Raw genomic sequence first — 69,891 nt, 5'->3', positions numbered from 1 at the left:
ATCTCTTCTTAAGAAAAAGAAAAATGGCTCTCTCTCCCAACTCCAAGCGTGGGACAATGACCTCCTCCGATGGTCCTTCGGAAAGGGCACAGTTAGCCCCGGGCGTCTGTCTGGTCTGCCCGTGGGGAAGCCACTCCCTCCTCTGAGTGCCCAAAACATTTATCACCCCTAAGATCCACCGGCAATTAATCACAAGCCGCCTGGAATATCTCCTCTATTGTTGTATTGAACAGCTGCTTAACGCTTATCAGCGGGGAGCGGTTCGTATCTTGTCTTTTAACTGGAAGTGAGCTTCCAGAGGGCTGGGCGAATGTCCACCCAGCTCTGCCTCCCATGCCTAGCGCCTGAATGGGCCTGGTCTGGTCATCCCGGTAGTTGTTGTAGCTTCCCTGCAAGTAAAATGTTTGCAGCGGGGAGCCGAGCACAGAGACCAGGGCCTCAGAGATGCTTGGGGCGCCACAGGAGCGGGCACCACCGTCATTCTGCTGTTTGTTGGTTTATCAAAGAGCGAGGCGCATCTTTGGTGTGCCAGGCATTATGGAGGTGTTTCAGCCACACCCTGCGGGGGTAACTGTGCCCCCCTCCCCTGCATTCTGGAATCCGCTGAAAGGTCTAGGCTCCATTTCCCATTGGGAGATGCATTCTCTCCCTTGGCCAGGAGTTTTTGTTCCTCAAAGGTCCTCGGTGGGGGTTCAAGATCCTCCAAGTCTGGATGAGGGTGCTTTTTTTTTTTTTTTTTTTTTTTAATCTCAAGAGCAGTGTGTCTTTCAAAGATTAGAAGGTTTGTGGGCAGAAATCCCTATCACTCCTCTCCGGAGAGGGAGGGGGCTAGAGGGAGGAGACCTGGGCAGCTCAGAGAGGCCGCTGCCCACTGCGGCAGGAGGAGCCCTTTGTGGACCAGCCTCTCCCTAGCCAATGTCTGGGCTAAAGACGCCCAGAGGGTCAGGGTCAGGAACCCAGCTGGGTTCCAGGGGACTTTCATATCAGCCAGTTATCACTGGGCCATCAGCTATCACTTGAGGGGTGCCTTAGCTTTAGAAGCCCCTTCAGGTCCCCGTGGAGAATGCCTGGAGTGCAGGGGACGCCCGCTGGGAACATGCAGCTATCTTCCAGATGGCAGTGGCCTGGTCAGGGAGGCGGTGGGGACGCTGCACCTGGGCTTCCCATCAGCGTGTGAAGCTGCCCCTTCTCAGGGGTACAGCCCGGCTTATCTGTCTCTTCACCAAACACCAGGAGCAGAAAAGGGGTCACCGGATTCTCCCAGGTCCAGGTTTTCCCACCCGTGGCCAGACCCTGGAATTGGAGCAGAAGGCTGATCTCCGAGACTGCGTGTTAGTCGATTCAAATCTGACCACTTTGAACCATGCCTCCTTCCTGCCTGGATTTATGACTCTCATGGGCTTGGTTCTGTGGCCTGCTTCCCAGCAAGAGCCCGATTCAGGGGCCGCAGGGAGCAGCCCCTGGCTCCAGAAGGAAGGAGACCTATACCTCCTCCAAGACCATTGCCTGGCTAGGGACAATGGGGCCTCTGTCAGTCTGTAGCAAACATTACAAGGACCTAGAGACACTTTCCTGGCCCTGGAAAACAAAACAAATCTTAAAAACACACAGACACAACTAAAACACAGTCGATGCAGGTGAGAAAGCTCCGGAGGAAAACAGTGATCCTGGCCTCGCTGAAGCCACTGGGGATGGATCGCAGGCCAGGCAGAGCCCACAAGAGCGGCTCTGCACCAGCCATAGGACTTCGCAGCCAGCGGGACATCACCACGCCACCCTCTTTGGAAATAGGCTCTTTGTAGATGCAATTCATTAAGAATCTTCAGATCAACCTGGATTTAGGGTGGTCTACGTCCCAGAACGGGAGTCCTGAGAAGGGAGCCATGTGAGACGCAGAGCAAGAGCCTCGGGTAACACTGGAACAGGCCCTGGAGTGATGGGGCCGCAAGCCAAGGACACTGGGAGCTGCTGGTGTTGGAAGAGGCCGGAAGGGTCCTTCCCTTGGGTCTGTGGAGGCAGCGTGGCCACACCTGGACCTCAGGCCTCCAGTTTCCAGATTGAGGGAGTACCTGTGCTTTTATATCCTTCCAGGTCAAGGGTGTGGATTTCTCCATCACTTTCCACCAGTTGATGGAGCGGTCACACCAGCACTCGTTTCCAAGACTCACCCGAGAAGGTGGAGGCCCCAGCAGTGCCGGTGGGGAAGGCAGAAGCCCAGCTCAGTGCGATCACAGAGCTCTTGCCAGGACACAGCTCATCACGTGGTTTCCCATGGGGGAAGAGTTAAAGGCAACCCAGAGTCACGAGCAGGAGTTCTTGAAACACCCCGTGCGGTCTACAGAGAGGCTGTGCGGAGCCCTCTTGGTCAACAGGGCCAACAGCACCTTCCATGAACCCACCGGAGCCTCATTCCTCTTCAGTTTTGGACAGATGTTTATCAAGTACCTTCCTGGCCCGAGGCGTTGGGACCACTGCGGTGAGCAGGCCAGACCAGCTCACCCACTAGCAGAAGACACAAACATCAAGGAAACAGACAATGGCTCTTGGTATCACGAGGGGTGGTGTCTCCCACAGCTCTCTAATCCCTAAAAGAGTCTCAGCATAGGGTGATATGTGAGTGATCGGCCCGTACTATCTGTTGTGCCACTGGCCAACAGGACCAACGCAACGCCTCTGGATGGGTAAGCGGGTGACCCTTGATCTCCCAGAAACACGCACTGAAAGACCTTCTCAGGGAGGAGCAGCCGGAGCTCTGTGTCCATCAGAATTCTGAAGCTCCGTGCACGCACGCGGTGATTGATTAGCGATGTCTGCCAGGAGCGTGGGCAGGGTGCGTGGGGTCAGTAGCCTCTGTATTTTCCTTCCTTTACAACGGAGCAGCTCATTCCCTCTCAGAGCCTCATTCGCTTTTCTAGGTCTTAACCCAGTGGCATGCACATGATGAATGTTTAAAGATATTTGTTATTTGATCGATATAGTTTATTCCACAGTTATTTTATAGCCTGGCGACCGCAAGCTAGATGGGCCAAGAGGGGATAAGTGAGCCGGGCGGGTGGTAGAAGAATCGGCTGCCAGGTGGAAGGAAGGAGAGGCTAAGTCAGACAAAGGTTGACCGTCCTCCCAACCTGAACACAAGCAATGCCTCGGGTCCAGGCCCTGCCAGTGCTCACCTGCACCTGGCATTGTCCCCGAAGCTGGGTGCCATGGCCCCTGCCCAGGAAGATACCTTTGCTGTCTCTGACTCCTGAACTTTATTCAAGAAACTGCACACCGCTGGGCAGAGCAGGAAAAGGGACTCGGGTTCTGTTTGACAAACACTCTTAGGAAAGCCGCCCTCCGCAGGCCCTATTTAATGGGTCCTTGTCCAAGCAGCTGGAGCTGAAATTCCCTTCTTTAAGAAAGGAAAAATACTGTATAGACCCACGCCCGCAAACGCACACATGTGGTGTGATTTATTAGCCCGCGTGTCGGCCGGTGTTTTCCCCGTTTCCCAGAAGTCTTTCTCCTCCCTGACCAAGACATAACGGTACGGTCACTGTATATGTTTTTCCACTTTTCCCAGAGCCAAGAACCAAGGGAGAAAATGGAAAATAAAAGCATAAGGAAAGTAAAGGTCAGGCCAGACCCAGCACTGTGTGGGTGGCCTCCAAAGAGCATTTTTCTTAAGGCCGTCAAGACCTCAGGCTCCCCTGATGGGACCTGATATGCCAGAAATGTTCAGACTCCTGTCTTCCCCAGAGCTCTGATCCCCTCCCCCCAAAAATTGCCTTCTGACCACAGGGACACAGCGCAGTGGCCCCAGGCTCTTCCAGAAGCTTCTCTGCCTCGCTGTTACCTTTCCAAGGGACAGTTTCCTGTGCCTCGTGGTGATCCTGAGCCCGGACCCAGATGGAGAACTGCCTCCAGCCCTCTGCTCTGTGACAAAGCCTGTCCTGGGTCAGTCGGCCAGCCCCATACCTGGCTCTCAGTAGTAATTGCTCTGCCAGCATCTCAGGGCTGGCATAGAGTGCCTATTCCTGGGGGCTCTGATCTATGATCATCTAAGATGCCCCGTAGTCCCCCCCACCCTGCACAATTGAGAAATCAGGAGGTGGGGCCCTAGAGCCAGCCAAGCCTGAGTTCCATCCTGACGCTGCCTCTCCGGGACCTCAGGTCAACACTGCCCTGAGATGCTTCTGCAATTTGCAGAATTCGAAGACAGAACAGAGTCCTACAAGGTGAGCACAGGAGGAATGATACACCTCTTCTCCATACGAAGAAGCATGGCTGGGCAGTTTCCTGGAGATGGGGTAGGTTTTCATGATCCAGTGGCCTGGAGTGTTTCCTTCCCAGCAGGTCCTCTGGGGGTTCCAGGTTGTTCCACCAGCCCCGTGCCTCTTCTCCTCTGACGCCACAGAACTAAGACAAAGCTGCTCTTGCGGGTGGGATTCGCACCCAAAGTTTCCCAAGCAGCTCTACTTGGCCTTCACCACGGCAGGGCTCCTGTGGGGTCTTCTGCCTGAAGAGTTGGTTCCATGGCTGCTAACATATGCCCTGCACTACTGGCTGGGACCCAAAGTGCCCAACTAAGGCCAAGCTGGGGACACAGGCCAGGCTGGCCTCCAGGGAAGGGTCTCCTGTGGTCACGCTAGCTTTCAGAGCCCACCCCTGCCTCAGCCGTGCCCAGAGCCATCTGTCGCCTTGAGCGCTTCCCCAGCACCCGGGCCATTGGCCAAGGCCGACACGTTTGAGGAGAGCGGCCCCTCATTTCACACCCTGCTGCACCGAGAGCCCCCGGCCCCACCCTGGGCATGCCTGCTCACGCAGCCAGGCCCCTCAACTTCAAACCCACATGCCGGTGGCTGGGGCTCCGTGCCTGCTGCAGCCCCACACTGTCCAAATAGCCCCGGGCATGGGAGACTGGGCAGGCCGGTCGCTGCCCCACGAGGAGGCCCACCCCAGCTCCCAAGAGGATCATTCGTTCATTTACTATTCATTTATTCTTCCATTCACTCAACAAATGTTGACAAAGCCCTCGCTCTGGGCGAGGAGCACACAGAAACGAATTAAGAACACACGGGCCCGTGGCTCCCCATGGCTCCGAGAGGGAGATAAGAACAGCGCGTGTGCGGTGCCAGTTCTTTTCACAGCCGGGTGCTTTGGTGGCTCTGGCCCGGCTTCCAGCGAAAGCCCCCACCCCAACGTGCCTGGGGCCCGGCTTAGCCACAGCTCTCAGGAGCCGGGCGGAAACCCCCTTCCCTGCTGGCGCCTGTTGACCAGTTGGGGGTACAGGCAGGCGACCCGGTGGGGCCATTTAGACTCGGTTTCTGAGGCCTTGGCTGGGGTGGCCGATGTGCCCAGAAATGTGCAAGCCTTGGCGAAAGCAACTTGTGAAAGGATCCATTTGTTCTTCCGTCAGCCCAAGAACGCTTTGTGAAGGTGGTGCTTCAGGGATGAGGGAGAAAAGCCAGCAAAAGGGGGCACTTGGGGTGTGTAAGTGTGTGTGTGTGTGTGTGTGTGTGTGTGTGTGTATGTGTGTGTGTGTGTGAGAGAGAGAGAGAGAGAGAGAGAGAGAGAGAGAGAGACAGAGAGACAGAGACAGAGACAGAGAGAGTGGAGTCTTGCCCACCTACCCAGGGACCCTTACTTCTTCTTCTTTTTTTTTTTTTTTTTTGGTGGTACTGGGGTTCCTGGAAGCCCTTCTACCTCCGGGCTACACTCCCAGACCTATTTTATATTTTTGAAACAGGGTCTCTTACGCCAGCGTGGCTGGCTTCGAACCTGCGCGATCCTCCTGTCTCCGCCTCCCAAGCGCGGGGATGACAAGCGTGCGCCACCACGCCCGGCCCAGACCCTTACTTCTTAAAACTCACGCTTCCTACACCACCTCCTTTTGGCATAGAGAGGGAGAGGGCATACACAATACCATGATTTATCCCAACTTTCCAAAGGAAAAAGAAAACTGTGGGCTTTCAATCAACCAACATTGAAAGCTAACTTGCCTACAGGATGCTCTTAGAACAAACTCCAGACTCCCTCCTTAGGCTTTCAAGCCCAACACCCGGAGGCTGATGCCTCGGAGCTGCATGCATAGCCCTTCCTGGGAGCACAGCAAGGGTTACAAGCACGATGCTTCGCACTGGTGAGGCCAGCCAGCCCATCAGCAGGGACACGGACCAGCTATGGAGACTGGCCGCCATCTTTCGCGAGTCTCCCCGGTGGCCCCTGAGCTGTCAACACCCAAGAGAGAGGATACCAGGACATGCAGTTGGGCTGGCCAAGAAAACACAATCCCCGGCCATCACCTCAGATCCCAGCAGCCCTGGTAGACAGAGCAAGGGCTGGCTCCCGCTCCAGCATGACCTCCTGAGCCTGGCACGTCCGTCTGTGCAGTCCTGCCTTGGCTGCATCTGAACACTGCAGGCTCACTGAAGTCCAGAACCCGGAGCCTCGCCTGCCCTCCCGAGTCGCCCTGAGCATCCTTAAGACCCACGCGGCAAAGCCGCAGGCCACATGTCCTCCCGGAGTCACTCCACATCCAGGCTGAGCCATGGGCTTTTTGCCTCTTGATTCTCTTCACTGGGAACAACTATTATCTCAGGTTTCTTGCCTCTTTCCAGAGACAGTCTAGTCGTTCCCCAGCAAAATATGGTTTTTTGTTTTTTGTTTTTGCTTTTGTGGTACTGGGGATGGAACCCAGGGGCATTCTACATCTGAGCTACAACCCCCAGCCCTATTTTTTTTTTATTCTTTATTTTGAAACAGGGTCTCACTGAGTTGCAAAGGGCTTCACTAAGTAGCTGAGGCTGTCCTCGAACTGCAATCCTCCTGACTCAGCCTCCCAAATGCTGGGATTACAATCGTGCGCCACCACCCATTTTTTTTTGTGTGTGTGTGTGGGTCTGGGGATGGAACCCAGGGGCATTTGACCTCAGAGCTACAGCCCTTGCCCTATTTTTTATTCTTTTTTTTTTTTTTAATTTTGAAACCAGGTCTCACTGAGTTGCAGAGGGCCTCACTAAGTAGCTGAGGCTGCCCGTGAACCACATTCCTCTGGGTCTCAGCCTCCCAAATGCTGGGATTACAAGCGTGCACCACCACGCCCGGGAACCCAATACATTTTGAAATATGTATTTTTAACTTTCTCATGTGAAAACCTAGATCTTGAGTTTTATTTTATTTTTTTATTGTAGGCTGTATCTCGGAGCACTTTCCAAATCAGAAAGTATGGGATTGCTTTATACTTTCCAAGGACCTCATGGAATTCCACCTGGATGGACCAGAATTGTTTGGATTGGTTGCTTTTCTGTTGGCCAACAGAATATTTTTGCATTTTCAAAAATACATGTCAAGCCGGACATGGTGGCGCACACTTGTAATCCCAGCATTCTGAAGGCTGAGATAGGAGGATCATGATTCAAGGACAGCCTCAGCTACTTAGTGAGGCCCTTTGCAACTCAGTGAGACCCTGTTTCAAAATGAAGAATAAAAAATCGGGCTGGGAGTGTAGCTCGGAGGTAGAATGCCCCTGGGTTCCCTCCCCAGTACCACACACACAAAAAGATAAACAGCGCTGCAGTGAACAATCCCTTATGTGTAAGCTCATGCCCCTTTTATGCCATATTGGCTTCTAGTGCTCTACAGGGTTCAGTAGAAACATGTCCTCCCCTTTAAAAGTTAAGGCTGGGCATGGTGTTGCACGCTTGCAATCCCTGTACTTGGGAGGCTGAGACAGGTGGATTGCAGGTTTGCAGCCAGCCTCAGCTACTTAGTGAGGCTCTCCTCAAATTAGTGAGACCCTGTTTCAAAATAAAGAATAAAAAATAAATAGGGCTGGGGGTACAACTGGCAGGTAGAATGCCCTTGGGTTCAATCCCTAGTACTGTGTAAAAAAAAAAAAGTTAAGAAGCCCACCTAAAGTCTTTAAAAGTTAGACTGTGTTATGGTTTGGATCATACATGTCCCCCAAAGGCCCATGTGTTGAGGCTTGAGCTCTAGCTTGTGGCACTACTTGGAGATGGTGCAGCCTTCAGGAGGTGGGGCCTAATGGAAGGAAGTGAGGTCAAGGGGTGGGACTTAAAGGAAGGAAGTGAGGTCATGGATGGGCAGGGCCTTGGTGGGGATATCCGGGGTCCTGGCTCCTCCTCTTCCCCTCTCATTGCTTTCCAGCAACACATTTGCTTGCGGGTGTACTCGCATCAGGATGCTCTGTCTCAACACAGGCCCAAAAGTAACAGAGCCAACCCATGATGGACTGGAACCTCTGAAACTGGGAGCCAAAGTAAATTTCCTCCCAGTGAGTTGATCATCTCTAGTCTCTCGTCACAGTGACAGGAAGCTGACCCCACAGGCTGGTTACCCCTCTTCAGCTTCTAAGGCACACGCTGTCTGCTTCCATTCTAAGACTTGGTGAGAGATGTTGATACGTCTGCCTTCCCAGCATCCTGTTCATATCTGAGACTCCGGGGTAATTCGCAGTACCCGACACACAGTAGGGACTCAACAGATGTGTTTAGGCCCCTGAAAATCAAGGGCCCCGAGTTTGCTCTGTGTAGCCATCCATTCTAAGCTCCTCGTTATCACTGCTTGTGCACCGTTCCGAGTCCGGCTTCTCCAGCTTTGCTCCCACTCTCCCAACCTGGGATGCCCTCCCCTTCCTGAAGCCACTTCCTGGCCTTCGGGATCCTGCCCTTCCCCACCTGCTCTGTGGAGGACGCTTCCTCTGAAACGCCACCTCTCCCTTTGCTGAACCGCTGCACACTATTTCTTCAAGCTTCAGTGCTCACTAATTGTTTCCCGTTTGTTGGTTTTGTGTGCCCAATGAGACTACGAATTCTTTGAGAGCGAAGCATCTTACATAACACCAGCACGCCAGGGTCTCCCACCCTGTGGGGCCTTGTCGGTAGCTGTTCGATCCTGCTGTATGGATAGATCAATTGGTCCCTTCATTGACTGAGTGCATCTGATTGTTGGAGGTTGTCCCCAGGGGCACCCAGGAAGAACTGAAAATCATAGTCTACTACAGGAGACACATCCCATATAGAGAACTCACAGAGCCCTCTCTTCTCCTCTGCTTCACCCAACTTAGACTGGGACTTCTCTGCAAAAGTGACTCCCCGTGACACCATGTTCTCTCAAGTCCTAGATCAAAGACCATGGGGTGGGGAGACCCAGCATATGTGTCTTAGATCCCAGCACCTAGAACTGCTGAGAGGGTGGAATAGACTTCACCAGACTTCATGTCCAGCCATGTTTCCACACGTAACTGAGCAAAGTCCAGCTCAATTGGCTCTCATTTCCATCAAAAAAGCTTGAGATGGGTTGTTGGTCCCATCAGGCTAGCCTGGTCCAGTCACATCTGATCCCAAACAAAAGAAACATTTAATCGGGGTCAGAACTGAACTTCAGAAGCAAAAGTGAGAAGAGGGAACCAGAGACATGTGTTTATCACAAACAACCCAACCTCGAGGCACGAATTGATTTAGACTGCCAGCTAAGGATGAGTCGGCCTTTCTTTGGAAAGGAAGGGGGATGTTGCTGGTTGGAGACACAAAATCACAGCCTTCTCATTAACCCAACTCCCCGAGAGGCATCTGAACTTAGAGACGGCTCCACATTACAGGCGGCAGGTCCTAAAGACACCCCTCCCCACTCCCACAAACGTCCACCCTCCTAGAGACCCCTACCTCGTGGAGGAAACAGCTGTGAAGACAGATTGATGTAGCACAGGGTGACGTTGACTGGCAAGAGACACATAGGACCTTGTGTTCCAAGAGGCCAAAATGAGAGAGGTCATAGGTGGGGCTGGGGCACTGGACCACGGCTGTCAGTGGAGCATCTCCAGGAGAAGCAGGGGCATGTAGGAGCTGTATCTGTGTGTCTGGAGAGGACGGCAGATGTAAAAAGGGACAGACCTGGCAAGCGTGGAGTGAGGAGAGAGGTGCCACAGGGTGGAGGGCTCAGGTGGGTGCAGCGGGGAAGCCGGGATACCTCCAGCTTGGAGAGGCAGACAGGGTCAATGTCTTCTAGTGGGCCGTAGGAAGATGCCGCAGACATCCCACAGGCAGAGATACATGAAGAGAGTGGTCTGTTTAGAAATGGGATGGTTCAGAAAGTATCCTGTACTGGGGGTTGCTTCAGAGCTGTGGGGTAGACCAGGTAGACCAGCTATTGTTTTAATTTTTTTTTTCAGGCCAAAGAGATGATAGAACAGGGTAGGGGCGAAAGGGAAAGACAAGGGCGGAGTGTGGACAATCAGAACTTGGGATCTCTGGTTCTCCAGAGAGGAGCAGGGACAGTGGATGACAACTGAGGCCCCATTGAGGCAACAGACGAGGAGGCCCACACAGGATGGGAAGCCAGGGGTTCATGTTGGATAGCTGGGTAACCAGGTAGCTGTGCCCCACTGAAAGCTGGAATCATGGAGTGCCGGAGGTACGTGAGGGTAGAATTTGGGGAGAAAGTCCAGAGGCAAGTGGTCCCTAAGACCAGGAGAGGAGGCAGGTGACAGAAGAGCTAGGAGACACCTCTGTGGGATGTCAGCACCGTGGGGCTGAGTCACAAGGAGATTCGGAAGAAGAGAACCAGCCATGACCAAAGCTCCAGAAGACAGATTGGGCAGTGAATTTTGTCTGTTTGTTTTGTGGTGCTGAGGATCGAACCCAGGGGCATTCTTCCTCTGAAGTATACCCCCAGCCCTATTTTTATTTATTTTAAATTTGGAAACAGGGTCTCACCAAGTTGCCAAGAGCCTCACTAAGCTGCCGAGGCTGTCCTCGAACCTGCCATCTTCCTCTCTCAGCTTCCCAAGTCTTGGGATCTTTATAGGCAGGCACACCCAGTCAGGGGGATCCTCAGGTAGAAATCGGTCGCATTTGAATTAGCCACATCCCTTTTTTCCTTTTTTTCTCTTTTGGTTCCATCTCAGATTTTAGAACAGGCAAGACCACGGTCCATTTTATGTGAGTGGTTCTGAGATCGGAGCAACCCATCTGGCGGTAGCTAATTTCTGGTCACCATGGAGGGATGAGGGGTAAGGATATGACCCAAGACCAGCTAAGGAGGGTCAATTCTAGGATTTTTGGTTGAAACCATTGGGAGAGAAAAGTGCTTCTGCCATTTGGAGTGGCTTCCCTGGGGAAACACCAGCATGAAGCTTCCAGAACTCAACACAGGAGAGCCGGCCTGAGACTGAAACCAGCAAAGAGGAAGGAAGAGCTGAGACAGATACTGTTTACCCTCGGGATCCAGCTACACTGAGATTTCTTTATTTACTTGTGCCAACGCGTTGGCTTTTAGACTTAAGCCAATTTGCTCTGAGTTCTGTCAGTTGTGACCAAAGGAGTCCTGACCCACGAGTGGCCACGTGGTTCACCAGCATCAGCTGGTGACAGAGTCGCGTCTGCAGAAGGCTGGAGCCCAGCCCTGTACTTGCAGATCACAGAAATTACCACGAGCAGGTCAGCGCTTATGTCCATGGGAAGAAGGAAAAAAAAAAAAAAAACTTGAAATTGAGGAGCTGGCTTCCTGTCAATACCTGCTGGCATGAAAACACAACGATTTCCTTTATATTTCAAGGCTTGAGTCACACTGTCAGCCCTGTCTTGGCACAGCAACTCCGTGTGCCTGCCAAGGGAGATGGTTAAGATGGGAGGCTGATTTATTTGAGTACAGATGTGTCAACATCATCCTGGAATAAAGAAAAAAAGAAAGAGAATACAGATATGCGTTGCTGCCATGTGCTGCGACCAAAGAGGCCTCTTTCTTGGCCTCGGAGCCCAAAAGCCAGGATGTTAGATATTGTTTGAGTCTCAAGGTTGACCAAGCACAGCCCCTGAGAGAATCTTCTCTGTGCATCGTAGACAAGGAAGGGCATTGCTTTATCTCTTATGGATTCGGGTTCTGAGAAGGAGCCAGTTGAAAGAAGACCCCAGGAAGGAGGGGTTGCGGGAGGCAAAGTGGACAGCGGGAGGCCCGTGTGGCAGGAAAGCCACATGAAATGGGGATAGAGGACTGCTACGCTCTCCGTCCAAGCCACCCATTTTGAGTCTGGTCTGGTGTTTTCTGGAGATATATTTATACCTATAGATATAGATATAGATCTATCTATCTATCTATATCTCCAGAAAATATATCATATATATGCGTGTCTATATATACATAGATATAATATACACATATAGATGTAATGTGTGTGTGGTACTTGGGATGGAGCCCAGGAGCCTTCTACCTCCAGGGTATACCCCCAGACCTATTTTATTTTTTATTTGGAGACAGGATCTCACTAAATTATTGAGAGCCTCACTAAGTTGCTGAGGCTGTTTCCAACCTGCAGTCCTCCTGTCTCAGCCTCCCGAGTACTGGGGTACTGGGATTACAAGCATGTAATCACCACCATGCCCGGCTGGCTTTAATATAATTTGTTTTCACCTTTTCATGGGTGAAGCTACCCATTCCTCCATTCTGGGAACATTTATTATAGCCGACAGCGCGGGGGTGGGGAGGGGTGTGCTAAGTCTGGAGGGGAGGGTTTCCCCAGTGGAAGGGGAAGGGGAAGGGCCCACCCTCACACAGGAAAAAAAAAAAAAAAGCCTACTAGGCAGATCCTGTAGAGGAAGCCAGATCTTGTGGGAAGAGGGCTTTGGATACCAAGTCTTCATCCCAGGACGGCTCTGCTGTGGAAGAAAAGAGAAAAGCTGCCCACAGGGCCCCAGGAAGGATGGCTACCAGAAGAAAACAGTGTGGAAATTCGTGCCTCGGGGTGAAATCAGATTTAGCCCTATACTTCATTCTAATATACCCACGCAGTAGCAGGGACTGATGGTCTAAGAGAAAGTGAGGGGAGACACACGGCCGAGACTATTCCATCAATTAGCTTAACGTGGTCTGCCAACCAAGAGAAGACTGTCATTAGTTAACATTAGCGACGGCCCAATGCGGCGCAGCAGAGAGAGAGGACCTGCTTTGTACTGAGCATCGAGCGAGCGTCCTTTGAGACCCGCTGCTGTGGCCAGAGGGAGCTGCTTTCAGGGCCTCGATCACGCAGTGACATGATCAGATTTGTGCTTTGGAAAGATCACCGCGGCTGCTGGGTAGAGGGAGGGTGGAGGGAAAGAGACAGGTGGTCGTTCGGGAGAAGGGGGGCGGTTGGAAAAGCGCTGTCACCGAGAAGCAGAATTTGGGCAGAGGTCGGGGAGATGGGACCCCCTTGGGAGCGAGAGTTTGGGTCTGTTTCTGAGCAAGAGCAAGGTGCAGACCCTGGTAGGCTTTTGGAAGTGCTTACACAATTGAATTGTCTGGGATAAAAGGCTAATGGGGTCTGGGCGCTACACAAGGGATGGCTCTTTCCAGTCTGCCGGGAAGAGGGCTCCAAGCTGAAGACGGAGCTGGGGCGTTTCTGGGGGGCTGGAAACCCTCAAGGTTTCGAGGTACGATTTGGGTAGACAGAAGGCAAAGCTCCCGTTTCCTGAATCTGCCGTTATGTAAGAACCGTGCCAGCAAAACACTTCTGAGGCTTGGGGGCTTTTGCTGCTTGTTTTGATAAAAGAGTGACCCTGTCTTTGTATAAGCACTAGGAGGGCCAGAGTTAAAAGATGCCCACTTGGGGCTGTCTGGGTCCTTCTTCCACGAGTACACTGCGGATACAGCTGGGTTTCCAGGCCCCTGAACAGGACTCTCGAAACGTGCTTGTGTATTGTTCTGTCTCCACAACTAGCCCTCCTCTTTGGAGTTTGTTACGCTTTCCGGAGAGAGTAGAGCCCGTGTGAGCTTTCTGACACTGAGACTACTGTGGAATGGATCACTTTACCCATTTGTGGACCCTGTATTGTGCACTGAGCCTAGATAACGGCTCGCGTAAACCCCTTCACCAGATACTAGGTGTCTCACACTGCAGATCCATTCTGTCCAACCATTAGCCTGTTAGCACTTGAAAACATTTTCCCTGCCCGAGTCATCTAATTTCTTCAAGGAAAGTCCATGTTTATCGTTCTATTCTGCAGATAATGAAAACACTTGTCCCCCAAAATGTGACTTCGTGGATGCACTGGCAAAATGTTAGAAAGTGGGTTCCAAACCCAAGAAATAGGATACCGATGCTCTGTAGGCTTGGGGAGTATTACGGAATCCTAGTCCAGGCCAGGAATGAGTCACCATGAAAGCTTTTAAAATATAAAACCATCAACCTAGATTTCAATTCCAAGGAAATACTTGGCCATGAGGGAATGCTTTATTAAAAAAAAAAAATCAAGCTTAAGCCACTTGACAGGAAAATAAAACAGCCAAAGAACATTCAGATGTAATGGCTGAGCTCCATTCTCAGGTGGGTCAGGGCGTACCCGGGCATGCCTGCAGTGGGTAAGCCCCTCTAGGGAACCCCCTCATCACTTCACTTCTTTTTTCCCATCCAGAACTCCCCATCTGGATGTGGCCAGAGCCCAGCTGCAGTCCTGCCTTGGGGTTGCTCGGCCTAGCTCCTGGATTGCTCACCTCCCTGTAATCTTGGCTCTTGGTTTGCTTGGGGTGGGTGTTTGGAAAACACAAGGATTTTTCTTCCATTACTTATGTGTGCAAACACTGTTCATTTCCCTGGAAGAAACGGAAGCGTGATTGATTTCCTCCGTGTAAGAAGGAGACTATCCCACGATAAATATTTAAGACTAACCAGGAAGGGTGACCATCGTACGCTGAAACAGGCAGCAGGAATTACTCGGTCAAGCTTCCTGAGTGGAGGGAATGAACGAATGGCCATCCTGTGTAATCTCTGCTCAGCCCCTTACCCTTCACACAGCGCTTCCACTTACCTTATTTGATCTTCACAGTAACCCCAGAGAGGCGAACTGGGCAGGGACTGAAGGGATTTGGAAACGCTACATCTGTGGGTTCTGCCCCCACCCCCTTTCTTCTTTCTTTCTAATAGAAAAGGTCTATAAAGGCTTAGAGTCACTGGAGGAAGGTCAGAGAGTTGGGGGACAACACGCCCGCCTCTCATCCATTCATGCACATATTTAAAAGACATTTATCTGGGAGTCTGTTGCAAACCAGAGGCGATGGCTTTGGGTACAAAGACAACTAAAACACACCTGCGTAGGAGGCAGACCTCGTTCCAGCCTGAAGTAAACAAGCCCCTTCTTTGAAAGGAGAGCTGGAGAAAATGAGACAGAATGAGGACCACGACGCTAATCTGATGTTCCCAAAAGAAGGCCAGCTCAGTTGTTAACTACAAACGCCATCCCCGGGAGCAGGGAGGAGGGGGCTTGGCCACGTGACTAGGGTCAGCTCTTGCTGGGGGGGGGGATCAGAACACAACTCTCCCTCCTTGGGCAAATATTTCCCGGGGTGCCCAGAGCGCCCAGGGGTCCCCCCAGCGCCCCACGCTTGCTGTCTACCAAGTCCGAGCCTGGCGAGCGCCGGTTTCAGGGTTTCTGTGCGGGGTCCCTGCTCGCCGGTGCCCTCGACGCTTTTTTTTTTTTTTCCTCGTCGTTTGCTTTCTTGTCGTGTCTTTGTCACGTTAATTTTGAGCACTACCGCGAACACACGCAGCGTCCCGCCCTTGGGGAAGAGCCCCCCGGCCCTGCACCTCGGCGTGGCCGGCAGGCACCTGTGCTGGGGAGAGCCCCCACCGAGCCGAGCGTCCGACCCCCATCGCAGCCCCTGCCCCACCGCCCCGCTGGGCCCGGCTCGAGCTCGGGGACGACCCCCGAGGGCCCTACGGGGGGGCCCGGGCTCGATCGGAGGAGTTCGGTTTAAATTTGGGGTGGGGGTGTCCAAGTTTCCAGGGAACTTTCCCACTTGACATGCACAACCCTGTAGTGCCCCCTACAGAACGCGCGGCCGGGAGGGTGGGCGCCCCCACGACCCCCGACTGGCAGCCGGGGAGGCTGGAGCCAGCGCTCGCTCCTTTTTTTTTTTTTCTCCCTATTTTTTTTTCCTCCTGGTTGTTTTTCTGATACATTTTTCTTTTTTTTTTTTTTTTTTTTTCAGAGTTAAAAAAAAAAAAGCCAGCAGAGGAGCTCGGCCGCCTGCAGTGGAGCGTGCTCGGCCTGCAGAGGCACTGTCTCCCGCGTCTGCTCCCGCCCCCGCTCGGCGCTGGCGGGCTCTGCTGGGCGCCCAGCTTTGCCCACCGCAGACTTCCACTCTAATGCGCCATCGAGGCCCCTGGAAGCCTTCTGCAGCTTAGGGGCCACACTAGGAAAGCTCAGGCGGCCCAGCCCGCGGCCCCCAGGCCCCGGGCCCGGCTTCACGGAGGGAATCGGGGCGCCCCAGCCGCACCCCCCGGAGTGGGCGGAGCGCTCCCGCACCCGGGCCAGAGGGCAGGAGGGCAGGAGCTCCCGCGCCCGGAACGTTGCAGCGAGCCTACTGAGCGTCGCAGGGGGGCACTCGCGAGGGACGGACAGGAAGAGGGCCAGGGGGGACGCCAGAACCCAGGACCACAGCACGGAAACGGCTCGGGGCTGGGCTGCCATCAGATCCGGGCATGGAGGGAGCCGGAGAAGAGGCGTGAAAAGGCCGGGGAGGCAGGCCCTGCTGACCTCCAGGAGGCCGCAGCCTGCTGGCAGTGAAGGACCGGGCCACTCAGGAAAGTTAGGGGTCAGGAGGTCGGCCCGAGCGAGTGCCAGCTCAGAGTGGACTGAGGGAGGGAGCTGCAGGCGCACTGTAGTCGAGGGCCCGCCTGGCTCCCCAGCTCCAGCAGGCAGCCGTGGGGGAGGGGAGGAGTGCCTCTGAGCCGGCTGCTGGGCACAGCCCTGCTGCTCCACGTTTCCCAAGTTAGGGGTAGTGGCCAAAGACCTTTGGGGTCTCAGGAGCTGAGAGGGTAGGGGGCTTCAGGCCCTCCCACTGCCCCGCCGGATTGGCGAGTTAGACGCTTGGAGATCCAAAGTTGGATTGGGGAGGGGTCTCTGGGAAGTTGGCTCACTAGGCAAGGATTGGGGGGATTCACGTGCTTAGAGATCGAGGCCAGGCCTTGGGTAGGGGGAGTCAGACAATTGGAAAGCCTAGGTGGTTATTTGGGGAGGGGTCTTTGCGCTTTGGCGGAGCGCAAAGCTGCGCCTGTTTGGCTTGAGGCCTGGGCCTTGTCAAGAGAGCCTTCTGTGCAAGGGTGGGCCAGTTAGGCCAGACCAAGACAAAGTGAATAAATCAGGACTATAAGGGGGCGGGGGGCCCCTGAGAGGGGGGTCACAAAGGGTGAGACATGGCCACCCGGCGTTTAACCGACGCTTTCTTGTTGTTGCGGAATAATTCCATCCAAAACCGGCAGCTGTTAGCCGAACAAGTGAGTAGTCACAGCACCTCCAGCCCTCTGCATTCACGTAGCATTGCTGCGGTGAGTCTCCTGGCGGCCTCTCCGACACACGCCCGTGTGCACTGCGGCTCTGCCTGTCTGTCTGTCTCTGTCTGTCTCTCTGTTTAAAAAAAAAGAAAAGAAAAAGAAAAAGAAAAAAAAGAAAGATGAGAATAATAAGGCTAAGAGGAATCCGGAAGTGCAGTGTGTCTTGGCCAGGGTCAAGGGGCACCTCTAACCCTGGCTGAGAAAACAGTCTTAGGCCCCTGTCCACCTCTCTGGCCCTCACTTTCGAAGCTCTCCCAGGCCTCCCCCGCCCGCCCCGCCTCCGTCACTGCACGACTGGCAGCTTCCTATTTACATATTTTTTTACACCAGGATTTGGAAGTGAGGGGCCTTTCTGAAGCCTTCTTTTTGTTTTGTTTTGTTTTTAAGCTCCCCCCTCCCCAATAGCGGGCCTCACGTTGGCCCTAGTGAGTGGGTGGCTGGATCACAGACCCGAATCCTTGCAAGTGAACACTCCCTCCCCCAAGAGGAAGGACTTGTGCTGGTGTGTGTGGGTTTCCCACCTCCTTTCTTTTAATGGCCTCGAAGCCCTCTCCCTCTGTGTGGCCGAGTTCCCTATGAATAATTGCTGGGCTGTTTTTCCTGGGGGCCCTTGTTTGTGAGGCCATGAGGTGCTAGGCTCTTCGTTTTCCATTTCCCAGACAGGAAATTAAGTTTTCCCCTCCATTCAAACTTAAAAAAAAAACATGATGTGCATGTGAAAATTAACCCCCCAAAATAGCACATTTTTTTTCCCTGTTATTGACCAGAACCTTCACTTAGCCTCGCGGTGGAGCCTGTTTTCTTCTTCTTTTTTCTTTTTTTTTTTAAAGCAAGGTTCTAGAAAGATTACTGTTTGGGATTTGGTTTTGATGGGGGTTAACCTTTCCCTTTCTGAGCCTCCGTTTACTGATCTTTTAAATGAGGGGACAAGTGTAAATGGCCCAAACAAGAACATTGATGATTAGCTCTGTAATATCATTAATTGAAAACATGAAGTTACGAAGCTAGTTATAGTGGGGGCCACCTGCCGTAGACAAGATAGGTTTGAATGGAAGGAACATTGGAGCCCGAGGGGATAGTTATCCCAAGACCTGATTCTTGGGGATTATGCTGGAAATAAGCAGTTTTTGAAATCTCACACTTTATTTTTTCCACCTCTTAAGGACTGTATTACCTTTTATTTTTTTATCACTTATAGAAATGCTAAATAAGAAATTATGTCCAATGTTGTTATCAATATGTCTACTAAGACAATTTTTCCTTTTAGTAAAGAAAATACCTTTGGCCATATTACTTACAGAAAAACAATTTTAAGCCGTGTGAGCACTTTCAGGAATAAAAGGATGTAAATTCCGGTCAAAAATCTGAGAAAGCAAGGACGGAGTGTGTTTGCAATTCTATTTATATGACAATTTGAATGCTTTTCACATTTATAAATGGAAAAAAATGGTATTATACAGAAATAAGTGTACCGATGTCAGCATGGAAGCGGGCTAATTCTAGCGCTAATTTTGAAAAGAATGTTCTGAAGTAAGCCAAGCAATGGAGAGGGGAGACAGAATGAATAAAATTCCTCCATGGATCTTTAGTTATGTTAAGTGAGTAGAATTCTCTTTGTAAATCCTGGATTTTATGCTGCCTCGGAGGGAAAAGAAACGGAACTGAAACCCGTGCGCTTAGTGCTTCAAGGGTCTCAGTTTTAGTTGATTGAAATACATTTTGTTTGTTTTTAAATTTTTAATCGTATAAAGTTCAACACACCCTGAACCTCTGAGTAACATGAGAATTTTTCCCTTTTTTTTAACCATTAATTCAGACAGTTTAAAAACGTGGTGTCTGAGATGGGCAGCTTTTAAAAAAGTGCATCCCTGGGTTAAATCACTTTTTAAAATAATTTTCTTAGTTACACAATTAAAGAAATATATACAAGCTAAGTAAAATAATTAAAAGTGGGCAACTAAAGTGTACAGCTTGGAAAAACAGTTATGTCAGGAAATCTACTGATATTAGCTGATTTAGACAGTTTCTTAAAAGTAGATTTCTAAATCCAACTAAAAACACATGTTTTATTTCAGAACATTAAAAATATTTTTATGTCATACCACTGAAAATATTGCATCCTTATATTAGTGACATAATTTAAAACCTTTCTCTTCCTGAGAAGCAGTCAGATCATTTCAAATATCCGTGTAGTCAATTCAGACTATCTAAAAGGTGTTGCAATCTAACAAAAATATTTTGTCTGAGTTACAATTTAAAAACAAAATATACATTTATAGATTTTAATTGTGTGCATTAGAAACACGTGGCATGTCATAAATTTCTCAAGTATTTCGGAGTGAAGTGTTTATCTTCAGATAGGTGGTTTCACAGAAATCACTTTGCACACACAGAAAATCAAATATGATAAGATGCTAACATAAGTAAAGATTACAATTTTTAAACTTTTCTGAAATTTAAAAACATGAATTATAGGTATTTTGGGGAAAAAGACATACCTACCACGGTTTTTAAAAACTGAAGAAAGGTGGTTTCACAGAAATCATTTTTGCATACACAGAAAATCAAATATGATAAGATGTTAACATAAGTGAATATTATAATTTTTAAACTTTTCTGGAATTTAGAAACATGAATTATAAGTATTTTGGGGGAAAAGACATACCTACTACAATTTTTAAAAACTGAATTTAGTAGCTCATATACTATTTCCCTTTGCATATCTAGCTCAAATTTTTTAAAAGCTTATTTTTGACTTGTAAATTTTAAAGCCATTTAGCAAATCAAAAACTATATTTGCAGATTGGAATGCGGACTAAGTATTGAGTGATAATAAATTAATAGTTAAGCTAATTATAGTTAATTAAACATGTTAATTTTATTAGAGATGCCTACTGAAATGTTTAGTAGTGAAATGTCAAGACGGCTTTAACTTATTTTAAGTACTTAATGCCCCTCAAAAGCAAAGTAAGCAAATAAGACAAAATGTTACTAAAATTTTAAGTTTAGTGATGAGTATGTAAAAGGACATTTTACCATTTTTGCATACTTTTTTGTATGTTTGAAAATTTTTAAATAAAAAATTGAAAGATGTATATTTGTCATAGTAAAGAAAAACAATTAAAAGGAGTCAGTTTATAAATATATTTGTCTAAACTTAGGTAATTAAAAAGGAAGTTAACTAAACCCTAGAGTTGACTTAATTTTAAAAATCCTAATGGGACATTTTAAATTTCTGATTAGCAGAAAAGCCATAGAAGTTGACTTTGGTGTATTTGTTATTTAATACACAATTAAAAATAAGTTATCAAACGTAGTTGATTTTTAAATAAATGTAATCCTGAATTTTTACATCTCTATTTGAGGAAAAAGCTGCAGAAATTGATTGCAACCCGACATGTAGATGTATCTCACACCTCAAAACAAAGCACACCTAAAGCTTTATCATTCAAAAAAATTTATACCCACATTTCTTGAATTTTAATTTGAAGAAAAAAACCAGAAGCTCTTTGGTGGTGGTTATTGTGGGTCCACACACAGGCATGAAGGCTTATAGCAGTGTCTAGGCAATTGTGTCACAAATAAGCAGGAGTTTAAGGAGAGTAAGCAGCTACAAAACAAACAAACAAACAAACAAACAAACAGCCCCAAGGACCAGAAGGGACCGAGAGTCCACGGGCCTGGCCTCCCTGCCCGTGAAAAGCCCCCAGGCTCGGCTTGCGGCTAAGAAATCCCAGCAGCTTGGGGCCACATATTTTCCTACTAAAACGTCTTTTTCTGTATTGATTCCAATTATGTCCATGTCCTGTGGTCCCAGTTCTGTCCTCTAGGGTCTGCAACACCGGAAGCCTCCTCCCGCTGCTGCATGGCGACCCTGAAGCCTCCTGGTCCCAGGAGTGTTTTCCTGGGCTCAGAAGTCCCGGCTCAGGCGTACGGCTCAGTCTCTCTCCTATGGCTGATGCCTACATTTTTATATCCTTTTTAAAATTTAACACCCAGAACTGAACAAAATCCTACTTATGTGTGTTTTTTGTTGTGTTAATATTAGTAAAAATTAATCATCAGAACCAGACTGGGATTTGATTTTAGGCTCCCAGAAAAACACACTTGTTGGCAATTACATGTACTTGATTTGGGCATCAGTTCTGGGTACCCGAGCACCTTTTCCCTCAGCAGCAAGAATTAAAGGAAAGAGTGTTAGACTGTTAAGGCTGGGAGTTTAGGGTGAATCCCACTCCTTTGCAACTTAATCTTTTAGGACACCTTTTATCTCATTTATAAATTGAGAAGTTGAGTTAGGTGATTTTGTGGCCCCATGTATTCAACAATGTTTTTTCAAATTTTAACACCTGACCAAAGCACACAGTCTTAGCTTTACTTTGAAAGGGGGAAATCTGTAGTCAGCAGCCTTGTGGCTGTCAGCTTAAGGCTACTGACAGAGTCCTTAAAAGTAGCCCATCCTGGGCAAAAGTGACTTGATGGAGTGCTGGCCAAGGACAAGTTGTAAGGCAGCCTCCCATTCACGCTGTTACAGGCAGTTTGGCTTCAGGAAGCTGAAATAGATTTATGAGTTAAATAATCATTAAAAAAGTGTAAAGTCTTGAATGAATGAATGAAAAGTGGAAGGTGAGTTGCTGTTCTGATCTGATGAGATACTGTATGGATTTGTGTTGTCTTTGATCTCCTGGAATGAATCTAATACTGGGGCTGGAGCTACTTTGCTAGCGTTTACTGCCTAATCTATACTCTGCCTTGAAATAATGCATAATCTATAAATGGAAGCTAGAGTTAATTGGTCTTAGATTAGTTTGAAACTAGCACATTATTTTTAATAAAATGTGTGCTTAGAAAAAAAAAGAAAAATTAAGGATTAACGATGGTTATGAGCGATGAGGTCCTTACTCATTCTTGACTACAGTATTAGCTAGGTTTACTGAGTGCCTCCTCTGTGCCTGGCACTGAGCTGAGCCCTTTCCACGGGTCACCTCGAGCCATCCTCACAGTGCCGATCAAGTAGGTGTTCATGGTCCGGTTAAGGAGACTGAGGTGTGGCGGAGAGGGGAACTGGCCGTGTCCCCGCCATCCACGCGGGAGCCTGGTGTCCTCCTGGCCGGCTGTGTTGCTGGCCCTTTGCTAGAACTTGGGCTGCAGATCCTGGGAAATGGGAGGGTTTATTGTTTAAATACAGTTTTGTTTTTTTTCTTGCAGTAGCCCAGCATCTCTCTTTGCTTTGTTTTTACAGCCTTCCATACTCAAGTTTAACTTGCACCTTGAAGGTTCTAGCTTTTGGTCCAGGCTGGGTCTCTTGGAAAAAGCATTTCTCGTTTAGAATCCAAGCATGAAATCATTGGATGTTTCTCTTTAGATCTATTTGCTTTTCTGCTTTTAAAGATTCCATTTGCGCTGTGAGGCTTACTTGAGAATAAGGGTACTTTGTTGGATAAAAGTGAAGCAAACTTTTATTTTGGCAGGAAGGGAAATAAAGTAAATATCACTATAGCATAGACCTGTATTTCCAAGTCATTTTGCTCGACTTTTCCAGACTTCCTGAGTCAACACAGATGGGTTTCCACTTGTTTTTTCAGTTTTATGTAGAAAGTTCTTTGACTATAAAGTCCACATGCTACTTGGAGTTTTCAATATTTGCTTGATTGCGCGCCATTGGCAGGGCAAAAACTTAGGTTTGGACACTCTAAAGATTTTAGAAGGTGGTGATGTCCAGTGGTGTGCGCTCGTCCGGCTGTGTCTTGGTCTGTCCTGATGGTAACTCTAAATGTTTTAATTCACATCCTGACTAAATTTTTTGGTAATTTTGTGTCAAGGGGCGTTTTGAAAGCCTTCTGTTTGTTAGTAGCAAAATGGGGGGGGGGGTCATTGAAAAAATGGCTTCTGAATTTAATTTCTGATGCGGTGTGGTAGCTGCCTATCACAATAATTCCCTGGATTGTTAATACAATTAGGCCGGAGGGTGGGGTGGGAAGAGGCCTGGACATCTGGGGTGTCCACATCCTCTCCACCAAGCTCTGTGGCTTCAGGCAATACATTGATACATTTTGAGGATTCATTTTCTTATTTGTAGGAAAAGAGTTGTTTCTGGCCCTAGCATCTCCTGGTTCCAGTGTCACCTCTTATCATGTAGTAATTGCAGAAAGCACAAGATGAGGGTTTATGTGCTGGCTTAATAATGCAGCAGCACAGACTCAGGCCTGCAGAGATTTTGACAGCTGTGCACTGATACTTTGTTCAAAGATTAGATGCCAAAGAGCCACTGTGGAGTGGGAAGGGGCTCGAGGGGCCACAGCTGGGCTTAGGGCTTTGGCTTGCATTGATTTTACTGGTAAAAGATGCTGGTGCTCTCTGGCTGGGCATGTTAAGCTTTTTAAAAAGACCAGCATTTCCCCTTTTTAAGGTAAAAGGTAATGAGACAAGATTCCCTGAACAGCGCCTGTTCCGAGCTGTCTTCTGGGGCCGCGGTGGAGGCCGCGTGGGTCTCACACACGGAGCGGCAGGGGAACCTGCCAGCTCTCCACAGTCATCTCAGGGAAGTTTTACAAGGAGGCATGGGATTAGGTTTTATTGCTATCGTTGCGTAATGGTGTTTTGGCCCTGACAGACCAACTTTATTTGCACTATTAATTTTTAAATAAGAAAGTTAGGCTTTTTATTTTCTAAATTCACTGCTACACACACACACACACACACACACACACACACACACACACCACAGTTGATTATTGAAATTCACCACTAATTATTTCTATGATCAATACAGTTTTAAAAAAAAGAGAGACCAGGTTATTTAGATTATCTGTCATTAGTAACTGTCTGCTCAGAAGATAGAGTTCCGTGTTGGTCTAGAAAGGAATCTTTGGTTTTAAATGGAAGCTTGCCTCTGGTGCCGTTTCTTCTCCCCTCCCCTTTACAGCTGTCTTGCTTACCTTCGGTTTTGTCCTGTTCGCTTGCTCTTATAAATAATTGTGTGCTTTCTAGGTTAATAACAATACAGGCCAAGCAAATGTTAAGAGTTTTTCCTTTTATTTTTCCACCTGTGTCTCTCCGGGAAAGAACGGTTTCTCCGCTCTATTAGCACGGATAAAGCCACGTCCCTGGGATGTAATTTGTAGAGCCCTTACATGTATGGTCACTGGATATTATTTGAATGCAGCTGTAGACAATTTTGTAGGTTGTTCATTTTTAATTTTGTTGCATTTTCAGGGCTGATTTGCATGTTAACATGAATTTATTTAACACAATAACAGTACATCTTAGTGTGTTCTTATTTTATCTTCCTAAGGAAATTTATAATGTGGTATTGTATGTGATATTTGATGTTTATAAAGCAGATTAACCAGTATATTTTGGTGAAGCCAAAGCAAGTGTGTTTTATGTTTCCAATGTGTTTTAATTTTTACAGCCATTGATTTCTTATGTCCTATCACATTATCAAAATAACAACCACAGTAAATAAAAATAAAGACATGTTTGCATGGCTTCCCTTAAGAAGGGAGGACCAGAGGGGACATGTTTTGATGCCTTAGCTAGTGGGTCTTGTTTTCAGTCAACTTAGAGCTGCCTGAAGCCTGTCTCCTCACCTGACGGTTCCTTGTCTGTCTGTCTCATGCCTCCCTTCCTGCTCCCCCACGGGACCCACCTGATGCCACCGCACGCCCGCAGGAGCTGGACGAGGTACCGTTCCTCCATATTTCTCTATGCTACGTCATTTTAGCCCATAAAATGCCTTTGGCCAGACATAAAATGCTAACCAAGCTTATACATCTTCTAGCATTGTCTTAATTACTTTCTGATGTATTTAACAATTTACTATCTGGTGCTTGTGTGTATATTTTCATGCCTCCTGCTCTCCGAGACTGACGGAGAGCGTGGCATGGTGGGAGAGTGAAGACGGGCTGCCAGGGGCTCTGGGGCTCTTGCGCCCGGGCAGGGCGAGGGCCACGCCACACGGGCGTCGCGCTAATCACTGCAGCGGCCGCTCTGGCCTCTTCCTAGCAGCATGTGTTTGGCCTTTTCGTTACCTGTTAGCATCACGCCCGCCCGGGAGGTGGACTAACACACGTTCATATCACCTCATTTTACAGCTCTTCTAGAGGGTTGGGCACAAATGAGATTCAGCTGCATTGTTCACCCCCGTCTTTGTGGCCTGGCTCGGCAGTGGAGGGGGACAGCACTTCTCTGGGGCGACTTCAGTGAGTGAGTGAGCAGAGAGGTTTAGCTTATTAGCTTGTGCAGGAAGGTGGTGACAGGATCACCACCTTCCAAACTCGTGGGGTTCTAACTAGTAGATTAAGGTCTACCTATAAATTTGTAAAACGTTCACTAGTTGATAATATCAACAGGCCGCGCACAACTCAAATACTCTTCCCTGGAAGCCATTCCGTAAGTGGTGCGGCCCCTCTAACCTGTCCTCGAGGCCTGTGGGATGTGCTCCCAGACAGGTGGCTGGCAGGAGGAAGCCCGACGTAAGGCGCTGTGGGCGCTGTGATTCCCCTGCACCCATTTTTGTTGTTGTTGTTGTTGTTGTATTTTTAACAAAATAACTTGCGTAGATGCTTTTGTGTGCTTAAAAGAATCCTGAGCTGCTGCCCAGGAGCGACCACACTGACCGCCTTCCCAGGAGGCCCCGGGTAGAGGACACCCCTGTCCTCATAGGCCCACGCTCAGGGCAGACGATTCCTGAACCGTGTACGGGCATCATGTCTGTACTAGAAACAGCATTAAAGCTGCCTCGTAGCTGAAAGCTCGCTCACAGGTGGGGAGCTCCCCGCCAGCACCCAGCCTGGGCCCTGGAAGGGTGAGGGCCCTGTGGAGAGAAGGGCTTCTGGGGATGCAGTGGGCGTGGGTGAATTTGCCAGCAGAACTTGGGCAGTGTTAACACATAAAGGGCTATTTTAAAACAAATGATCCTATATCTTACTGAGCAGTTTGCAGGTTTAGAACTTGGGTCCCCAGAAGCCAGTGTGTTATGAAGGAAAGAGCAGGCTAGAAAGACGCCTTTGCGCCGACTCCTATTGCCGGCCCCCTTGACCTTTCCCACGGCCTCTTCCTCTGTAGGCAGCGGGTCCCGGAGCCCGCCGTGTCCGGGACTCAGCGCCGGCACTTGGCTGTTCTCACGCCGCGCCTCTGCGTGTATGTGTGAAGGGCTTTGCTCTGACCAAAGGCCCTGGCAGAGGAGCCACGTGCTGCGCCAGGCTCGGGGTCCTCGGGAAGGTGCCCTGAGACTTGGTTCCAAGGGCATCTTCTGGGAGCAGCGATGGTCCCATCACCTGGCTCTCACTCACTCCAGGGCTCTCCTACAGGCTGCCCCCTCACGCCCTCCCCACAAGCTCCCCGAGGACACCACGGCCTTAGAAGGCCATTGCCCCTCCATCGTGTCCAGGGAAGTGCTGGCCCTCTCCTTTGTCTTCTGTCCCATCTAGTTTCCCACTATGGCAAGTAATCTCCCAAATCGTTGGTTTTAACTTCAAAATGGGAAGTAATTTAGAAAGTCACAAGCTCTGGGTGTTGGCTTTGGGGCAGGGATGCAGCTCCGGTCCAGGCACCTCGAGGCACCCTGCTGGCCTTCTCGTCTCCCCACCTTTTCTAGGGGTGTACATGTACGTTGAGAAGTCAATCAGTTGGTGGAACAACAATGTTAATATCAAGGTGGTGCAATTCTCAAATTCTTATTCTCTTTTTTTGTAGTTTGAAAAGTATTTTGTCATTCCATAGAAACCGCAAGCATTATTTTTAAATTAATGCAGGTTTTTGTGGTTTTGTTTTTTTTTGGTGGTACTGGGGTTCCTGGAAGCCCTTCTACCTCCGGGCCACACTCCCAGACCTATTTTATATTTTTTGAAACAGGATCTCAAACCAGCACGGCTGGCTACGAACCTGCGCAATCCTCCTGTCTCCGCCTCCCAAGCGCAGGGATTACAAGTGTGCGCCACCACGCCCGGCTAAATTAATGCAGGTTTTAAAAAGTGTGGTGACATCCCGATTCTCTGTGCCCGAGACGCCTGAGACCCAGTGACGCGCGCCTCCCCTGCACCCAGGCAGGCCCACTCGGACGGCAGGGGCCCCAGGTGTCAGCGTGGTCCTCGCCCGGGTGCGGGTTCAGCTGGGTGTCGCTGTTAGGAGGAGGAGGCCTGTCGGGCTTCGCCAGTCCCACAGCAGCGAGTCAGCTTGGGCCCAGGCAGGATCCGCGTGGGCGAGGCGCCACGCTTGGAGCCGTTGTTTTACAAGAGAGGCTGCGTGTGCTTCTTCCCGCAGTCGGGAATCTGCCCGTACCGCCTGGTGCTCTTAAAGGGACAAATGTTTCCATCTGGAATGGGCCGAGGGCAAAGCTGGCTTTAGCGAGACTAGCGGAAAGCCGCTGTAGTGTGGTGCTCTGAGCCCTTGCTGGCATCTCTGCGCTTCTCTGGGTTGGTAGTGCACCCCGTGGCAGGATCGCTCTTTTTTTTTTTTTTTGGTGGTACTGGGGATTGAACCCAGAGCCTCAAGCGTGATAGCAAACTACCACTGAGCTCTGTCCTCCGCCCTTTTAAGTTTGGGAGAGGTTCTCGCTGAGTTACGCAGGCCGGCCTCCTGCCTCAGCCTCTGGGGTCACTGAGGTGAGAGGTGTGTGCCGCTGTGCCCCGCTGTGAGTAGAGTTTCTGTAGCATTCCTCTTGTTTAAAAAGATGGAAAGATTCTCTACTTCAGAATGCAAGTTTATTTAAGAAAAGCTTTACTAGCCTATGGCATATGTTGAGAAGGAGGACCATGTTGGTGTTGAGCAAGGAAAAACAGACGAGGAACCTGGTGGCTCTCGAGGTCTTTGTGGGATAGGGTGGCACCTTGAGCATCATCCACGTGCTGACATCTCACTGCACCAGAGCGTGTGGGGTTTTGTTGTTGTTGTATGTGCGGGTCTGGGTGGAACCCAGAGGTATTCGACCTCTGAGCTACGCCCCCTGCCCTATTTTTTATTCTTTAATTTGAAACAGGGTCTCACTAAGTTGTGAAGGGCCTCACTAAGTAGCTGAGGCTGTCCACGAACTACGGTGCTCCGGTCTCAGCCTCCCGAATGCTGGGATTACAAACGTGCGCCACCACGCCTGGCTAAGAGAGCAGGTTTTTAAGTGGGAAGTGAGGTTTGAGGAGTTGAAAGAATGATCGTTTTACTCTGAAAATGTATTATGTTCAAATTTGTTCCCATTTCAAGTAGTGGGCATTTATGTTCAGTTGTTTCAAAACACACCGTCTTTAGGAGTGCCGCCCTTCCATGTGGACACTGGCGGGAGGAGGCAGGGCAGCGCTCTGGCAGAGACGCCCTCGTGAAGGGGGCGGCTGGTGCCGTTTCCAGTTGCCCTCCCAAGGGATCAGCTGTTCTCTCCCCTTGGCACACTCCCGAGGTGTGTGGGGCTGCTTTGCGCCCTTCCTGGAGGGCCCGCCTCTGCCACGGGCTTCCTTAGGACCCTCACGGAGCGCCTGCCCGTCCTGCGGCTTCCATCTCATTCGGGGCCTCTCTTGAATAAAGAAAGCACTGCTTGGAGGCGTTGCGCCACGGCAGCGGGTGGCTAGTCACCGTGCTGGTGACTTCAGCTACAGGGACCTCTGCGTTATCTGCCTTTAGTTCAGTGTGTGCTTGTAAGCAGGGGAAACACTGCGGCTTGTTTTCTTCATGAGCTTAGAAACAAAGCCACTGTAAAACAGATTGCCATTACTCTGCAGAACTGCGGAGGGGCCTGTGGGTTCAAGAGTAAGGACTGGAGTTGTAGGCCTCATCAGAGGCACCTTAGCCGCCCCAGGTCCCATGGCATGAACAGCTGCAGCCACACGTCCCTCAGTGGCCCCGAGCTGGGAGGGCGGCCTTGGCGGGGGAGCAGTGAGCAGCCCAGCCCTGGGTCCAGGCCGCCCTGGGCCTGCTCCACAGGCGGCCACACAGGTGCTCTTCCTGCTGCCTCTCTCTGGGCCCGCCCCGTAGTCCCCTAGGCTGGGAGGGAACGCGTTAAAGGACTGGGTCGTTCTCTTGTTGCAGTCTGACGGCTTGTCCTGATTCATTTTCTTAGCGAGTTGTCATTATATTTCATGGGCCTCCCGGAGTGATTGGCAGCCTGTAGGTGGAAGGGGCTCCTGGAGTCAGCTGACCCCACTTTTAATCTGTCACACACTAGCTTGGTGGCCTTGGGCAAGCCACTTTTCTGAGTTTCAATTTCCGTATTTATAGATTGGAATAATAGTTCCTAGCTTGCCTAGATTTTGTGAGGATTAAAATCATAAAAAAAGTAAAATCCCTATTAGTGAACTCTTAAAAACAAACCCAAGGGGGTGGTGGAGAATCACTGCTTCGGGGCCTCTGTGCACACGGTGGGCACACGGCGCAGGTTTGGAGGACGCGCCATTTGTTTAAGAATGAAAGTGCCTCTGGACCTGTAGCGCAGGCTGTCAAATGGTGGGCTTAATCAGAGCCGCCAGGCGCTGGGGACAGTGCGGGTCTGATCCCTTAACGTGTGGTCTTTGCAGATGTGCCCACGGGGCCCTGGGCCGTGAGGGCGAGGGGGACGAGACGAGTGTGCTCTAGGAGTCGCGCCATGAACTCCCCAGGCTGTAGGACTCAGACGGGAAGAGCTCGTCTAGTCTAGGTGTTTCCTTACATGGTGTTTCCCCCTTGGCCTGTGGGTTTTTAGGTTTCATTGAGTTTCTTTGTTGTGAGGTAGGCAAATAAGGATTTGCCAAGTGAATGAAAAAATAAACAGCTAATTGCAGGGAAGGGAGAAGAAAATACAAACTCCTCATCCAGTTCTACAGTGTGACTTAGTTAATTTACTAAATATCGTCTATAGAGAACTTGTAAAGATTTTTCCATTGTTTTTTGATCATCGTTGTGGCATTTAAAAATTCTGAGATCGAGCCGAGCGTGGTGTTGTACACTTGTAATCCCAGCACTCGGGAGGCTGAGATGGGAGGATTGTGGTTCACCGCCAGCCTCAGCTACTCAGTGCGGCCCTCGCAACTTAATGAGAGCCTGTTTCAAAATAAAGAATAAAAATAGGGCTGAGGGTGTGGCTCAGAGGTAGAATGCCCCTGGGTTCCATCCCTAGTACCATAAATAAATAAGTAAATAAAAATAAAACTTCTGAGATCTAGAGGCAACCTTAAATGTCTTTCAACTCATTCTATGCCTTCAGGTAAAAAAACAGTTTAGAACCACGCAAACCCGTGACCTCCCGCCTAACACACAGAACCACGCAAACCCGTGACCTCCCGCCTAACACACAGAACCACACGAGCCTGTGACCTCCCGCCTAACACACAGAACCACGCAAACCCGTGACCTCCCGCCTAACACACAGAACCACGCAAACCCATGACCTCCCGCCTAACACACAGAACCACACGAGCCCGTGACCTCCGCCTAAGCTCACCAAGGCAGTGGGTCTTATAAAGACAAAAACTGTCGCTATCATTTCCAAAGAGGGGGCATGTTGCCAGTAAGCCTCTAACTGAGAAAAGAACCGGGCTGGTGTGCAGGAGCGCACACCACGGGCGGCCGCACTCCGGCCCAGGTGGCGGCCCTCACGTCCCGACCGTGGGGATGGCCTGACTAACTGAATCTGCTCTCCTTCCAAGAGAAGCTATGGGAGTGGATGGAGACCTTGCCATAGTAAATGTTTATATTAATCCCATTTGCGGCCTAGCGTTCCTTTCTACTTGTGTCTGATCACACTAATTGCTGAGGTTTGTGCGTTCTGTCATAGTTCCGGTACCTTAGGGCTTTCTTCTAAGGATCTTTTGTTGACTTTTTCATTACATGTCTATAGCCAGATCAAGTCAAATTCATGCTCACACGTATATCCAAGGAAATGAAGAACTGCTGCATGAAGAGATAGGAAAGTAATTCCACGTCCTCGCGGTGTGGAGCAAGCTCACGCCGCGGCAGCGCAGGCGCGGCCTCCCGCGGCCCTCGTCTTGCAGGAGCAGCAGCACTTAAGAGGGAGTGTGCCCTTGCCCGAAGCGAACAGAAACCGCCGTTAACATGCGCCTCTTTCCCTGCAGCTCGCTGATGACCGCATGGCCCTGGTGTCGGGCATTAGCCTCGACCCAGAGGCAGCGATCAGCGTGACAAAGCGGTCACCTCCGAAGTGGGTGGACGGAGTGGACGAAGTAAGTGAGCGGCGCTTTCGCGGTGTTTTGCTTGTTAAGGAACAAGGATAACGTGTCACGGGGCTGCGGCATGCACGGTTCCGACCACGCTTGAGGGGATATCCTCAGAGACGGTTTGTTAGACTTTGGGCTTCCTCGTTTACACATCCCAAGAAAAAGTTGTGTACATGTGAATGGTTTTGGCTTCAGTTTTGATGTTAGTGGTCACGGCCTAAATAATAGAAAATAGTTTGGGAAGCCGTTGAGCAAGGGTGAGCGTGCGTTCATGTCGTAGTCCAATGGTGACTTCACGTAGAAGTGTGCCAGTGAGCCGGCAGGTCCCCGGAGTAGCCAAGCGCAGCCGAGCGCTGGGTGGACAGGCACCTGCCGGGCGTCAGGGGGCTCTCTGGACTCTGTTTAGATACAGTACGACGTTGGCCGCATCAAGCAGAAGATGAGAGAGCTGGCCAGCCTTCACGACAAGCACTTGAACAGACCCACGCTGGATGACAGCAGAGAGGAGGAGCACGCCATCGAGCTGGCCACCCAGGAGGTCACACAGGTAGGCGCGCAGCCGGCGGCCTCTCCTCCCTTCTCCTCCCAGAGGGCACACCTCTGCTGGTGGTAGGCACTGCTGTGAACTAGCTAAATAAAATGAAATTCAGAGTAGGACTGAGCTCAATCATTATATTTTAAATTGTACAGCTTCTAGTATATACTACGTGCTTAAAATTTTAGGCTAAAGCACAGTTCTTATCATGGAAAGGAAACAGTATCGCCCAATGTTTTTCTTGTAGAGTGTTCAGTCTGACCAGCCTTTAAGCGATGGCTGGTGTGTGCACGGCGCTTGCCCCGTCCCCTGTTCGAGTGTCCGGCGCTCGGCAGGGAGGCCTGGTCCTCTGAGGCTTGCTCCCGCACCCTCGTCTGCACAGTGGGGAGAGCAGCGGTGCCGCCCCTGTGCCGGGAGGGAGCGCGAGGGCAAGGCCGAGCGGCTGACGCACATCTCTCAGCTCTTCCACAGGTGCCAGCGGGCGGTGCAGGCGCTGCCCAGCCGGGCCCGCCGGGCCTGCACGGAGCAGGAGGAGCGGCTGCTGCGCAATGTGGTGGCCGCCCTGGCCCAGGCCCTACAGGAGCTGTCCACCAGCTTCCGGCACGCACAGTCAGGCTACCTCAAACGTGAGTGCTGCGCGCCCCGGGGACCTGGAGTAGGGAGACAACTGCATTTTGTTTTCTTTGCTTTTTCGTGACTCTTTTCCATTGAGTTCTGTACCTTTCGCTGTTAGCTTTGCAGCACAGGCACACGTTTTATAACAAAAAGAGGCCCCTGCCCATGAGCAGCGGGCGAGGTGGGGTGAAGGCCCAGCTCCGGTTCCGATGGGGGCTTGGGGCAGGGCCCCGGAACCGGCTTCTTCTGAGCAGATGGGTAAGCGGTGGTTCCGTGTCAGCCCGAAGACTTCGGGAACTCACCCGACACACCTGAGAGCTTGTTGCTTTCCAGGTGTTGGGGTTGGGGGACCTGCTCATAAGTAGGTAGAAAAGAGTGATCATCACATAAAACCACACATTTGCAAACTGCTCGAGCGTCCGAGAGAGCCTGAGAAGCCTTCCTGTGGGGGGTTTTAAGTACGAAAGCCTGCACCCCAGTGGGCTCAGGGTGCCCTCTCTTTCCAAACACTTCAGAGCTACATCCTCATTCAATTTCCCTTGTGAACAGGGTTTGGTTTTTTTGTTGTTGTTGTTTTTTTACATTGCAATAAAGGCCCCACATACTTTAAAAAAAAAAAGAACTATTTTCTCTCCCTCTGACAGATGACATGTTTGTATTTTAATTGTATTATTTCTGAAATTTGATTAGGGCCATTTGGAATTCTTACTAGAAATGCTCGTAGAGAAATTATCGATCCTTTTGTTAATGTTTCATAACAGCAGTTAGAGTAGGTATTTCACCTACACATTCTCAGGTGGGGTGTCATTCTTGCCTTGCGCCGTGACTTGTGCACATTTGGCGTGGCTTTGTCCTGAGCAGCCCAGCGCTTGCATACTATTGCATGTTGTAATGCCCCCCTTCCTGGCCCACTGAGGTGGGCTTCTTTAAAGCTGCTAAGAGAATGTCCACTTTGTTGAGTTTTACGCTAGATTTTCCCTTTTTAATGGTGGAACAGTAACCAGAATGGTTTACGTATTCGAGTTAAGTGGATTCCTATCTATGATAGGCATGAAGAATCGAGAGGAAAGATCCCAGCATTTTTTTGATACATCAGTACCACTAATGGATGATGGAGACGATAATACTCTGTACGACCGGGTACGTGAAGGGGTCGTAAAGCGGCTGTACGTTTGCGCTCCGTCGGGCTTCCTCCTGCTCTAGACCTCCGGCTGCCGTGGAGTGGAGTGGAGCGGCGCGGCGCTGTGGACTCCCATGTCCGCTGGCTAGTCTGAGCAGGCAGAGGACAGCACAGCTGTACTGTTGTTCCTTTCCAAAGGCCGCAGGGAGACTCATCATCTGCTTTCCAGAGCTTTCGGAAAAACTGTGGACCCTGCTTTCTGGGAAGAACCCGAGAAGCATGGCCCCTGAGCCTCTACATGGCTGCGGCTGCCTCTCTGCACCCTGCTGGGGCCGCGCTGCCACCAGTCTGCTGCTTTGGGGAGTTTGACTCTTTCCTGTTAGGGAAAAATAAGTGCTCACTGTTACCTGCTTTGCGGAAGTATTTTCAGAGTTCCTTCTCTGTTTAGACTGTATCTGAACTGGTCTGCCACACTTCCCTAACGGGGAAACCCCACGCTGTTTTGCTAGGGCTTCACTGATGACCAGCTGGTGCTGGTGGAACAGAATACGCTGATGGTGGAGGAGAGGGAGCGAGAGCTCCGCCAGATCGTGCAGTCCATCTCTGACCTGAACGAGATCTTCAGGGACTTGGGTGCCATGATCGTAGAACAGGTACGCGGCTGTCTGTGGCTTCCTGCTGTGGTCTGAGCTCCTCTTCACAGTCCTTTGTGTGTGTGTATGTCCACAGATATATCCATAGGATGTGTTGATTTACCAAAGATATGCATAGGCCTCTGTCAGTCCCTGTAAAATATTAATAAGCCCCTTTTCAAGCAAAAGGAAATGAGTTGAAGTTGTCATACTCCTTGCCCTGCCCAGGGCACTTGTGAGGTCCACTTACTGCGGAGGCCTACTTGATTCTGACCAAACCCAGCGCTGGTTCTGGCAATAGATAAGGAGGTTTCCTTTATAATTTTGGCAGGTTATTGTGTAATGGTAACTGGAACCACCAGCTTTCAGGTAGAATTAAATTGTTGCTTAAGTTAAAATCTGATGGGGCATTTTATTATCTTGCCAGCAGGGTTGGGTCCTGATGCCCTGACACAGTGCAGGATGGAGCGTCAGGCTGCGTGATCCGGCTGTTGTCATTGCCCTGCGCTCCCTGACCGGCACGTTCCCATAAGAGCCCCGTCCTGCGCGCAGCCTGCCCCCTCCTATAGGACCAAGAGGTTGAGCCATTTAGAAACCCTCCCGGCGGCCGGGTCGTTAATTTCAGGTGGCGGGTCAGGGCTCTGCTCTGACCCCGGGGAGCCGAGTCCGCGTTGGGAGACAAGACAGTCGGCGCGAAGGCCTAACGTGACCGGGCCGAGCTTGGCCGGTGTGTCTGCCCGCTCACACCCAAGCACGTCCACAGCTTGGGCCCTCGCCTGGCCCTCGCTGAACAGTCCCCATAAGCCTGAACACCACGTAGCCTACGGCAGCTAAATCCAAAAAAGAAACCTCAACTGGTCGGTATTATTTTCTCATAAGCTAGATTTTATTGCAACTAACACGGCACCCTGCTGCTGGGTACCTAACATTGCTGGAGGGTGGATCCCAGGACCCTGAGGGTGACCCTCACCACAGTTGGGCAGACACTTAATCCTGTGGAGGCGGATGCCTGCAGTCTGCATGTCTCTGGTTCGATTGCTGACCGTCTGTACCTGTCACTTACTATTCAGGGGACAGTCCTCGATAGGATTGACTACAACGTTGAGCAATCCTGTATCAAAACCGAGGATGGCCTCAAACAGCTGCACAAGGTAATAACATCTTTGAGCGGTGAGCATTTTAGGAACTGTGGCACTGTGCTCAGACCTGGAGAGTTCATAGGAGGCCTCTCCGTCATGTCTGTTCTGTGTGTTGGAGCTTGTGGTCAGCTCTCCTCCAGGCAGGCCAGGGTGCAGACCGCCTCCCACGCAAGGCCACTGCGCTGCATCCATCGTGCGGAGTTCAGCGTTCGGTGTGTCTCGCCTGGGTCAGACACTCCCGAGAACACCCTGCTGAGCCGTAAATCCTGAAGGGATGGGGGCTGGTTTCTTTTTTTCCATTCCTCCTGAGTCTTCTCGTTGGGGGAATCAGTGGGACGGGCATTTGCTCAGGTATCTGCTGTGCCTGCTGCTGCTGGCTCAGGCCTCGTGTTCTGATGAGCGGTGGTGGAGAGAATAGAAATTCATTTTCCCTTTCATTCCCACTGTGTGTCTGTGTCTTACCTAAAGAGAGCTCTGGAAGTGGCAGCAGCGGTGTACTCTTGGCTAATGAGGTCCTTGTTTCAGGGTGTCTCCATGATGCTTATTAATTTCTTTCTTTGAAAAAAGTCAACGGAAAATATCTTAGAAATCGTGTCGTCAGTTATGAGAGGCACACGCACGGGCTACTGGGTGCTTGTGTATAGGTGGGCGCATATTTTCTTTAGAAGGAATACAATAATACTCCACAGATAAAATAAATGCTGTCCGTTTCCTACTCTCGTTGCATTGAGACCCTGTGGTATTTCCAGCCAAATGATGAGCATTTTCCCAGTCCCTAACATACCATGTGAGCGTTCCGCTGAAGCCTGTCCTCCTGTAGCAGAGACGCCAGCTGACCGCGGTGTCTGATTTGCAAGGGTCCAGCCTGCGCACTGACCCAAGTCCTTAGCTGTGGGCAGCGCTGTTGCCTCGTGCAGGGGTGAGCACAGCGCACAGCGGGGAGAAGCCCCTGCTTGCAGGGCTGTTTAAGCCTTTAGATTAACTTGGTTGTCAAGTCCCGAACATTAAAATGAAAGCTAACTTTACTTTCTTACTCTGTAATAACCAGGTTTTGATAAGCTGCTGAATTATGCATTGGTTTTGGAGTTTCTTAAATAAGAACTAGTGAGACATGTTTCGTGTTATAACACAGAGAAAGCCTTCTTTGCAGAAATGAACAAATCTAAGGGGAACTAGAAATTTGGTTTGAGGTTGTACTTTATAAATCATCTTGAGAGGTTTTTAAGGGCATTATTTGCCATTGGCTTCCGTAAGCGCTCGGCATTACTCAGTAGGAGGGTAGGTGCGCCATCTTCCTTCTGCCCTTGGCATGCGGCTCCTCTAAACACACCAGGCCTTGGGAGTCGCTGGCCTGGGGCGACGTCACGCTGCACAGAGCGCCGGAACCCCGTGCTGGAGGCGGGAGGCCAGGGTGTGTGTTCTGCAAGGTGACTGGCTCTGTCCTTCTCCGCCCGCAGGCCGAGCAGTACCAGAAGAAGAACCGGAAGATGCTCGTGATCCTGATCCTGTTTGTCCTCACCATCGTCCTCATTGTCATCCTTGTCGGTGTCAAGTCCCGCTAGTGGCCTTGGTTCTCAGTGAGTGAGGGGCTGCCTCGCGTGCTGAGTGAGGGCTTGGCCGCGCCCACCCGCCGCCCCCCGAGGTGCGGGCCAGGCCCAGGCCCTCCAGCCCGCTCCCCGCCCACCTGCGAGGAAAGTGGACCTTTGTGTTCCATCCCTGTGGAGACCACGGACCTTTGACCCTATAGCAGAGTAGAGATTGGTTCTGTGACCAGTTCTAATATATAGAGACATATATATATATATAATTTTTTTAGCAAGTGAAGACGAGTTGGACGTTTACAGGCCTGGGAGGCTGTTCATGTTACATGTGTACATGCTATTTTTTTTAGCAGTCATGTCTGAGCAGCATGTTAAAATAATTTTTGGAAAAATTTTCTTTAAGCCATCTGGTTTTTAAGAAATTTGGTACCAAAAATTTATGAGTAGAGGTGAAAATGCCTCTTCATCTTTCTCTATATATTTTCCAATTGAAAACAAAGAAGTCCTTTAAGAATTTATAATCCACTCCCCATTAACTTAATGTAGCTTCTCCATCACTGTTAATGATCAGAGTAACAAAGTGTGAAAAATAAGAAACCGTCATTGATGTTAATTGACACATTCAGATGGGCCGGTTAAAACAACGCCATAAGTTTAAATTAATTGTCAATAGAGGATTCTGCATATGAAATTTTTGCACTGTATTTTCTACTGTAAACCGGAAGGGGTTACTAAGCTAAGCCGCCGAAGCTTAGAAGTTGGTGCTCTGAGCCGGCCTCTCCTTTGGAGGAAGCTTGACCATGTCATGAGAGTCACCAGACGGAGCCGTGTCCCTCCTCCGCCATCTATTTCTTACACACTGGCTGCATAACGACCTGTTCAAACCAGGCTCCATTTAATGAACTGTGAATGTACACAGAGGCCATTTTAAATGGGCCGCCCCATTTAGGATTAGTGGGTCTCAAATTATTAACCAAACATCACTCCATTTCAGAGTAAGATCTTAGCAGGGATTTGACCTGTAGGCCCTCGATTGCCACTTGGGGTACCCTGAAAGCTGCTGTTCCCCAGGCGCGTGAGTGTCACCAGGGCGCCTGGCCTGCGCAGGCGCCTGTGGCCTCCTGCCCGGGCGAGGGGCGACCAGCACTGGAAGCCAAGGTCGCCCAGCCCTGTGCCGCTGTTCTCGGTGACACCAGTACGATATTAGTGGCCTCTGTGTAATTCCCAATGGCTTTTTCATTGGTACTCCTTCTCTTAAAAATTTTAAGAAGAGCATGACCCTATTAAACACATTACATTTTATGTGGACCAATCACATAAAATGCCTCTCTAGAGTTGACTTTGAAGTGGTTTCCAGAAGTCTACACTCGAACGTAGAGATTCGGGTCATCCAAACAGACCAGGGCGGGAGGCCCCGGCCCTGCCTGGCCCCCTCCTCACACTCCCTCCAACAGGCGGCCCCAGGTCCTCGCTGCTGATGTGGCCCTAGAAGAGGGGGTTAGGGACCAGGAATCGGTGCTGCCCCACGCCCTCTGCAGACCTCCCGCCACTGCATGTGACGGGCGCTTGAACCAGCCGTTCCTCAGAGTGGGGCTCTGAATCAGGAGACTTGCCTTGGAGGCAAGCCACGGAGGCCAAGCTGGACATTTGAGGAGCTCTTAGGATGCTGAGTTACCAACCCCGAAGGAAAGTGACCCTTTGAGAAAGGATCACCATTTGTTTATATTTATTCCCCTCAGTGGGGCAATTGGGTTGATCCCCCAACCCTCTGGGAAACAATGGGTCTGATTAGAAATTGTTTTAAGGACCTTATGTGGATACAGGGAATTGTCCCTCTGCCTGGACCCAAGGCAGCTGGCTAGGCCCCCGCTGTCTGCTGCTGGGACTGGCGTCCGGAGGGGAACAGATAGGCCAGCCTGGAGCTGGCCCTGCTGCCCTGGGCTCCTCTAACCACTGTATTTTTCTGTTGAGTCTGTCCTGGGGAAAGGTTAGTAGCATTTGAGGAAGAAGGGAAAACAGGTGATCTAGTCCTGGTGCCTCAGGATCACTTCTCCTCTTGGGAATAGATGGACTTGTTTCCCTGCTGACAGCCGTTGTCTGGGCACCATGGCTTTCCATTGCTGCGGGGCAGTGGAGGGGATGCTCGCCCAGGCCGCTCCTCCGCAGCCTGGGAGGTGCCCTTGGAGGAAGGACCGCAGGGAGGGCATCCCTGGGCCAGCCTGGGCAGACGCCCCCTCTCCTGGGTGTCCTGACGTGGAGACTGTGGGCTGCAGTGCTGTGCGCCTCTTCTGTGGGGGCGGGGTGCTGGCTGGGCCGTGCGTGGGAAGCTGTGTGTGTCTCTAATTTAACGGATTTACCGCTTTCTCTGCTAATTGAGAGAGCATTATTTATTTGTTTTGACACAGTGCGTGCAGTGTTTTATCCCAGCTAATGGCTTCTTAAGGTAATAAAACCCTTCAACCTAATTGGTCAGATAAGACTTTTTTTTCTTGTATGCTTAAATAAAGCAATTAGTGAAGCGCTTCTATCCAAAATGACTTTTTTTTGTCCTTTTTTAAAAACTAATTTACTGTTACTGGAAACTTTTTGTACAATAAAGCAATCGTGCAGATTAAAGAGCATCCTGCGGTCCTAGCATTCATTTCCACACCGGGCTGTGTTTTCTTCAGATGCACTGCGTTGGGGAGGGCCTGGCCAGTTCTGTGGTCTCTGGGGCTGCCGGCTCAATTTCGTGCCTGAGGCTCCTGCCTCAGTGTCTGCAAGTCAGTCCGTCTGTCTGTCTGTCTGTCTGTCTGTCTGTCTGGCTGTCTAATGGACGTTTTCAAGGGGACAGTGGATTGGCTCTGCGATATGCCGAAAAGAAAATGCCCAGAGGGCAAGCAGCTTTCTTCCTTGGGAAGAGGAGGTCTGCACGCATTCCTGCGCACGTTTGGAGACCCCCAGGCCCCACCGCGCGTCCTCGAGGGTCTTCGCGCCTGGGATCCGGGAACCAGGCTTTCTGGTGATGTTGAGGGGTCTTGTCCTGTTACCCTGAGCACTTGCGGGGCGGGGTACTTGGAGTCAAAAGCCAGCGGCACTGGGGTCCTCCTCACGGGGGGATGGAGCCCTTCGTCATACGTCATGGTGAGCAGTGTGTGCCAAGCCGGGCGGGCAGGCGTGTGTCCTTAGTTAAGCACCGCAGTCTTGGTGGCGTCCTTGGTGAGGTTGTGGCAGTCACCTTCAGAGCCCGCTGTCCACTGCTCGGAAGCCACAGCCGCCTCCTGGGCACTGATTTCCTCCAACTTGTTCCTTAGCAGGTGGCTCCGCCCAAGACTCACATCTGCTCTCAAAGGGTAGCCGTCTGCCAGAAGGTCTGAGACCGCTGGGACCAGTGGGGGTCACATCCAAGAAGGCCTCCATCCTGATGGTCATGTGGGAGCGTGGCGACAGGCCCGGAGCCTGCGTGGAGCTTGAGTGGGAACCCCTTGGTTACATCCCCAGTGACGTCTTTGACGGCTCAGTTTTTAATTGATGCCACAGGAATGTGCAAAGACAGGCCCAAGCCTTGCTGTCAGGAAGCTTCAGAGATTCTGGGCGCGATGGCGCACACTTGTTAATCCCAGCATTCGGGAGGCTGAGACCGGAGGATCACGGTTCGCGGACAGCCCCAGCCACTGAGTAAGGCCCTCTGCAACTTAGTGAGGCCCTATTTAAAAAAATAAAGAATAAAAAATAGGGCTGGGGGTGTAGCTTGGAGGTTCTGTCCCCAGACCCACAAAAAAAAAAAAAAAAAGAAGATGAAGGTCCAGAGGTGCCCTGGCCCAGAGGTAATGGGCCACTGAGATGTCCCTGTTGAGTACTCGCCCCAGGAGGAGAGCAGCTGGATGTAGGTCTCCTCTGTTACATGTAGCAAGTCTGGATGCCTGTGGTCCAGCTTAGAGCAGTCCTCCCATCTGTCTGTCCTCCTGTAGTTGAAGCAGTGATTCCCCTCGACTAACTCAGTGGCACCTACTCATGGCAGGAGAATGTATCGCTACAGGCCACTCAGCTCTGGTCATCTGGGTCATTTAATCTAGTCAAACCATATGGGACCCACCTGGTTCACAGAAGAGGATGGTCCTTGGTTGGATGTAGGGAAGATGGCGGGACCACACTCAGAATCCCTGCTTCTTGGCAATGCTAATTCTATAATAATTATAGCTATAAGTGTCTATATCTTAACAGATTTTAGGAAGCAGACCTGGTCCATTGATGTTAGCTACAGTTTGGAACTTAGCACCCTGCATGCAGATACCCATGTGGCTTGAATTGTCTATTTCTGTGCATAATGGCCCTTAAAAACTCCTGTTTTTTGACTCAATTCTCTTGACCACCCAGGTGCCACCTTTAACCTTGCAGTCGATGTTTCTGTTTAGTTTCGTTTTGGAATTGAGAGGAAGCAGCCCCCTCCAAATTGATGGGCATCAGAATGAGTCAATTAGGACTCTGGGTGGGCGCACTAGACGCGGGTCATATGGAAGCGTTTCTGATTCCGGACTCTGAGTCAGATGGTGGGCGCCAGCTGCGTGCATCTTGTCCCCAACTCCGGGCCATCTCAAAAGGATGTCATTGTAGCAGCCCATGGCTCGGTTACTATACAAAGGGACATTCCACAGAGCCAATGGCGGCGATTTGCACACAATTATCTGGTCAGTTGAGGCAAAAGAAAATAATCATTTGTCCAATTGTCCAAATTAGCTCTCTGGACTGTCCTGAATGCTTGGGGTAATTATGTGGTTCTCCACTTCAGCTCCATAAGCTAAAATGGACCATTTAGATGAGGCTCCACTCAACACAATGCACATTTAAATCAGGCTGAGTTAAAATAGACCACTGGGCTTAGCATTTTCTGTTTGTCAACTATAATTTTATAATTGCTTTGAGCTAATCATCCAAATTCCACCATTAGTAATCACTGTTCCTCTCATTTTATAAATGTCCTACTGAAGGCCAAGGGCTCTCGGGTTTGTGTTGTTTGGTCTCTCAGAATAAGTGCTGAGGAAATCAGACATGTTGTTGCTGTTGTTGTTGTTGTTGTTTTGTTTTGTTTTGTTTCATCTTTAACTTGGTGTTCAAAACCCAGGGCACCATAAAAGACTTCCGTGTGCATCCACAGTGGAGGACAGAGACAAGCTCCCCTAATCCGATTCTCCCCTTTTTCAGATGGGGAAACTGAGGCCCGCACCAGGTCTTGCCAAGGTCGTGCGGCCGGTGTGCCCAGGGCTAGCACTCGATTCGTCAGCGTTCTCATTTCCAGCACTATTTCTGCTTATGACATTTTAATTGTTCATTCCTTTCCATAAAATTAAATGACCTTCTTCAAGAAAGATTTAATGGTCAAGATGTGATTTGGTTAAAAGCTTCCTCAAGGATTTTTTTTTTCTTATTATAAAGATGAGACCAGGCTGCAGCTAGGAGAGATTTGCAAACAGTGGTGTGTCATTACCCCAGTTCAGTTTTTTGTGTAATTGGTGTGAAGAGATTGCAGCTGATGAATCAGCCTGCTGCTGAACAGAAAATAATGATTCTTTTGTGACGTGACTGGATGTACGCACATGTGAGCGTGTGGTTGTTTATGAAAGGTATAGATGTACATAAAACGCTTACCGAGATGGATAATGTCATTTTAAAGTTGTAAATAATAAGAAATAGTCTCCAGCAAATAAAATTAAAAAACAACAACAACTGGTTTTACAGTCGCCTGAGATTGCACCACTTCATTTCAACACTACGCAATGGCTAGAAATTGATTTTTTTAAATCCAATTAAGCCTCAAGGTTGGTTATCCATTTAAAAGGTCGGATGAGTTAAACAATGACGGTACCCTCGGTTCATGCTAATAATTAGATTTACACAGAACTTTAGCTCTCGCCTCCTGCCTTGCGAAGGCGTACATTTTGTGTCTTTGCACAGTTGTGAGCCACCCAAGTCCCCAGCCGAGGCGCAGCTGTACCAGCAAGAGCAGAGACCCCGACCTGGGCGGCCGCTGACCCTCAGGTGTCCATGTCCACCCTGGGCAGCCCTGGCCTCAGCGGGCAGCGTCCCCCTCCCCTTTCTGCAGCCCCAAGAGTGTCGTGCCATGGAAAGTTACCTCTCACTTAAAGGGAAAAGGAAGAGGTAAACTCCACCTGTTTTTGTGGGCTACGGAGTTTATAATGGAACGAACAAATCCGGCTTGTAAAATAGCGCTTTAGAAAGTGCATACTTAATACACGCTCCGAACACGTTAAGAAAAAGACCTCAGAATGCCTTGTTATGGTTCTCAGAGGGAAAGTGTAAGTGTCGTTGGATTTAGAGAGATGCGGGGGGGACGGCGACTGATCAGAATGCTTTTATTCTGCTTGGGCCCGACGGTCACTCAAAGTTGTGCAGATTGCTAAGAGGAGATAGGTAAAGTGATCTTATTGCAAATTGAGCCTTTTAACCTCCGTTGTGAGTAAGGCTGGTCCTTTCCCATACTTCCCCTCCATAAGTGAGCCAGCTTGAAACAAGGAAGCTCCTAGAGTCAATGAGGAAAAAAATACATATATAGAGACATTAAATTTTCTTGGCATTGCCCTTAAAAAAATGCTAACTAACAATTTCTGGTTAGTTTTTTTGGTTGTTGTTTTTTTTGTTGTTTTTTGTTTTTGTTTTTGTTTTTGCCTCTCCCACCATTTCCTCACTGCCGAGCTGCCAAAACTCTCCGCAACAGATTTACGACTCTTTTTCAAAGACCTACTTTCAGATTCCACCGATAGACATATAATAAACACAAGTGTGTTTCTGGGAAAAATGTGACGCAGGTTGAAGATTGAATCATTTTCAATGCACCAGGAAAACAGACCGTTTAACAGGGTCCTGTCAGCCGAGGTTTTCCTTTTAAAACCGGCTTCTGGATCAAAACAAACCTTCGCCCCTTGTCCGGCCCTCCCCTCCATCTTCATCCGTCTCCACTTGCGCAGGTTGAGTTTGCGTGAGGGGATGTGGGACCACGTTTGGTCTGTTAATTATCTCCGTTTTCCTTCCTGCAGCCTCTTCATCCCCAGGCGCCACATCTTCAATATGCCCTTGAAAACTTTTGCAACCACAAAAAATAATTTTGCCGGCGTTGAGAAGTAAATAGGAATTTAGTTCCCAAGACATGAGGGTTATTGCCGTCTTACATGGTGCCCTTCCTGGGAGAATAATTTAGCCTCCCCGAATGGCAGGGGCCTCAGAGCAACCGGCGAGGCCTTCATTTGATCAAGAAGTCCTAAAAACGGATGTCCGAAGGAGCGCTTGTTTTTTTTTTCTTTGCTGTTAATAGATGGTTCTGCCGGTACGGTTTTATTAGCACATTCTGTCTTCCATATCATTGATAGTGAGAAGGAAAGACACCGCTTGTGGATGAGATTACAAATGTGCTTGTCAAGCACAGCGCGAGAGCGTGCAAGCCGTATGCTACCTTTGTGTAGGAGCGTGAATATATGTCATCTTATTTCTCTCTGAAAGAGGCAGGAAAGATAAACCAAAAGCTAATAAAAAACAAAAAAAAACATAGCTACCTGTAGAGGTAAAAAAAAAAAAGATGATCCGGGAGGGTGGAGAGGAAAGGGAGGGACGGGAACTGGGGGGGGCGGACCTCTTAAGTGGCCTTTTTACGATTTTGACTTTTGAACTATATAAAGGTTTTATGAATTAAAATAAATAAATAAATAAAGGAAAGTGTAAAAAGAACAAAGACTGTGGGGCCATTACTCTGACGACAAACGAGGAACCCAGGGACCAAGATGTCCATCTCGTTGAAAACCAACCAGGAAATGGCCATTGTGAGAACAGAGGCTGAGGACGAAGCCGACGGCGGGTCTGCGGCGGGAGGAGAGGCCGCTGGCCAGGTGGAGAAGCAGCGGGCTGGGCGCATGGTGCTGCAGTACTTGGGAGGCTGGGACGGGAGGACCCCGGTTGGAGGCCAGTCTCAGCTATGTAGTGAGACCTTGTTTCAAAATGTAAAATAAATAAATCAACAAATAAAAAAAGGTTGAGGTGTAGCTCAGAGGTAGAAGGCTCCCGAGTCCAATACCCAGAGAAGAAAGCAGAAAGAGAAAAGAGAAGAGAAGAAGAAAGGAAGGAAGGAAGGAAGGAGAAGAGGGAGTGGGACAGGGAGAGGGAGGAAGACCCATGTCTACAGGAGGGAGGAAGAGGAGATGCAGGATTTGGGTCAGAGGGTTCAGTGTGATCCTATCCTTCCTCTGTCCTTCAAGACAATAAAATAAGCACGCAGCAGCAGCAAGCATTTGCGCATGCTCCTGCTAAGGCGCCAGGGTTTCCTGGAGAAATGGGTGACTACATTTGGGTCAAGGAAGAAACACAGCAGGCCCGGGGGTCATCTTATTCTAGGAGGTACCAACGTCCTCAAAAGCGGAGGAGGACCTGTCAAAAGGACATGGGGAGCCAGCCTGGGGTGGAGGGATATCACTGGCCCGAGAGGGGACACGGGGAGCCCTGGAACTGACAGGTTCATGGGTACTAGACAGGGTAGGGCCTGCCTGCCTCAGGGCTTGGCTTGCTGTTCCCTCCTTGAGAGTCTCTTGAGAAGGAGGCTCTGTCTCTTCATCGGACTCTGCAAAGGAGCTAGCCAGCCCCAGGGAGAGGGAGGACCGTTTTTTGTGTGTGTGTGTGTGTATGTGTGTGTGTGTGTGTTTTTTTTTTTTTTTTTTTTTTGCCAAGGAATCCCAGATAATAACATCAAGGGGCACTAGAGCCCCAAAGCCGCCCGCCATACTGTAGCCAGGGCCTGACCCAGGCTGAGCTGCTCCTCCTGTACACCAGAGGTCCTAGGGAAAGGTTTTGGAGACAACCCGGTTCTGATGGTCTCTGAGTGCCGTTCCATGAGTTAGCAAGAGAACACCAGTTTTAATTTTCTTAATTATAAAAGGGAGAAAGGCATTCTTACCACACCGAGATCTGGCAGGCCCCTCTGAAACCAATAGCAAGGGACACTTAGACATACGTGCCTCCTGATGAGGCACAGAGGGAGACATAACACGTATTTTTGCCAAAAATGTTTAACCCGAATCTAATCATGAGAAAACAGTCCAACGAATCCGGACTGCGAGACCTTCTAGGAGACAAGCCAATGTCAGGAAGACAAAGGCCAGGATTGTTCTGGATTAAAGGAGGCCAGAGAGGCCTGACAGCCAAATGGAGCGCCTGATCATTATTTGGATTCTGGATTTAGAAGGGAAAAAGCCATGAAGGACATTTGGGGACAATTAAGGAAATTTCAGTGCAGGCTGTGTATTAGATGATAGCGTTGTTTCAATATCCAAGGTCCACGGCCATGGCTGGGATATTACTGGGCTCATGCGGGCCAGGATCACGGTCTCTCCGAGGCCCCAGCAGCCGCTCGGGGGTTAGTGTATGCAACTTACCGTAAATGATGCAGAAAAAGTCCTTGTGCACACACACATATGTGTCCCCACCGAGCCATATGCAAACGTGTAACTCTAGCTGAAGGGCAGACAAATGTTCATTCGGTCCCTTCTTCCGCTCTCCCATAAGTTAATGAATTTTTCAAAAACCTTCCTTGAGAAATGAGCTTTTCACGTGTTAAGTTCTTTTTCCTCCCCTCGGGGAACACTTAGTGCAAACCTAGGTGGCCCGTCTGGAGCCACCAGCGATGACTTGCAGCCCAGGCACTTCCTGACGTGGCGAGGGCAGGTGCCACGTCCACCGCCCCGGGCAGCGCAGAGAGGCCGCGCGGGCCGGGGCCACCTCCGCCAGGGTGTGTCGGGACGTGGTGCAAGGTCCTGGGAGAACGCCTGGCCTGTGCGCCTCTGCGCTCACACACAATCACAAAACCAGCCTCTATGTCCAGCCACGAGAGTTTTGGCCAGCGCCAGAGTGGACTACGCCTTTCCCCACTGGAGGCCTGCGTGCGAACCGGCGTCTGAGTAGAGGTCAGGCTGGCGGCCCGTGTGCTCAGCCCTCCAGACCTCAGCCAAGGGTCATAGCCAGGGTCATGGGGCCGCCCCGACTCAGCCTTCTCCCAGGGCTGAGTCTCGGGACTCTACCCCTGTGTTTGAGCTACAGACACACGCATGCGCGTGCACACACACACACACACACACACACACACACACCCATGCACCATTGTAGCCCTTAAGTCTAACCAGGCCTGGTGCTATTCAGAACTGATGGTCGATAAAAGAAAGAACCAACAAATAAAAATGGCAGAAATCATTAAATTTTCTCATATCAGGTATTTATTTTATTTTATTTATTAAGCTGGGTGTGGTGGCACACGCTTGTTATCCCAGCATTTAGGAGGCTGAGACAGGAGGATCGCGGTTCACGGACAGCCTCAGCTACTTAGTGAGGCCCTTTGCAATTCAGTGAGACCCTGTTTCAAAATCAAGAATAAAAAATAGGGCAGGGGGTATAGTCTGAAGGTCTATGCCCCTGGGTTCCATCCCCAGTACTGCAAAAAAAAAAAAAAAAAAAAAATTATTGGTTCACCGCAGTCCCGCATCTTAAAGGTGCACAGGATGATGGAGGCTCACTTCCCCACTTCCCTCTTCACACCCTCCCTCTTCCCTCCTTCTCCTGCTTGGCTTAGTGATTGACTTTGATATGCTTGTGAATGTAAATCGTGTATTTATTTATTTATTTTGTGGTCCTGGGGGATTGACCCAGGGGCATTTTAACTCTGAGCTACACACCCCCTGCCCTATTTCTTATTCTTTATTCTAAAACAGGATCTCACTACGTTGCAGAAGGCCTTACTAAATAGTTGAGCCGGGCCGCGGACTCGTGACCCTCCTGTCTCAGCCTCCCAAGTCCTGGGATTGCAAGTCTACACCACCCTGCCGCGCTCTCATACCAGACATAGTGGGGTCAGAGGCCTCAAACTGAGATGTTTACAGGATCCGACTCTGGCATAAAATTAACATGTTGCAGGCACCTGGGCCATCGTACGTGGTAGGGTTTTAGAAATTTCAGAAATGTGTTCCAGAATGTGAACTCTACCCCCAAAACTTCCTAAGAAGCCCTGGGAACTTTATCCTGCTTTCTCTCAGAAGTTTTAAATCAATCAATCTCTCTCTCTCTCTCTCTCTCTCTCTCTCTCTCTCTCTCTCTCTCATGTGTGTGGTACTAGGGATGGGACCCAGGGGCATACTACCCCTGATCTGCACCCCCAGCCCTATTTTTTAAATTCTGAATGGGGTCTCACTAAGTTGCAGCAGTCCTTGCTAAGTTGCTGAGGCTGACCTCAAGCCTGATCTTCTCCTATCTCAGCCTCCCAAACGCTGGCATTACAGGCATGCACCGCCACACCCTGTTCTTTTCCTCTACTTCTAAGCGAAGTCTAAACACCCAGTCGAGTGTGGGCTGGGTCTCCAGTCATCAAAAGCCCAAGTTACTTCTTGGGTTGCATTAAAGAGCTGATAATTTATTTTTAAACTTTCATTTAAAAAAATTAAATAAAGGTGAATTTTTCACTGACAGTGAAATATATACTAAGCAGTGGCTTAATACCTTCATAAAAATTTATCAAAACAAAGTGCTGCCTGTCTTGTTGATGTTAGTGTCTGTAAAGTCTGCAGTAAAGATGGGAAAGAGCTTTCCTGGATCTGTTTGTATCTGTCACAGACTACATCTTGAGGAAACTGGCAGGCCTTTGAGGTTGAGAGTGCTAAGGAAACTGGCATTCCTTAGCACTCTTTGGTTTGGATTTCTTCGACTCAGGGGTGGCTTAAAACTGGAATCAGAAACATTGCTTCTTACGATCTTAACATTTTTTCTCTTGCTTTGTATGCGGCCAGCGCTCAGTAGATGCGGGTCAAATGCAGCTGCCTTGCCCTCCTTGTTTTGGGTTGCCAAGATATTCACTCGTGTGAGTGTGTGAGTGTGTGTGTGTGTGTGTGTGTGTGTGTGCTTAATTGGAGATTAAACTTAGTGGCATGCTAACTCTGAGCCACACTCCCCCACACCCCAAAACACAAAACAGTTGATTTTGTGTTTTGAAGCAGGGTCATGCCAAGAGGCTGAAGGTCTTGTTGAGTTGCTGAGGCTGGCCTCGAACCTGCGATCCTCCTGTCTCAGCTTCCCAAGCACTAGGATTACGGGCTATGCCACCGTGTCTTGGCTTCACTCTATTTTTAAGTCAGGAAGAATTCTAAAAGGAAAAGCCCTCCAAGTGATCACCCCACCAATAGCTGCCCTCCTCTCCCATCTCCCTGTACCCAAATCTGCCAGCCCCGGCTTCCCGCAATGCTCCTTGAGTCCCTTCTCAGTTTGCAAAAGTCTCAAGAGTGAAGGGGACTTCCCAGGGCACCTAAACTCCCTGCTTCTGCTGCCCCCCACCCCCATCCTGTGCTGCCCTCTGGTTTCGGGGCCCCTGGACAGATTCTGCCTCCATGTTTCTTCCTGGGACATCCCCCAGGGGTCACCTGGCCCTGGCCTCGCCTGCGCGAGTCCTGTCTGGCCCTGCCGGTCACCCTCTAGGCACATCCCCAGCCGTCCCGGCCCCCTCTGGAGTGCCGCACGCCTGTCTGCAGCGTATTTGCAAACAGAAAAAAAGAGTGCTAGATCTTCATGCCGTTCTTAGTACCCTTTACAAATGTGTGAAAACATTCAGCTGGTATAAAATCTTTTGAAGAAAATAAGATCCAATTAGCACTGACTTTTATGTCGGGAAAGCCAGGGTTTCGAAGGAATTCCTTTTACCCATTCAGCAGCCTCTCGGGAGGCTCCGCGCTGGGCACCGGAGGGTGAACTGTACTCGCAGCCCGCCTGAGGACCGCGCGGCTCAGCCTCCCGTCTGAGGAGGGAGCCTCTGCCCGGGCTGGACCAAGGCTCAAAGCCACAGAGGGCAGTGGGCCGCCAAGATGGAGGGTGGTGCCTTCTGGGCCATAGAGTGGGGCGGGAGGTCATGCCCTGCGGCAGAGAGTTGACCTTGCTATTTTTAAAAGCTTGGTAATGAAGACACTCAAAATTACAGGAATGGTGCACAAAAGTGGATGGAGAATGCGGAGAAGGTGGGGGACCCCAGGGCCTGGGAGTCGAGGATCCAGTGTGAGAATCAGATTTCAATTCTTAAACAACGCTGACCCTAGAAGCCAGACGCCACCCCGCACCAGGGGCCCCTTCACTGTCACCCAAGGGCTCCCCCCCGACCTGTGGAGGGGACTCGTCCCCTCTCCCTGGCTGGCTGGCTGCTGGCTGGGGCAGCCTGCTCGCTGGGTCCCGGCTGCCCTGTCCCGCAGGCCTGCGCCCGGCCAGGCCAGGTCTGTCTGGCCGAAGCGAGCTGCCCGGGAGGCCGCGGGCAGGACGGGCCTGGCGGGCCCTGATGGAGCCGGGTCTGGCCGAGGCCGCCACCCCGACGGGCGCTGCGGCCGGGCCTTCCGGGAGCCGGCGCCCCTCGCGCCCCCTCGCGCCCCGGGCGGGCCCTGCACGGCGGCCCGCGGCCCCGCGGGGACGGAGGCGGGGCGGCCGGCCGGGGCGGCGCCGAGCGGGCCGGAGCGGGCCGGGCGGGCGCCGGGAAGATGGCGAGCGTGGGGCTGCAGTTCCAGGCGAGCGCGGGGGACGCCGACCCGCAGAGCCGGCCCGTGCTGCTGCTCGGGCAGCTGCACCACCTGCACCGCGTGCCCTGGAGCCACGTCCGCGGGAAGCTGCAGCCCCGGGTCACCGAGGAGGTGAGCGGGCCGCGGCCGCCATGCGCCCTCCGCAGCCAGGCCCGACGGAGGCGGAGGCCCCGCCCGGCCCCGCGGCACCTGCCCCCGGCCGGCCGGCCGTCCAGGGCACGCCGGCCAAGCCCACCGAGTTGGGTGTCCAAGTGTTGCAAGCAGAGCGGCCCAGCCCGGCCTGCCCAGGCCCCATTCCGAGTCCCGCGAGGGCGGGAGCGTGCCAGGCAGACACCCAGGCTCCCAGCGCCCCAGGGTGCCGGGACAGGCAGGCGTGGCGGGCTGTTTGAATTCTGGCCTGGCTCTTGTCTCCCTTCCCATGTAGCTCTGGCAGGCAGCGCTGGCCACACTCAACCCCAACCCCACGGACAGCTGTCCCCTCTACTTGAACTGTGCCACCGTAGCGGCCCTGCCCTCCAGGGTGAGCCGGCACAACAGCCCCTCGGCCGCCCACTTCGTCACCCGGCTTGTGCGGACCTGCCTGCCGCAGGGAGCCCATCGCTGCATCCTGGTGAGTGCCCCCCGGAGCCCCCCCGTGGTCTCCACACACCGTGGCCCTTGTGAACCCGCACAACACAATCCCGCCTCCAGACAGGGCCCCCGTCCATTGAGAAGTCAGATTTTCAGCCCCGGATCCGTGCTAATAGCACATCCCAGACTCCAGCGACTCATGACTCATGTCTGTGCCTCTCTGTGCTGTCTGGAAAGGCAGTGGACAGTATCTGGTGGCCAATATTTCCTTGTCCTGTAGCAAGAGTCAATGCTCCAAGTCACTGAAGGGGCCCGAGAGGATAGGGGTCTCTTCTGGGGCGCTCTGTCTGGGTTGTATGCAGTGGACTTGAGGTTGGGGCTCTGCAGCTTACTGTGGCAGCCGCTGCCCTTTGACCCTGACCTGCCTGTCTCCCGGCGCAGATGGTCTGTGAGCAGCCTGATGTCTTCTCCTCGGCCTGCGCCCTGGCCCGGGCCTTCCCTCTCTTCACCCTCCGCTCAGGGGCCTCTCGTCGCTCGGAGAAGAGGACCGTCACCGTGGAGTTTTTCCTAGTGGGACAGGACAACGGGCCAGTGGAAGTATCCACGCTGCAAGTGGGTGTCTGGGGGTGCACACGTGTCCCTGGGTCCCCAGGAGCTCAGGCAGAGGGAGACCTCTCTTCCCCAGGGAGGACAAGAGGGTCACTGCAGTGCCTGGGAGCCCCAAGAGGGAGAGGGCGGCAGCACCTCTCCCACGGTGGGAGGGGGTCTTTGCTTTCAGGATTCATGTTTATTGAGCCTTTAGTACCAGGCACGATATGAATGGTCCCCGGCACGCGCGCACTGCGTGGTTATTTAGGGGAGCACTTTTACGTATGTTATTTCACTCAGTCGGTTCACGGGCCTACCTTGGGGCTCCTCTGCCCTGACCCCACAGCCGAGCCTCACCCCACCACCCCACCCCGCTCCGACGGCTGACCTAGTCCTCCTTCCTCCCTGTCTGTCCCCTTCCCCTCTGTCCCAAGGCCCTCCCTGCGCCCCCGTGAGCCCCCACCTGGCGGGGGTCCACACCTGCTCCTCTCCCCAGGCTGTGACCCAGGTGGGAGTCCAGCCCCTCGCTCGACTCCCACCCAGTCGGGTGTCCAAGGAGGGAACATGTTTTCAGCTCCGTCTTCTTGAATGGCCGACTTTTTTTTTTTTTTTTTTTTTGCCATCTCTAGACATTTAAATAACATAGTATAATTGCTTTCTTTTCCCAATTCCCTTTCCCACCCACCCACCCACCCAGGCCTGGGTTTCCCCCTTCCTGGCGGTGGCAACACCGTCGCCATCTTCTTTCTTTTGCAGTTATTTCCTATCTTTCTTTTCCCTGAGTTGTTTTCAAGGGCCCTGCCTGCGGGGGCCCACAGCAGCCTGTGCTCCTCTTCCCCTCTGCCCACCTCCTCTCGCACGCCCTTCCCGGCCTCAGTCTCTCCACTCTGGGTGGTTTTAGCTGCCTCTGGACTCTATCCTGCAGTCCAGCACCGATGACCACACCTCCCCTATCCAGTAAGCTCCAGGCCCACCATCCCAGACCCCGCCCTCGGCTCACCCAGCCGGCCACCTTCCTTCCCTGATAGCCACCTTCCTGGACTCTCCCGCGGCCCTACCTTTCATCCTCCCGGGACCTCCTCCACCCCAGCCGGGCTCCTCGTGCCGGGCCCAGTGGCTTCCCGACCTCCCCTTCTGAGCTTCAGTGGACTTGTGTGTGGTCAGTCCCTGCTGGCCTTGAGTCCCTCCGACACCCCTGGTCCCTCAGAGTCTAGAATGGCACCCGGCACACAGTAGGTCGTGTGAGATGGACAGACCGCTCTCTAGTGCCAAGGGAACTGAGGCCCGCGTCCTCTGAGCCGTCATCCGAGCGTCACCGCAGAGCTCTGAGCTGTTGCCATGCACCGGGGTCTGCGAGGTCAGGCCTGGCCGGCGGCACTGACGCACCTGGCAGACGGGCGGGGGCCGGCCGCGGCGGCCCAGCTCATATCTGAGCTGTCAAGTCCCGGGTCTCTACCTTTGAGACGTTGGAGTTTAATTACCTGGGACAGGCAGCGGCTCTCACAGCGATCAGACAGACGGGGGCGGTGGCCGGGTTGGCGGAATTGACCCCGCGCCTGGCCTTCTTGGCTCGATGATCCTGGGGCCCGCGATGATGGGTTCTGTGTTTCCACGCGCCCCCGCAGGCCCTGCGCGGCCTCCCACTTAATGTTCCTTCTGGCTGGTGCTGCGGCACTGACGCAGCAGCGGTGTGAGGCTCTGGGGCCCAGGGCTGGCCCATGGGGACCCAGGGGGCACAGGGGCACCTTCTGGGTCAGCCGAGAGTGAAACGGCCGAAGACCCCAGGGCAGGAACGTGGGCAGCCCTTCCCTGGGGTGTGTGGCATCTGTTTGCAATCCCAGCTGCCTGCCTGAGTATAGGCCTGTGAGGCTGGCATGGTTCCTGCCCCCTCCTGGGTGCCTGGGACAAGGCCCGGCCTTTTCTATACCCCGTGCCCGGGAGAGGAGAACAAGGGGAGTCAGACCGTGTGGCCCCCAGGAGCCTGGGACACCCACGCGGGGCTCCTGTGGGAAACCGTCCCATCAGAGGCCACGAGGAGGGGATATGGAAGGCCCCAGCAGCCGCTGGAGGAGCCCACCTTGGAGAAGCCCCGGGGGTGGGGGCACTGGAGTTTGCTGATGGGCAGAGACAGGCACCGGGTGTGTAGAGCCCAAAGGATGTACCCATGGTGCCTTTGGGTTCCTAGGGAAATGGCCCATGAGGGGACATCGCTTTCACCCTGGGTCCCAGGCCTCTGCCACCGTCTTTCTTATTTTCCTAGTGCTTAACCAGCGCCACAGAAGGCGTGCGGCTGGCAGCCCGCATCGTGGACACGCCCTGCAACGAGATGAACACGGACATCTTCTTGGAGGTGCGTGGGGGCCCCGGCTGGGGAGGGTGTCATAGGCCCCAAGCAGAGGTGGAGGAAACTGGGGGGGGGGGGGGTCGTCCACGTTCTCTGACCCAGTTGGGGAACCCTGGGGCTGCCTCAGAATGTTCTGCTCTCTACCCAGCTCTGAGAAGCCAGCAAAGGGCCTGGAGAGAAAGGGCCTCTACTGAGGCCCCTCAGCAGGCCCGCGGCCACGAGCTGCAGTGCGCTGGACAGCCTGGAGGCTGAGCCTCCTCTCCTGGGTTTAATCACAAGAAAGCACGGGGCCGCGGGCCTCCGGGGCGGGTTCCTCTCCCACCACGCCGGCGTTGGCTCGTCCTGGCCGGTGCCCCGGCCTTGCCTTGAGTTGGGTTGTCTTCGTGTGTCTCTCTGCCCCCCCCCCCATAACACATCCAGGAAATTAAGAAAGTTGGAAGAGAGCTGGGGATCACCCCGACCGTCATCCGCGATGAGGAGCTAAAGACGAGAGGCTTCGGAGGTGGGTGGGGGCCGGGCTCGGGGGCAGGGGCCGGAGGGCCACCTGGCAGATTGTCCCCAGATTCATCCTGCTCGTATCCTGAAAGGAGTTAGCCCTTGTCCAAGCCCAAGGCCAGGGCCTGGGAAGCAGGCGGTCTCTGGGGGAGGGAGGGGCAGCCGTCCAGGGTTTGACGCATGTTCTGGAAGCCTCCAGATCAGAATTCTTCCTTGCCCTGCCTCCGCCTCCTCACACTCCCCTCCCAGGCCCTGAGCAGCCCTCTCTGTTCCTCGAATACACAGTTGACGTCCACGTCACAGCCATGGCACGGACGGCTCTCCACCAGGGACACCTCTCCCTGGGACGTTCCCGTGGTGGGGGCCTGTCTCAGCTCAGAGGCTGCCTCCATGGCCCCCGCTGCCGGAGGGAAAAAGCCGTGGCTGGGCCACCTCGAGGCGCTTGGAGGCCGGCTTGGGGACAGTTGCTATGAAACACAAAGAAACCCAGAGAACCGCAGCTGCAGGCAACAGACAGAGCCTGGCCTTGGTGGGCCGGGACCCCTCTGGCTCAGGGCCTCTCCCTTCTGCAGCCACGTGTGGCTGGGACTGCGACCACTGCTCCCGGGAAGGTGCGTCCAGGGGCTGCTGGCTGGAGACAGCTCCTGGCCGCCCTGGAAGCCCTTCCCATAGCAGCTGGCTGTCCCCAGAGCCAGGTCTTTAGGGGAGAAGTAAGGAGACCCGGCAAGGTGGGAGCACCCATCTTCCCTGGTAACCTAGTCCCAGAAGGGGTGCCTCTTGCTTTGGGGCTTTTGGATAGGGCTTCCTACCTGAGGGAAAGGGGCCTGCGTGGTATGTGAATGCTCAGCAAGAGGGGTCCCAGGGTTGTCTTAGCCTACCACAGACACAAGCCACGGAATGCCAGAGAAAACTTCCCGAAGGAGGTGATATTTGCAGGAGTTCCTGCAGGATGAATAGGAGTTTGTCAGGTAGCTGCTGTTAGCTCCTGTCACGGTGGCCATCGCTGTAACCCAGTGGCTGGGGCGCCTTGGGGTGCGGCCCCTGCCTTCAGCACGTCAGGGCTTTCCTGGGAGATGCAGCGTGTAGACCAGATTGTGAATGAGACCAAGGTGCGAAGACCAGGACCGTGGCAGCGGCCGGAGGAGGGTGGTGCGGCCCGGGCTGCAGGAGGTTTCGAGGAGGGAGAGCGCGGGCCGCAGAGGCCTCAAAGCCTCGTCCTAAACTCATCATGCTGCAGCTGGTTTTCTTGCCAAACGATACGGGATCCATTGCAGCATCAGACTGTGGATATAATTTGTATTCTCCTGAGCAGGTAGCTGGGGCAGGTGGGCTTCCAGGGCTTTCTGGGAGCCTCTGCCAGTGCCAACTGAGCCTCAGCAAACTCTCCTCGCCCCCACAGGGATCTACGGGGTTGGCAAAGCTGCCCTGCACCCGCCAGCTCTGGCTGTCCTCAGCCACACCCCCGACGGAGCCACACAGACCATCGCGTGGGTGGGCAAGGGCATCGTCTATGACACCGGGGGCCTCAGCATCAAAGGGAAGGTGAGGCGAGCCTCAGCTCTGCTCCCCCAGGGGGCAGAGAGGCTTCCCTGGGCTCTGAGTCGGGCAGGTTTGGGGAGAGAGTCTGTGGGGCAATTTGGGGTGGGACGCCTGGAGCTCGTGCACACACTCAGCTCAGACAGGAATAGGGACTGCAGGAGCAGAAGGGCCTTGGGATGCTGCGGAGGCAGCCGTAGAGGACCCACGTGCCCTGCTCCTGCCCGAGGGCGCCGGTCCTGCCACCCAGGCCCGTGTTTGCTCTCTCCCGCCATCTGTGCAGGCCCGCCTCTGAGCCCAGGAGGAGAGCATCTAGGAGAGGAGGCTTGGTCGGGAGGGGACAGCCTGTAATCCCCATAGTTAGGAGACCGAGACGGGAGGATCACAGCTTTGAGGGTAACCTCAGTAATCTAGCCCGTCTCTCAGCAACCTAGTGAGACCCTGTTTCAAAACAAAAAAATTTAAAGGGCTGGGGGTATAACTCAGATGGAGAATGCCCTTTGGGTTCAATCCCCAGTATCACACATGCATACATACACAAAAATTGAATTAGTTGCCAGCATTTAAAAGCACATTAAAAGGAAGAATTCTCGTAAGTAGCTGGATTTCTGTACCTTTTGTAAGCTCGGAAGAGCTGGCGATGTTGGCTGACCTATCACTGGCTGTTCCATGGGGGCTTACTGGTGGCTGCCTCATGGGGGTAGCCTGCAGTGTCCAGTTTGCCACAGGCCTCACCGCTCCCTGACGCTTCCCCAGCACTGAGCACCAGTGTCCATTTCTGCTTAGGCTAGCGATTTGTGACCCTGCGCCTTGCACGCCTGCACACCTAGTATATTTAATAACCGGAGTGGATGATCTTTTTTTTAATATTCCTCCTCTACTAAACAACAAAATTATTTTCAGGACTAATCAGGAAATGAAACTAATAATAAAGGCTTAGAAAGAGCCCCACCAATAGTGAACATTCTCTTTTATTGAATTCCTTACACATTATTAGGCCAGTAAAGAAATTAAAAGGAAAATAAATTTTTTTCCAATACAAAAAAGAAAACAGCCATACATTAACACTTTAAAGATCATTAATATATTTTTTAAGTGGAAAAAAAAAATGCAAGCCTCCATCTCTTAGTCCGTGGTGGTAAACTCTGCTTTGCAGTGAGATGCTGGGTGTTTAGCTTCTACAAAAACGGCTTCCAGCAAGTCCACCCACCTCAGATATTTGTGTCCCGCAGACAAAACAGCCTGAGTTATCAATCTATTTTCGCCCACAGTTGGTCAAGAACGCTGTCCATTTGACTGAGGGATTTGGGCACGTGCAGCAACTGACAGACAGACGTCGGCGGGTTGGCAAAAACTCCTGCCGGCCCCATTTCACAACACTCTCAGGAACTGCGATGCCCACTGTTTGTGTTCAGTTATCTGGGCTCCACCCTGAGCTCCTCAGGGGACCTTCTGTATCTGACCATCACAAACCCCAAGTTGCCAATAGTAAACATCAGCACCTGTAGTTAAAAGCAGAGGACCAGACAGAATCGAGGTGGTGTGTCGGGACTGAAATTTGTAGATCCCCCTTCCCCAAATAGCTTCATTTCTTTTTTTTTTTTTTTTTTTTTAAGAACTGGGGATGGGACCCAGGGGCATTCTACCTCCGAGCAACACCCCCAGCCCAGCCCCATTTTTTTTTTCCTTATTTTGAAACAGGGTCTCACTGAGTTGCAGAGGCCCTCACTAAGTAGTAGCTGAGGCCGTCTGCAAACCCCGATCCTCCTGTCTCAGCCTCCCGAATACTGGGATTACAAGCGTGCACCACCACGCCCGGCTGGCACCGGCCATTTTTAAGTGGCTCACCTGCTCTCTGCCCTTGAAAGCATGCCACATCTGCTTGGGATGGGCCAGGGGCTCGTCTGAGCTTTGCTGTGGCAGGCACTGGTCTGTGCAGCAAGGCCCCAGCAGCTGATAGAAAGATCCCAGCGTGGACCCGAAGGTGCCCATGGCCTCAGCTAAGGGCCTGGCGTGGAACTCAGCAAGAGTCTTCCCAGGCGGCCATCCCAAGAGCCAGTGATGCAGGAATCGTCTTCTCAAAGGGCAAGCTGCTCCCTGTTTTAATATTTCAAAGACAGTTGAGGGTCGGCGTGGACTAGAACATCTCAAACGTGACTTGGGACCCTTTTACACTCTTAAAAGTGCTAATCACAAAACAGTCTTGATTCAAACGGTGATGTCTATGGATATCACCGTACTGGAAATTAAGATGGAGAAGTGCGAAGGCTATTTATAATTCACTTAAAAATAACAACGCAAACCCACGACATGTTCACATAAATAGCATAATTTTACGGAAATCACTTTATTTCCATCTTGAAAAACAAAATCAGTAGGAGGAGTAGCACTGTAGATTTCTGCAAATCTTCCTAGTGTCTGCTTAGTAGAAGACAGCTGGGACCTGACATCAGCCTGGGAGGTTAGTCTGTTGATATTTGTTACTTCAGTTGTAATATACTAAAAAAAAATTGGCCTTACACATTTCATAGCCGGAGCAGGGAGATGTCAAAAAAACCACGGACATTCTTTGCTATCACACCAAAACTCGACAAGTGGTATTCGTGTCTTTTTTTTTTTCTTTGTTTTTATTTTTGTAATACTGGAGATTGAACCGAGGAGGGCTCTACCACTGACCTACACCCCTTGCCCTCTGTACTTTTTATTTTGAAACCGGGTCTCACTAAATTGCCAAGGCTGCCCTTGAATTTGCAATCCTCCCATCTCAGCCTCCCAGGTCCTGGGATGGCCGGTGTGTGCCACTGTGCCCAGCTGATACATCTACAGCAACCTCGGTGAACATCTGCTCCTCCTTGCAGTAAGACCCACTGGTCCATCTTGAGTTAGGGGTAGCACTCATGGGTCATTTGGAGGATATTAGTTTGCAGAATTTTACACAGAAGCTCCAAAATTGGGCGCATTTCACCATCTCATGACACAAAGTTACATTAACTGGTCACCGTTGGGCTTGTCAAAAAAGCCCCGTAGCAGGAGCCGCCTGCCCAGGTGGTATACGCACGTCTCCCAGGGTTCTGATGCATAGTAAAAACCTCTAGCGTTGCCATGGCTAAGAAGCCCTGTCCACCGGGCTCTGGCAGTGATAGGCACATTTTGTTTCTTTGCTGGAAAGCACCTGCCGGACCCTACGTCTGAATGCCGTCACAGTCTCCCTGAGCAGAGTGGCTGGGTGAGCTCATCGCCGAAGCCGCAGCTGTGGCCACCCAGCAGGCACGTTTCGCCACACGGAGGAGAGACTGTGGCTTGTACGCAGGATTGTGGCCTTAATGTTAACCGTCCGGCTCCAGCAAGGGGCTTTCTCAGTGATGTTGGCCTTGCTGTATTTTCTTGAGGGAATGGAGAGTAAGTGGGGACTCCTAGGTTGTTTGCAGCCCTGGTCTTGGATGAGACAGGACTCGAGCGTTTCATCCACCACTAACCGGGCACCGGTAGTACCCACATCTACCCAGTGAGAAAGGCACATGATGTCATAGCATCGCGATGCAAATCGTGACGGGCCTGGAGGTGTTTGTAAACAGCCATGTGTGCACGTTGTCTCTGCAGGGCGCTTGGAAATTTTGATTCCAGATCTGAGACCCTGGTTTTATTCCATTTAAACAATCCTGTGCTTCCAGCTGGGCGTAGCGGCACACGCTTGTAATCCCGGTGCTTAGGAGGCTGAGACAGGAGGGTCGCACAGGTTTGAAGCCAGCCTCAGCTACTTAGGCCCTCAGCAACTTAGTGAGACCCTGTTTCCAAATAAAATAGAAAATAGGTCTGGGAGTATGGCCCAGAGGTAGATGGAACTTGGGTTCTACCCCCTTACCACACACACACACACACACACACACACACTTCTGTGCTTCCTCAACAACAAAGTCAGAAAGACGGCTTACTTTCAATAGTGTGAGGTGGATCATTTTCACTCAACTTAATTATAAAAGCAGCCCAGTTTATATCTAAAGTCACTTTTCTACTAAAATGTGAGGCTCATGGACCACCAGTGGGGGTTCAAGAATCGCTCCGTGCATTTCAAATCCCCAACATCCAAGGACCTGTTGTTAACTTAAAATATGAACTTTTCAATTAGGGTTGGGGACCGTAAAATGTCAAAGTGTGGGACCGCCCTCGGCGGTTTATAGAAAGTAGCGCGTTTGCCAGCGGCTGCGGGCGCCCCGCCTGGGGCTGTTTCGGTGGCTCTCTCTGACGCATCTTAACCAGGAGGTGGGAACTGAGTGCAGAGAGTGGAGATGCAGCCAGATGGGAACTGGGGAAAGTGGGACCAAGAGCCGGGGAGGGTGGCTCCGGGCAGGTGCCAGGGGAGGGTCACAAGAAGGAGGCCAGATGGGCGCAGGGTGTGAGCAGGGCTGGAAGGGCAAAGGCCAAGTTGGGGAGGGAGCAGCTGGAAGCTGCCGCGGTCCTGGCCACCCTGGGGAACCGGGGCGCTGCTGCCGGCGGCTCTGTGCCCCCCAGGCTCACCCACTCTCCTGGTCCTGCGGTGCTCTGACAGACCACCATGCCGGGGATGAAACGAGACTGCGGGGGCGCCGCGGCCATCCTGGGGGCCTTCAGAGCTGCCATCAAGCAGGTGAGTGCGAGCAGGCGCATCCAGACCCACCGCTCAGGGCCCGGTGTGCAGTGTCTCTAAGGAAGCCTGGCCTTAGAACCAGGGGGCAGCCGGGTGTGGTGGTGCATGCTTGGAATCGCCGCGTTTGGGAGGCTGAAACAGGAGGATCGCACAGGTTCAAAGCCAGCCTCAGCTATTTAGTGAGGCTCTCAGCAACTTAGTGAGACCCCATTTCCAAATAAAGTATAAAATAGGTCTGGGAGTGTAGCCCAGAGGTAAGAAGCCCCTGGGTTCCACCCCCAGTACCAAAAAGAAAAAAGCCAGGTGGCATGTGGCAGGCGTGAGTGTGGACAGGTTCAGCACACAGCCCAAGCGTTCCACCCAACACCTTTGGGGTATCGTAGCCCCTCAAGGGTGCCTTCCCAGGACTGAGCATCGCCCCTTCCCCAGCAGGCCCCAGAGCAGTGCCTCCTGATATGCTGGGCAGAGCAGGATGCGGCCCCTCGGCAGGATCCCTGCCACAGGACTGCATGAGTCTCCCCGTGCCGGAGGGGCCAGGCCTGGTGGGGCCTGGACACACTTGGAACCCGTGCAGGGCGGGACTTCTGAGCACACAGATGTCTTTCCCTGTGGCGCTTCTTGCCCAGTGTGCATGCGTACGGGTGTGCGGAGGCTCCCGGCCAGTCTCTGTGGAGGGAGAGGCAGAAACTGGCCAAAATGCCAGCCTGGTGGTGCACGCTTAGAATCCCAGTACTTGGGAGGCTGAGACAGGAGGATCGCAGGTTCATGGCCGGCCTCAACTACTTAGTGAGGCCCTCTGCACCTTAGTAAGACCTGTTTCAGAATAAAAAATAGGGCTGGGGGTGTAACTTTGAGGTAGAATGCCCTTGGGTTCCCTCCACAGTACCGCAAAAAAAAAAAGAAAAAGAAAAAAAATGAAACTGGTCGAAACTGCAGGACTGCGCAAGCCCACCTGCTCGTCAGGTTTGGCAGGGGAACCTGAGAACTCCCAAAGGAGCCCTGCCCTAGGAGTTGCCAGGGTGGGACTCTGCTCTCTGCACCCGGAAGCTTTTGTCTGTCTGTCTGTCTCCTGTTTACCTGTGTCTAAGAACTCCTTACTTGCTTTCTCTCTCCTGAGCCTCCAGCCTGTAACTGAAACCTCTGCCCCTTCTCCCTCTAGGGCTTCAAAGACAACCTCCATGCCGTGTTCTGCCTGGCCGAGAACTCAGTGGGGCCCAACGCCACAAGACCCGATGACATCCACCTGCTGTACTCAGGAAAGTAAGGCTGCCCCTCCCTTCCCTCGCCTCTTGGCACAGAAGCGCTGGGGCTTGAACTTGCTGCCTTGAAAGGGATGCGGGTGTCCATGAGTCTTGGGAAGGGAGCCTGGGAGTCCAGGGAACTCCAGGGCTGTGGGCTGTAAATGGGGTCTCCTCCAGGGAACTGTATCCCTGAGCTGGGATCTCTGCTGTACCCAGGACTGTGGAAATCAACAACACAGACGCAGAGGGCAGGCTGGTGCTGGCGGACGGTGTGTCCTATGCCTGCAAGGACCTGGGAGCCGACATCATCTTGGACATGGCCACGCTGACTGGGGCCCAGGTGGGTCCTGGTGGTGGTGGAGGAGGCAGGTGTGGCGGGAGGGGGAGGAGCCTGTCACATGGGGAGGGATCCAGCCGGGACCTAGAACCACGGCCCGTCCTGCGCTGTGTTTACCGTTCTTTTTCTTTCTTTCTCTCTCTGCTTTGCTTCTCGCTGCCTCTCTGCTGCTTTCTTTCTCTTGCTGCCTGCCTGCCTCCCCCTCTTGTCTTCGGGGTTTCCCTCCTCCCACCCTCGTTTCGGTGCTCATCGTGTGCCACTGGCGCTGGTCAGGGCATCGCCACGGGGAAGTACCACGCCGCCGTACTCACCAACTGTGCTGAGTGGGAGGCGGCCTGCGTGAAGGCCGGCCGCAAGTGTGGGGACCTGGTGCACCCGCTGGTCTACTGCCCCGAGCTGCACTTCAGCGAGTTCACCTCGTCTGTGGCTGACATGAAGAACTCCGTGGCGGTAGGTTTGGGGCGGGGGAGCCCCAAGAGTGATCCTGAGAGGCAGTGCCCGGAACAACTGCACCTCTCTCCGGCCTCCCTGCGCACCTAGGGCTGTCTTCCCGTGTCTGGACCTGAGTCAGTTGTTCAATCGGGCCGGTCGCTGGCTCCCCCTCATCCTGGGGTGGAGCAGACGCCCTGTAGTGGTCAGGGCCCCCGGGTGCATCCTCAGCCTCCCTCCTGGGATCCCTGCAGACCCCAGGAAGGTGGCGTGGTGGGGAGGTGGGGCAGGACGGGTGGCCGGGAGCTGCCCACCACTTCCCACCGCCGGGCGCTGGAGGTCACCGCAAGTGCTCCTGACCCCCAGGACCGTGACAACAGCCCCAGTTCCTGCGCCGGCCTCTTCATCGCCTCGCACATTGGCTTTGACTGGCCCGGGGTCTGGGTTCACCTAGACATCGCCGCGCCGGCGCACTCTGTAAGTGCCTGAGGAACTGTCCCCGGGTGTCCTCTCCTCCTGCTGCTGGACCCTTCCCCACCCGGCCCCTCCTGGCTGTCCTGGGCTTGTCCCCTGACCCCCCCACACACACACACACACACAGAGCCTCCGTGGCTCAGCCTCCGGCCAAACTCTTCATCCTGGGAAGAGTCGCTGCTGTGTGTCCCTCCTGAGTCTCCCTGTTTAGCAGCAGGAGATTTGGGCCGGAGCTCATAAGGCTGTACCACGGCCCAGCCCCATTCATGGACCCCGAAGTAGCAGGACAGCCTTAGGCAGGCCTGAGACCCTGGCTTGTGCTCCAGGGTCCCCTCACTGAGAAAGGGCGGGAGGCTAGCGAGGGCCCCCCACGACGGCCTCTCCACGCAGAGGCTGAGTAGAAGCACCTGCGAGCACCGCTATGTCCCCTCCATCCCCAGGGGGAGCGGGCCACGGGCTTCGGAGTGGCCCTGCTGCTGGCACTCTTCGGCCGAGCTTCCGAGGACCCGCTGCTGAACCTGGTGTCCCCTCTGGGCTGTGAGTCGGACACCACCGAGGAGGGCGACCTGGGGAGGGACTCCAAGAGACGCAGGCTGGTGTGAGGCCGGCTTTTTACCTCTCCTCACGCTGATCCTTTTAAGTGATTGCCAGTTAGACCTCATGATGGGATTTGGTTTGTTTAATGTTTGTTGACTGTGATGGTGTCAGAAACGGCTCCTTCTCCCGCCCTAGAAGGCAGTGTGGGGTTTGGTGGGGCCGCAGGGAGGGGCTGGAAAAGTCGGGACTTGTTTCTGTTTGAGTTTATCCCCAGCTTCTGCAGACTGTGCTACCCTCGGGGCTCCTGGCACCACCGGGCCCGAGGGCCTCCCACATCCACCATGCCCAAGGTGGGGTTCTTCGGGGTACCCTTGATGCAGAGAGCCCGGGCCCCTGCTCCAACTGGGACTATGCTTCTAGCCAGTGACCCCTAGAAAGATGTGGCTGGCTGCCTGGGACCCCCCTCAAAGCCTCCTTGGAATTCATGCACCTGAAGCTGAATTAAATATGGTCTCACCACATCCGGGTCTTGGTTTGTTCTTTGTCGCGCCCCTTTTGTCTTAAAACCCTCCCTGGAGCCCGCCCCAGGCAAGAGGCTCGGGGGGGCTGCGGCTTCTTCCAAACTAGACCCCGCATGTTAGCCCCTTTTTGGAGACAAGAGCCCTGGGGTTTGGGGCAGAGGGTAGGGGCCCTCAGGTCCAGGCCTGCACAGCCCAGCCCTTTGGGTTTGTTGAGAGTCATCAGCTTAGACTCCCCGTGGAGGCACTGCGGACTCTGCCATGGCCCTGCACCTGCAGGGAGGGCTGGTCCTACTCCCTGCATATCCTGGGTGTACCTCCTCTTTTCTAAAGCCCCTGGGCACCATCCCAGGCAACTAAAGTGCGGGGCTTAGGAACCAATCTGATGGCAGCCACGGATCCTGCCCATCACCCCTGCGCCCCAGGTGGAGCTGGGGGCCGGGGGCCCTCCAGCATGGATGTCCCTGCCACCTGTCTTCTGCCCTCCACCACAGTTGGGCTGCCTGGGGAAGAGAGGAGTTCTTAGGCTCCTAGGAATGGGGCGGGGCTGCCATGTACCCACCCGCTGTGCACACAGTTCCAGACAGGCCCAGAAGAGGAAGAGCCCGCTCCAAAACCCCTGGCCCCGTGTGGGAAAAAAACATGCCCACACCATAGCAGCAATCGGGGGGGCAGCCGCCAAAAGAGGGGGAGACCCCAACTCCTGAGCATAGGGGAGGCGCCGTGCCTGGAGGGGCATTCACAGTTGCTAGCTTGCTTAATGGCTTGCAGTGGGCAGCTCTGGCCAGCGCTCCGCAGAGGCACCAGGAGGAGGCAGAGGTCACGGAGGTGGTCTGGCTGCTTCTCTGGGGCAGTTGGCACCATCCACTGCCCCCCACCAGCCAGGGGCTGCCCCTGTGTGGACACAGGATGTAGGGTCAGGGAGCAGGGGAGGATCTGAGTTCCCCTTGTGCTGGCACAAAGATGGCTTCAAGGCCAGGGGCCCAGCTGGGGGCCAGCTGCAGGCTCAGGGCCTGGCCTGTGTGCCCGCGCCGGGGCTGGCGGGAGTGAGCCAGCCGTCTTGCTTTCCCCAGGGCCAAAGGGCTTTGAGACGCCATGGCTGCTTCCCCCAGCCCTGCTGGAGCCCCGGCAACAGGGTCACGAGGCTGGCGAGGGTGTGCGGGCACCCTTGGGTCCCTTGGTCACGTTTTCCAGCAAGCAGCATGGAGAACAAACTTGACAAGGAGTGGCCGCTCAGCTCCCACTCACCAGCTGTGGGCCAGGGAGATGGACAGGGCCTCAGCAGGAAGCCTGGAGCCCGGGGTGCTGTGCATAAAAGCATCTGTGAACTGGGTCGCATCACCAGCACCGATAGGCTGGGCCCATGAAGCCCGCTGTGCTAGGGGAGGCTCACCCACAGCCACCCATCCAGAGCCCCATGTGCACTGGGGCTGCGCAACAGGGTAAACGGAGCCTGGTCCTCCCTGGGGCAAAGATTGGTGCCTCCCAAAATGGGAAATGGGGGCTCATCTCCAAGGAGCGGCTCCATGGGGTGAAGTGCTTTCTGGAAGGATGCTGAGGACTGGCCACGGGACCGTACCACTTCATGTTACACGGCAGATTAGTTACCCTGAGGCCAACTCCCATTCCCAACAGGGTGCCCCACTTGGGCACAGCGACCCCCGGGCCCCTAAATGCAGTGCCCTTGTAGTTGTGTTCAGGGTCTCACACCTCGGGGCCGCTGCCCACCAGGTCTCCGTCAGCCCAGGGCTTGGGGGCCGCTGAGAAGGCCCTGCCTTGCCCACAGGGACACGCTGGCGTGCCCCCAAAACTCTGGCTCAGGAGCTGGTCTGTGATCCCCACAGGGGCCCCACCACCCAATAATCGCTCGCTCAATTTTCTGCTGTGATTTTCTGCCAGAGCCTCGGTTCAGACTGTGCTCCCTGGTGAATTAGTGTGCGCATTTTTGTTTATTTGTTTGTTCTTTAACAAAGGTTGTTTTGGTTTGAGATTCGGCAAAAACACACGCTGCGCTCATCTTCCTCTCCATTCAGGACTCAGTAAATTAGTTGTTTTCCAGTCTGCTTTGAGTCCTTGCCTCAAATGAGCCTCCAAGATAATACATTTAAAAGCCCTTGGAAAAGTACCAGCCCCACGCACACACAGGACATTGTTACCCTGCGGCTCTCAGAAGGCTAGCTCACCCGGCGCCGCCCCCACCCCCGGGCTTAGCTCCTGGGAACATCTGCCCAGACAGGGTCCTTCTGGCCCCTGCTTAGGACCCAGCAAGGGTCTCCTCTGTGGCTAGGCTGGTCCCCAAAGCCCAGGGGCAGAGGGGGCCGGGGAGCACAGGGAAAATGAGGACTCCACACATCCAACCCAGGGGCCATTTTTGCTTCACTCGGTCCCTGCTGTGGTCCTGAGGACTTCGGGGTGAGCCCGGGGAGCCCACTGCAGACAGGAAACAAAACCTCCAACATTGAAAGGCTCGGGCCTGGTTTTCACTCACCATGAATACAGTTAGAACTACAGGTGGCCTCCAGCTGGGAGCATCTGATCTCAGAGGCCCTGCCTGCTGGCCCTCTGGTTGGACTTAGGGGTGACCAGGGAGGTCAGCGCCAGCCTCCTTACCCCAGACCTACTGCCAGTGCCTGGATGCTCCCCTCACCTGTGGACTGGGTGAATTTCTCTGGGATCCACTACTGTGCCTGATCCACAGTGATGGGCTAAAGCCTGCTTCTCCATCCAACACGATTTATTAGGCACCACCTGCATGCAACTCCGGGAAAGCAGATCTATCTCATGGAAGCCTGTAGCCACAGAGCCCAGCTTCCAGGAGGAGCCAGGACTAGCCTGTGGGAGGTGGCAGGGGGCTGTGCCTGCCACCCAAGGGCACTGGTGTGAGAGGTATCCCCAGGCTTACTTCAGTGGCTCGTGTTCTCATACCCGTGGGGTGTCATTAGCACGCCCTAAGAGAGCTAACATTGCACCAGAAGGTTGCTGTCTGTAGGAAGGGCTCAGAGGAGGCACCATGACCTCATTCCCACACGGCATACGACCGGGACTCACCAAGCGACTAGTGTGCACATGGGGGGGGGGGGGCAAGCGGGCCTCTGCCCAGAGGCACCCGAGGTGAATCTTCATTGTGGACGCTGTGGCTGGTTCCAGAGGGCTCACCCCTGCTCAAATCCCAGGGAACTCAAGTGCAGACCCAGGCTCCAGGCCTGTGTCCTCGTCTGCAAAATGCAGGGGCCCCACAAAACTTCCTGATGCTGGATTTGGTTGTTGTTTCTTGGCTCTGACGCCAAAGATACAGGCAGCAAGAAAACTGGGCAAATGGAATTCATAGCTAGTTATATAGACGTTAAAAATGTAGCTGTGTGTGGTGGCGCACGCTTGTAATCCCAGCATTTGGGAGGCTGAGACAGGAGAATCCAGGTTCATGGACAGCCTCAACTATTTAGTGAGGCCCTCTGCAACTCAGTGAGACCCTGTTTCAAAATAAAGAATTAAAAATAGGGCTGGGGGTGTAGCGTGGAGGTAGAATGCCCCTGGGTTCCATCCCCAGTACTGAAAAAAAAAAAAAAGTATGCCTACGAAGACACTCTCAACAGAGTAAAATGACACCCCAGAATGGGATCAGACATTTGCAAATTAGGGACCAAAGAAGGATTCAGACCCTTAATACAGAAACTCTTAAAACTCAACAATAGGAACAAATATTGAAATGTTATCTTTAAGTTATCAAAAGCTTGGTATCAGACAAATGAAACTGTTATGTGAGATTATCATTTTTAATTTTGGATAAATTGCTATAATACTAGATGTCAACCACTAAGCCAAGCATGGGAAGGAGGGATGGGGAGAGAATGGGGTGGGGATCGGGTGGGGACTGAATGGGCGATGTGTGCATGTATGTCTACAAAAGTTTTATTTTGTATTCCACCATGATGTATGAATACAGTGCACCAAAAAAAATAAAAAAAAAAAAAACAGGCAAAAGCCCAGGCATGGTGGCGCACGCCTGTAATCCCAGTACTCGGGAAGCTGAGACAGGAGGGTCACATGTTTGTGGCCAGCCTCAGAAGCTTAGCGAGATCCCGTTTCCAAATTAAAAAATGAAATAGTGCTGGGAGCGTAGGTCAGAGGTAAAATGCCCCTGGGTTCAATCCCCAGCACCAAAAACAAACAAACAAACAAACAAACATAAAAAACCAAAAATCAAAACCAGAAATGGGCAAAGGGCCTGAACAGACATTTCTCTGAAGATACACAAATGGCCGATCAGAACAAGAAAGGCTGTTGAACATCACTAACTGCTGGAAACCCTCCAGCCAAAACTGCATCCAGCCTCAAAGGCCGCAGGGTGGCTACCCCAGAAAAGGCGTGGCGAGGAGGCCGGGCTCGGCCTCCCTCCACCAGGGCCTTGAGTTCGCAAAATGGTTCAGCTGCTGTACAACACAGTTTGGCGGTTCTTCCAAAAGTTAAAAATAGAATTACCTCTCCACGCAGCAGCCCGCTTTGCAAAAGAAAGGAAGGTCAAGTCTCGAGGACATGACTGAACACCCAGAGGCCCAGCGGCAGGAGTCACAGGAGGTCACCCGTGAAAGCAACTCCGAGAGTCTAGTGACAGAAGAGTGCATGCCGGGACGGCGCAGGCGCCTAACCCCAGGACTCGGGAGGCTGAGACGGGAGGATCGCAGGTTCAAGGACAGCCTCAGCCACTTAGCAAGGCCCCAAACAAAAAAAATTTTTAAAAGGCAGGGAGTATAGCTTGGAAATAGAGTATCCCTGAGTTCAATCCCCAGTACCACAGAGAAAGAAAAAACGAAACAAGCAGATTAGTGCATAAATGCTGAGATTGGAGGTGCGTGGCGCCCAGGCTCGATCCTGCAGCACCGGGTTCAGATCCTGACTCGGCACTTGGCGGTGCGAGGCCAGTCTCTGGTTCGCTGATGTGCCTCTTGCCTGCCTGGGCCCCTCCTGCAGGCGGCAAGCCCTGTGTGGAGGCCCCCAGGGGCGCTCCCGGCCGGCGAGCACTGGGATCCGTTGGTCTCACGGGTTCTCAGCCGTGTAAGACGCCATGAGCTGGCCGGATGTCCCACATTCTTGACCAGAGACACATTCCTGAAGGGGAAGAAAAAATCAGAAACAAAGGCAGCATCAGGCCGGCATTGGGGCCCGCTTCCTTCCCCTCCGGGCCCGCGCCCCCACCCCGCGCCCCTCGGCCCTGCTTCCTCCATCCGACCCTCGCTTGGCCCTGGAATCCAAACAGGACAGAAACACACAGCTCCTAACCCGCTCCCGCAAGCCCGAGGCCCCCAAAGGAAGGCATTGTGTCCTCCAGGTCCCGTTTCCTCCCTGTGGTATAAATAGTCGACTCACAGATGTGTTTGGAGGCAGAGGGGAGCGGTGCAAGCCCCCACCTCGCATTCAGAGGTGTTTCTTCATTCACCCAACAAACACTCACTGCCCTCTGTCAGGAGTCAAGAGACCATGTCAGAAAGAGATTCTTGCAGCCGGGTGCAAGGATTATACCTGTAATCCTAGTACTTGGCTGGGAGGCTGAGAAAGGAGGATGGCAGATTTGAGGCTAGGCTTTGGGACTTAACAAGGCCCACTGTGAAGTTTT

The 69,891-nt window shown here is 52.4% G+C and overlaps 2 protein-coding genes across 8 annotated transcripts; both read left to right on the top strand.

Annotated features, from left to right (window-relative positions):
• Positions 1–17,167: 17,167 nt before the first annotated feature.
• STX16 (syntaxin 16) lies at positions 17,168–37,043 on the top strand (the record flags this gene model as incomplete). Of its 6 annotated transcripts, none has more annotated exons than XM_080716242.1 (9): positions 17,168–17,248; positions 24,980–24,991; positions 31,339–31,446; positions 31,847–31,987; positions 32,436–32,601; positions 33,639–33,730; positions 34,220–34,363; positions 35,413–35,493; positions 36,939–37,043. In XM_080716242.1, 9 exons carry the CDS (start codon positions 17,168–17,170, stop codon positions 37,041–37,043), a joined length of 930 nt encoding a protein of 309 aa, XP_080572368.1. The 6 variants fall into 6 exon arrangements, with proteins under 6 accessions (XP_080572368.1, XP_080572366.1, XP_080572369.1 ...); XM_080716240.1 differs by having other exon boundaries at positions 17,168–17,299; XM_080716243.1 differs by lacking the exon at positions 24,980–24,991.
• A 13,505-nt stretch (positions 37,044–50,548) lies between these two features.
• Positions 50,549–63,827, top strand: NPEPL1 (aminopeptidase like 1; the record flags this gene model as incomplete). 2 transcript variants are annotated; one of them, XM_080716861.1, is made up of 12 exons in its annotated part: positions 50,549–50,698; positions 51,012–51,197; positions 51,599–51,769; positions 54,006–54,095; positions 54,510–54,591; positions 55,984–56,126; positions 60,667–60,744; positions 61,904–62,004; positions 62,202–62,325; positions 62,596–62,772; positions 63,118–63,228; positions 63,666–63,827. In XM_080716861.1, 12 exons carry the CDS (start codon positions 50,549–50,551, stop codon positions 63,825–63,827), a joined length of 1,575 nt encoding a protein of 524 aa, XP_080572987.1. The 2 variants fall into 2 exon arrangements, with proteins under 2 accessions (XP_080572987.1, XP_080572986.1); XM_080716860.1 differs by having other exon boundaries at positions 51,012–51,221.
• Positions 63,828–69,891: the final 6,064 nt, after the last annotated feature.

The sequence above is a fragment of the Muscardinus avellanarius genome (assembly GCF_963383645.1).
Source record: "Muscardinus avellanarius genome assembly, chromosome: 19".
Classification (NCBI taxonomy): Eukaryota; Metazoa; Chordata; class Mammalia; order Rodentia; family Gliridae; genus Muscardinus; species Muscardinus avellanarius.
This window is presented reverse-complemented; position numbering and strand designations above follow the sequence as displayed.